Source organism: Equus caballus, chromosome X, assembly GCF_041296265.1.
Source record: "Equus caballus isolate H_3958 breed thoroughbred chromosome X, TB-T2T, whole genome shotgun sequence".
NCBI lineage: Eukaryota > Metazoa > Chordata > Mammalia > Perissodactyla > Equidae > Equus > Equus caballus.
The window spans coordinates 129,023,678-129,095,766 of NC_091715.1; the positions used below are offsets into that span (position 1 = coordinate 129,023,678).

Sequence of the window (72,089 nt, forward strand, 5' to 3'; positions counted from 1 at the left end):
TAATCAAGCACATCTCAACCATTTAAGAAAAGCAGCAGGAAGAGTTTAGTAAGTTTACTATCTACCAAGTTATATAACAGAATGAATGTTTTATTAGGTAGGAAGAAAGTTAGTTTGAAGACACAGGGCAAATTACATAGTTAATGAACATAAACATAAAATTCTTGGAAATAAGCTCACGAAGAAATGTGCGCAAGCTATTAGAAGTAAACTGCAAACCAGTTCAGAAGCACGCAAGAGGAGGGACATGCTTTGTCGGGGAAAGACTGTTGTCAGTTGATCAGTTCTCCCTAAATTAAATCTATAAGCTCAACGTCATCCCAGGAGGAAACTCTTGATCGCTTTTCTTGTGATTGTTGCTGTTGGGAGACTGGAGAGGCCTTCATGATGATTCTAAACTTTATCCAGAAAAGCCAACTTGTCAGAATGGGTAGGAAAATTCCAAAAACAAACAAACAAACAAATAAATAAGTAAATAAATAAATAAAAGTTTGACAGTGAAACTGAGCTACCAAACCCTGGAATGTGTTCAGTAATTCAAAACTTTTGATCACACCGCCAAGGTAAGACAACACAATCAATGGGACAAAATAGGAAGACCCATTAGATTCAAATGCTTGTGGTGATGTGGTGTAACAGAGAGATGCCATTTCAAGCCAGTGAGGAAACGTGGATTATTCAGTTAATGGTATGGAAACAACTGGGTGGCCATTAGCAAAATAAGTTCTGGATCCTTCTCTCAGTTGTTACAATTAAATAAACTCCACGCACACTGAATCATTAGACATGAAGAAGTAAGCATCCCTCAGAGGAAAATCTAAACGAATATTTGTGAAAATCACAAAGGAGAATAAGCCTCTCTAAGGAATCTTACCAAACCCAAAAGCCACATAGACAAGATGGACATGTGCAAACTATAGAAAAATTACACTCCCTAAAACAACTGCCTTGGAGGAAATGTTTCCAAAACCTTCACAGGATAATTTTCCTAATAAAACCCACTTAACCTAAGAAATAGTTACAATGTCCCTAATACATGAGTAGCTCTAAGAAAAGAAAAGTGGCTCTAGTTTCACTAACATTTGAAGAAATGCAAAAGAAAATTGGGAGATTGCTTTTCACATCTCAGATTGACAACAATTTCAGATGGATGATATTCCTGTTCTTGCCGACACAGGCAAGCAGGCAGTTTCACAGCCAGCTGCTGAGAGCATCAGTTAGTACAATACAGCTAAAGGAATATTTGATGATAGTCACTAAAATGGTAAGTATCTGGACTGTGCTGATGGTGGAAGGACTCTGTAAACTTACTAGAAAAAAGTCATTGAATTGTACTCTTAAGACGGGAGAATGTTATTGCCTATCAATATGCCTCACTAAAGCTGATTTTAAAAATGCTTAAAGTGTATGTGCTTTGACCTAGCAATTCCACTTCTGTGAATGCACACTGTGGAAGTGAAGTTCTTACATGAAAAAGGACATTGCAGGATAATAGAATACAGTAATTCGGGGCCGGCCCGGTGGCGCAGTGGTTAAGTTTGCATGTTGTGCTTCAGTGGCCTGGGGTTCCCAGGTTCGGATCCCGGGTGTAGACCTATGCACCGCCTGTAAGTCCTGCTGTAGCAGGCGTCCGACATACAAAGTAGAGGAAGATGGGCATGGATGTCAGCTCTGGTCCAGGCTTCCTCAGCAAAAAGAGGATTGGCAGCAGATGTTAGCTCAGGGCTAATCTTCCTCAAAATAAATAAATAAATAAATAAATAGAATACAGTAATTGTCATTGTTTGTCATATATGCTAGATGCTGGAAGAATAGATTCACGATGTACAGTTTGATTAATGGAAGAGACTACAAAGATAAGGACAAAACCACCCACACTCTCAGGCAAGTGAGACTTCAAATCCACTCTACATCCACCACATGAGGTCGCCTCAAAGAGACTGCATGGATACAAGAAAAGCAAGCCCACCAGGAAGAAAACTGTCCCCAAATTCATGCAAATCTTGCTTTGATGGCTTTCAATCCATGGTGTGGTAGACAATGATGGAAATCTAGAAATCAATTGGGCTGGATGTGGGATACAGGTGACACTGACAGTAGAGCATAGTGGGTAAGTGTGCAGGATTCTAGAGGCAGAATGTTCAGCTTTAAATTCTGGTTCCACCGTTTCTCTGGATAGCACAGCGGCTCCATGCCCAAGACGGCGCAGTGCCATTGTTAAGAGCACTGAGTCTCGAGCCAGACTGCCTGGTTTGGAACTACAGCTCTTCCACTTTCCATCTCTGTAACCCCGGGCACATTCCTTAACCTCTCTGAACCTGTCTTCATCTGTGAAATCAGGACACTTCGATGTCTGCTTAAAACGTTTGCTGCATTGACTGACACACACAGGTAAACCGCTGAGAACTGCGAGTGCCCCCCACAGGTTAGAGTGGAAATGTTCCTCGTCATTGTTATCATCGTATCTGCATGTGGGGAGTCTTAAGCATCCATTCTTGTCATATACAGCTTTATTATCATCATAAACAGGAGCAGCAGCAGCATCTGGCGATTCTTAAACATCTCACCAGACAAAGCGCCAAAAGAGATCAGGGGAGTTGAGTGTAGCCCAAAGTGCACCCAGGTCACACAGGAGAGTTACGCGTCTGAACAAGCAGCAGCTAAAAAGGGAGAGTTTGGGATCTGAACCCAGGCAGTTGGCCTGCAGAGGCCTCACGCTGAATCTCAGCACCACAGCTGCCTCCTTAAAGACATGGGTGAATAGCCAGGATGGCTAGGAGAAATCCTGCTTATGTTGCAGTACAGAATCTAGAACCTAAGGAAATCCTGTCAAAGCGAAAAAAACGGGCCAAGTCTGTTAGTTGAAATCAGATCACAGGAGAAAGGAGAAGGGACAAAGGAGACAACGGTCACTCAGGCACTTGAAAACTTGCCAAAGACTCTTCCGTGTGGCCCCCTTCGTAAAAGCAGGGCTAATTAACACACGCACGGTGAGAGATTTCACCTGAAATCTGAAGAGCCTTCCAGGATGAAGGCGTGCTAAGACTGGGCCACCTCTGCAGGGGTTCAAACTCTGCTGGCAGAGAAGCCGCAGAAAAGTTCAAGCACCAGCAAGGCTGGCTATAATGTTGACCGAAAAGGCACCTCTCCCAGAGTACTATCCTGAATTCGCTGTGACTTTACTCTAGTGGCAGGACCTGCCTCCAGAAGCTGAAGACCATGGGGGTTAAGAACAGAAACGCTGGACCTGACTGCCCGGGTGTGCATTCTGCTGGGACACAAAGTTGCTGTGTGCCCTCATTCACCCGTCCACGTCTCCCTGACTGGCTTCAAAAGGGATCAATACTACTACCACCTTCTTCACGGATTGTGTGTGTGTGCACGTGAGAGAGAGAGAGAAGGCGGGGGGGAGAGAAAGGGAGAGAGAGAAGATGCAGGTCCATAAGGCCCTTGGCCCCCGGCTTGACACGTGCACGCACTCAACACACATCAGGCGTTAGTGCTATTCAGAGGACGGATAGAAGCCCCGAAAACACCCTTGTCCAGTTTCGCTGGACTCTCACCGACTAAACACACGCTTTCACAAGTATCCACTGAGTGCCAGACTCTGGGGCAGGTTTTTAGGATCCAAAGGTGAGCCAGTTAAATTTTTGGCTGCTGCCTGCTGCCAGGTGACACATACAACTCTTGCACCTGACGTCAAAACACCTGCCCATTTCAGACACAAAACCCAAGTGACCCTTAAGTCAAGGGGATCCATTACTACTGGGAATGTAAAAGGAGTCTGTTGCACAGTTGCATGGCGTCTGCACAAGGCAAATTCCAAGAGCATCTGGGGAAGTGCAGGGGTGGGCACAGCTCCCCAGGGGCCTTCTCTGTCGACACCATCGCCACTAGGGCCAGGAGAGTGTGGATGCTGGCCAGTGCAGGCCCAGCTCTTGTGTACCCAGTGACTAGGGAATGCTCCCCCACTATCACAAGATGGCGCCATCCCCCCTCCAGGCCCAGGCCCTGGTGTGCAGAGGGGACAAAGTGGGTACCTTCCTGGAGCCCCAGCTGCTGTGGGCACTCCTCTGCAGAGTCTGCCCTCTGGGAGAAGTCCACAGCCCTGGTCATGTGGTGGAACATGGTCCTCCTGATAGGGCTGGACTGGGCACAAGTAGGATGAGGTGTGAGGAGCGAGGCCTGCCTTGGTCACAGCTTCCACCTTCCTACTGCCCTCTGCCCACAGTGGCCGCTCAGGAGCTGCCCCTCCTACTTCTTTGCCTCTGCCTCCTTGAGGGTCAACCACTAGTCAGAATCCTCACAGGAGCCTCAACTGCCACCTGAGAAGCCTGCAGTCTCCCAGAGCCCCTGGGTGTGCCCTAGCACATGCAGCTGCCCCCACCCCTGCCTCTGGCCTGCCAATGGGGATGCAGCGTGTGTAATGATGGTCAATGGTACGAGTTGGGTGGGTGGCTGGGACGTCTCAGCCCCTCTCACCAATGGTGAGGGAGGAAACATGGTGGCCACCTGGAAACCACTTCCAGTAGAGGCTCTTATATGTTCCTTATGGAGTAGAGAGGGTTGTCTGTGGGGCTCCCAGGATGACCAGGTTTCAGGCCTGGAAGCTGGGGCAAAAACCTGACTTGAGGCCAGAGGCTAGACTAGACTCTGCTTTCTGGGGTTGCAGCCCCCACACATCCCTGACTCAGGCGTCTTTTTCCTCTCCCCGTTTCCTTCTTCCCGTCTCAGAGAGTTCAGTGGTCAGCTCGGAGCCAGGGCTTTCTGTGCAGTGTTAGATGCTACCACAGATATTGTGGAAAAGCCAAGCTGTCACATACACTGTGGCCTCAAAACAGAGTCTGGGCCAGATCTGTCTGGAAGCTCAGGCCTATTGTGACTTTATATTAAAGCATTCCTTGTAGTCCCGAGTTAAGTATGACTCATCTGAACAGTGTCAAAGTCTAAGATTTCAACACCATGGGACTTCAGTGGTTGGAGCAGAGGAAGTGAGAGCTAGAGTAGCAGGAAATGTGGTCAGAGTGGTAACAGGGAGCCAGGCTGTGCAGGGCCTTGTAGGCCACTAGAAATTCTTTGGCTTTTGCTGTACGTGAGATCTGAAGTCCCTGAAGGCTTGCCTTCTTAGAGGAGTGACAAGTTCTGAATTGCATGTTGCTAGGAGCCCTGTGGCTGCTTGGTGGTGAGGAGGCTGGAGTTGGCCTCGGGGTGAAGCAGAGAGACCAGCTAAGAGGGCACTGCCCAGCAATCCTGGTGACAGACAGTGGGCCCTGTGGGTGAAGTCTGTGTGCACTTCTTGTCCTGCAGAGGGAACAAGCAGGACGAGGAGGAGAACCAGGTGAGAGCAGTGCTGGGGCACTGAGGGAGGTCCACAGGGAGTGGGGGGCGCGGGGGCCCAGCGCAGTGGGCTGGAAGTGCTCCCGGGCTCAGACCATCGCCGGCCGTTGTGAGTGCATCGGGGCAGCAATAGGTCATGACGGGAGTGTAGAGACCACGGTCTGTCCTTTCTCAGGTGTCAGCGTGAAGAAAATGAGAGCGCTGGGGAGAACGAAGGCAGGCTGTTTCCTTCAGGTATGTGTTAGTAATCGCTGACAACTGTGGAGTGTGCACTCTGTGCTGGGGACTGTGCTGAGCACTTCACGTTCTGTACACGAGGAATCAGAGGCAAAAGGAGGTGGAGAACTCGCCTGAGTGCCCTAAGCCAAGGAGAGGCAGCAGTGGGATGTGGGCCTGAGCAGCCTGGCTCCTTCTTCGCTGCCCAGAAGCACAGGGTGGCGCTCAGTGGCCAGAGCCTGGTGACCTGCTGTGTGGAGACACCCATCTTTCTGCTCCTTCCTCCCTTCACTCCAGAAACACTCCCAGAAAGAGGTATAGATCCTGGAGAGAGGCATTGCTTGATAGATCAGGAGGAATTCTGGGATGTGTGTGTGTGGCTGCAGGAGCTAGCTTTTCCTGGGCTTCTGCTCCTTGTAAGCTGAGATTCTCTACATTTACCTCTCACTCCAATGTTTGGGGCAGTGGTTTGCCTTGTGACATCATTTCTGTAATGTTTTTGTAAAGCATTGTTGATTTTTAGTTTGTTCATCTTTTTCTTGTTATGAGGATGAGAGTAATGACTTTCAAGCACCTTACTTGCTGGGGAGGAAACCTGGTTTTATGTTTGTGTAGGAGAATGTGCTGGTTTTTAGGAGATATATACTGAAAAACTTAGGAATAAAGTGTCATGAGATTGGAAAATGGCTTTGAAAGGTTCAGCACAATGTTCACGGCAATATGTTAATGATTGTTGAGTCTAGATGGTGAATATTTGGGTGTTCATGGTACTATTTGTTCAATTTCTCTGTATATTTGAAATTTTACATATCATTTTGAATTTTAAAATTGAGAGGAAAATAGGAATCTAATCAGTGCAGGAGCATGGAAGTTACTATTTCCCTAAGGGAAATTGTCAGCCTAGTGAGGTTTGACATCCTTGTCTGACAAGGCGAAAGCATCCAGAGCCATACAACGTGGGGATTCCAGCCCTACCAGCAATAGTCTGGGCCTCTGGGTTGTTACAGCCTAATGGTTTGTAAGAACAGGAAGTAGACTTAATCTTGGGTGGAATTATAGCTGAGTTTCAAAGGCCCTGGGTCTTGTAGTGGACCTCAAGTTTTGAACTTGGTTTTCTTAGATCCTATGTAGTAATGACCCCAGGCATCTGGCAGAAGCAAAAGAAAATTCTCTCTGGAGGAAGGTGCTTGCATTCTAGGTCTCAAATTATTCTTATAAATATATTTTTAAACACAATGGGCAGCAAGAGTACAAGGATAAGTAGACACAGAAAGAAACAAGACTCTGTGAATGCAAACCAGCCAAAACAGAATCACTTTGCCCAGTTTGAGAGGCACTTGCCAACAGGTTTTGTTTTAGTCCATTCAGGCTGTTCTAACAGAATATCATATAGTGGGTGGCTTATAAACAACACAAATTTATTTCTCATAGTTCTAGAGGCTGGGAAGTCCAAGATCAAGATGCCAGCACATTCAGTGTCTGGTGAGAGCCCACTTCCTGGTTCATACACAGAGGTCTTCTTGCTGTGTCTTCACTTGACAGAAGAGGAGAATTCTGGTCTCTTCAGCTCCCTATAAAGGCACTAATCTCATTCATGAGGGCTCCACCCTCATGACCTAGTCACCTCCCAAAGGCCCCCACCTCCTAATACCAGCATATTAGGGGTTAGGATTTCAACATATGATTTTGAGGAGGACACAAACATTCTGTCCATAACAAGTTTGTTTTGTTTACTCTGTGGAGGACTTTTGCCACTGACTTTCTAGTTTCCGATTGTGGTCTGCTGCTCCACAGCAAGTAGTTTGCATAATCAAAGAAGGAATTACTTTGATGATTAAAGGCTGCTAAAACTGCAGATTTTTTTCTTTTTTCGAAGAAGATTAGCCCTGAGCTAACTACCGCCAGTCCTCCTCTTTTTGCTGAGGAAGCCTGGCCCTGAACTAACATCCGTGCCCATCTTCCTCTACTTTACATGTGGGATGCCTACCACAGCATGGTGTGCCAACTAGTGCCATGTCTGCACCCGGGATCCGAACCCCGGGCTGCTGAGAAGCAGAACGTGCGCACTTAACTGCTGTGCCACCGGGCCGGCCCCAAAAATGCAGATTTTAAGTGGGTAAACATCAGGTGTATCTGAGCGGGTCATATTCCAGACCTAGCGAAATCCACTATTAAACAAATTATAAAGAAGGCAGAGGGGAAAAAGACATTAGGTAATAAACTTTGAATTGCATATTAATTATATGTTGATCATACATAATATTTACGACACCTAGAAAGCATCTCCAAAAGGCTTATGCTGTAATCACTGAATAGTACTGATTTTCTTAGTGCTTCCATCTGCAAGAAACATATCTCCAATACAAAATAAGATAAGCCTGTTTTAAAATTTTAAGTTATAGTTTAAGAAATATTATACTTACCAAAGGAACATTAATTTTTCCCTTTGTGTTAAATATGAAAAGATTTAGTCTTTTACCTAAAAAGAATTAATTTTATCAAAATGATTAATTCCAACCTTCATTTTAAAAGAAATATATGAGTCAACTAAGAGTGTAAAAAATCTAAATAATAAATGGTCAAGAAATTCTCTAAAGAACTGTTTTAATGAATTACATGTTTAATTAACATTTCGCTTTTTTTGAGCTTTCCAGGGTAGAAAAAGGAACAACAGTATGGAGACTAGCTGAGTTGGGAATTTAAAGCAGACAATGAGAACAATTATTGGATTTTAGAAATTGCATTGTGAATATAAAATTTTATCAACCCTTTGCTCTCACCCTTTTAGGTATATTGAAAAAATGCTAAATAGAAAGAAGGAGGAAACTTCAAAAGGCCTTTCAAATTTTTAATTGAGTATGAAAAAATATATCAATAAGAACTCTGCACTTAGTTTATTCTGTGACAATTCATTTCTGCTTCATGGAGATTTCTGACCAAATTGAGGAACTCTGTCTTTTGGGATTTCTTTTGGGCTATAATCTAGTTTCGTTATTTCTTGTTGAAATTTATAAGTGTGGGGTTTTTGCGCTATTTTGTATCCAATGGTTAATGATAATGTCTTGTTATATTATATATGGTTATACCAAAATGTTACTGGAAGATAAATCATGACAAGATTTAAAAAAATCAATTAAGAAATGAGAGGAGGAGAGGAGGAATTCCAAGATGGCGCCGTGAGTAGTCCTCTTTGTCTCTCGCCCTTCGAGTCTACAATTATTTGGACACTTATCGCTTGACAAAGGATATCCAGACAGCATCTCAGGACGTCTGAGACACCCACGCGACTATACATCGGAAGGCGGACGGACTTTCCTCCGGGAGGATGTGGAAATAGGTGAAAACTCTCCGACCCCGACGGGCAGCCTAGTACCCGCAAGCGGCTTTCTTCCAACGGACGCCCCCAGAGGATCCACACACATCTAGGGCAGGAGCGAGAACACAACAGAGGAGCGACGGTGGAAACAGGTGACCAGAACCCTACTTAAACCCCCCGCAATTGCTCCTAAACGCAGAGGGAAACTTTGGAGTTGCACACCTGAGCCCGCGGGGAGAGTCTCTCCCCGCCATTGGCGGGGAGACCCGGCCTGGTGCTCGGGGCGCCCGGAGGGTCCCAGAGAGAGACACGGAGGGCACGGAGGTCTCCCAGCTGCCGTTGCCCGCCCCGTGGGACTAGGGATTGCCGGAGATCTCGGAGAGGACCGGGGCGGGGGAACTTTCAAAGGCGGGTCCGGCGACCCGGTGGGGAAGCGCCGGAGCTCCGCCAGGCAGCAGACAAAACTCTCTGTCTGCCGGTAGCAGAGGGGCCACGCTGAGCACTCAGGGCTCCCGGCAGAGGCCCGGACAGAAGCCCAGAGGGCGGGGCGACCCCCAGCTGCCGTTGCCCGCCCCGTGGGACTAGGGATTGCCGGAGATCTCGGAGAGGACCGGGGCGGGGGAACTTTCAAAGGCGGGTCCGGCGACCCGGAGGGGAAGCGCCGGAGCTCCGCCAGGCAGCAGACAAAACTCTCTGTCTGCCGGTAGCAGAGGGGCCACGCTGAGCATTCAGAGCTCCCGGCAGAGGCCCGGAGAGAAGCCCAGAGGGCGGGGCGACCCCCAGCTGCCGTTGCCCACCCGGTGAGGCTAGGGATTGCCGGAGATCTCGGAGAGGACTGGGGCTGGAGAGAGTTCCAGAGACCCAGCTTAGTAGCCTAGGGGGAAACCCTACAGGCTCACAGAAGCCTTAGGGAAAGCCTCTGCACAGCACCAGTAGAAGGCACCCAGCCGCCAGCCACAAGGCTGGAAGACCCCAGGGCAAAAGCAGCATAGCTAGGTGTACTAACCACAGACTGTAGAAGATGCCAATAGCTCTCCTGCGACCCATAGAGGACAAGTGAGATTTGGTGGGTGCCGACAGCAACCGAGCGACAAATAAAAGTGATCCCACCCCTGGCCGCTGGAAAAGCCCATAACACCGTTGCAGACCCCAAGGAGAGAGCGCATCTAGGTGGGCAACAACAGTAGGCACCTGCAGCCTGAAGCCCCCCGTGACGGCCCCCACGGCAGAGGAGGGAATCCAAAGGGCCACTGTGGCTACGAAGAGGGGCCCAGGCCCAGTTAGCAACTACGGACAGGGTTCCTGGTTGGTGAAGTATAAACAGCTGCTCCCCCCACTGCAGCAGCTGAAACAAGTGAAAGGAGCAACTAAACTCTATCTCCATGCGGAGGCACAAATCAACATCATCAAGCAATATGAAAAAATACATTAAATCTCCAGAACAGAAAGAAAGTAACAAATACACAGAAAACAATCCCAAAGAAAATGAGATATATAACCTAAATGATGATGACTTCAAAACAGCCATCATTAAAATACTCACTGAGTTAAGAGAGAATTCTGACCGACAACTCAACGAGTTCAGGAGCTATGTCACAAAAGAGTTTGATACGATAAAGAAGAACCAAACAGAAATACTGGAAATGAAGAACACAATAGAGGAGATTAAGAAAAATCTAGATGCTCTGAACAGTAGGGCCGATAATATGGAGGAAAGAATTAGCAATTTGGAAGATGGCAATATAGAATTGTTGCAGGCAGAGGAGGAGAGAGAAGCAAGACTTAAAAGAAATGAAGAAACTCTCCGAGAATTATCAGACACAATTAGGAGATGCAACGTAAGGATTATAGGTATACCAGAGGGAGAAGAGAAGGAGAAAGGGGCAGAAAACCTATTCAAAGAAATAATGGCTGAGAACTTCCCAAATCTGGTGAGGGAGATGGATCTTCAGGTGACAGAAGCCAATAGATCTCCAAACTTTATCAATGCAAGAAGACCAACTCCACGGCATATAGTAGTGAAGCTAGCAAAAGTCAACGACAAGGAGAAAATATTAAGGACAGCCAGGCAAAAGAAACTAACCTACAAAGGAACCCCCATCAGGCTATCAGCAGATTTCTCAGCAGAAACTTTACAGGCTAGAAGAGAGTGGAATGATATATTCAAAAATCTGAAGGACAAAAACCTACAGCCGAGAATTCTCTACCCAGCGAAAATATCCTTCAAATACGATGGAGAAATAAAAACTTTCCCAGATAAACAAAAATTAAGGGAGTTCATTGCCACAAAACCTCCTCTTCAGGAAATCCTCAGGAAAACCCTCATTCCTGAAAAATCCAAAAAAGGAAAGGGGCTACAAAACCAAGAGCAGAGGAGATAAGTAGAAGGACAACAACAGAGAGTAGCAGCTCTACATCAGAACAGATTAAACCATGGGACGAGAAACAAAGGAAACTGAAGAAAACCGGAAAACAAGACACAAAATGGTAGTGGTAGGCCCCCACGTCTCAATAATCACTCTAAATGTAAACGGATTGAACTCCCCAATCAAAAGACACAGAGTGGCAGGATGGATCAAAGAACAAGATCCAGCAATATGCTGCCTCCAGGAAACACACCTCAGCCCCAAAGACAAACACAGACTCAGAGTGAAGGGATGGAGAACAATACTCCAAGCTAATAATGAACAAAAGAAAGCAGGTGTCGCTATACTAATATCAGACAAGGTAGATTTCAAAGCAAAACAGATAAAGAAAGACAAAGAGGGACAGTATATAATGATAAAAGGGACTCTCCACCAAGAAGACATAACACTTATAAATATATACGCACCCAACACAGGAGCACCAAAATTTGTAAAGCAACTCTTAATAGAACTAAAAGAAGACATCAACAACAATACAATAATAGTAGGGGACCTCAACACACCATTAACACCAATGGACAGAACATCCAGACAGAAAATCAACAAGGAAATAATAGAATTAAATGAAAAATTAGACCAGATGGACTTAATAGATATATATAGAACACTTCATCCAAAAACAGCAGGTTACACATTCTTCTCAAGTGCACATGGAACATTCTCAAGGATTGACCATATTTTGGGAACCAAAGCAAACATCAATAAATACAAGAGAGTTGAAATAATATCAAGCATCTTTTCTGATCATAACGCTATTAAACTAGAAATCAACTACAAGAAAAAAGCAGAGAAAGGTGCAAAAATGTGGAGACTAAACAACACGCTTCTCAACAAACAATGGATCATTGAAGAAATTAAAGAAGAAATCAAATATTATCTGGAGACAAATGAAAATGAGAACACGACATACCAAATCATTTGGGATGCAGCAAAAGCAGTCCTAAGAGGGAAATTCATCGCAATACAGGCTCACCTCACTAAACAAGAAAAAGCTCACGTAAGCAACCTCAAACGACACCTAACAGAACTAGAAAAAGAAGAACAAACAAGGCCCAGAGTCAGTAGAAGGAGGGAAATAATAAAAATAAGAGCAGAAATAAACGATATTGAAACAAAAAAGACAATAGAAAGGATCAATGAAACAAAGAGTTGGTTCTTCGAAAGAATTAACAAAATTGACAAACCCCTAGCCAGACTCACCAAGAAAAGAAGAGAGAAATCGCAAATTAATAAAATCAGGAATGACAGAGGAGAAATCACAACAGATACCAATGAAATACAAGAGATCATAAGAGAATACTATGAAAAACTATATGCCAACAAATTGAACAACCTGGAAGAAATGGACAAATTCCTAGACTCCTACAATCTCCCCAAACTGAATCAGGAAGAAATGGAGAATCTGAATAGACCAATCACAAGTAAGGAAATAGAAACGGTAATCAAAAACCTCCCCAAAAACAAGAGTCCAGGACCAGACGGCTTCTCTGGAGAATTCTACCAAACATTCAAAGAAGACTTAATACCTATTCTCCTCAAACTGTTCCAGAAAATTGAGAAAGATGGAGAACTCCCTAACACATTCTATGAAGCCAACATCACTCTGATCCCCAAACCTGACAAGGACAACACAAAGAAGGAGAACTACAGGCCGATATCACTGATGAACATAGATGCAAAAATCCTCAACAAAATTTTGGCAAACCGATTACAGCAATACATCAAAAAGATTATACACCATGATCAAGTGGGATTTATACCAGGGACACAGGGATGGTTCAACATCCGCAAGTCAATCAACGTGATACACTACATTAACAAAATGAAAACCAAAAACCACATGATCATCTCAATAGATGCAGAGAAAGCATTCGACAAGATCCAACACCCATTTATGATAAAAACCCTCAGTAAAATGGGTATAGATGGAAAGTACCTCAACATAATAAAGGCCATATATGATAGACCCACAGCCAACATCATACTCAATGGACAAAAGCTGAAAGCCATCCCTCTGAGGACAGGAACAAGACAAGGGTGCCCACTTTCACCACTCCTATTCAACATAGTTCTGGAGGTGCTGGCCAGAGCAATTCGGCAGGAAAAAGAAATAAAAGGAATCCAAATAGGTAACGAAGAAGTAAAACTCTCGTTGTTTGCAGACGACATGATCTTATACATAGAAAACCCCAAAGAATCCACAGAAAAACTATTAGAAATAATCAACAACTACAGCAAAGTAGCAGGGTATAAAATTAACGTGCATAAATCAGTAGCATTTCTATACACTAACAATAAACTAACAGAAAAAGAACTCAAGCACTCTATCCCATTCACAATCGCAACGAAAAGAATAAAATACCTTGGGATAAACTTAACCAAGGAAGTGAAGGATCTATACAATGAAAACTACAAGACTCTCTTGAAAGAAATAGGCGATGACATAAAGAGATGGAAAGACATCCCTTGCACATGGATTGGAAGAATAAACATAGTTAAAATGTCCATACTACCTAAAGCAATATACAGATTCAATGCTATCCCAATCAGAATCCCAAGAACATTCTTCACAGAAATTGAACAAACAATCCTAAAATTCATATGGGGCAACAAAAGACCGCGAATTGCTAAAGCAATCCTGAGCAAGAAAAACAAAGCCGGCGGAATCACAATCCCCGATTTCAAAACATACTACAAAGCTACAGTGATCAAAACAGCATGGTACTGGTACAAAAACAGGTCCACAGATCAATGGAACAGAATTGAAAGCCCAGAGATAAAACCACACATCTATGGACAGCTAATCTTCGACAAAGGAGCAGAGGGCCTACAATGGAGAAAAGAAAGTCTCTTCAACAAATGGTGCTGGGAAAACTGGACAGCCACATGCAAAAGATTGAAAATTGACCATTCTTTTTCACCACACACCAAAATAAACTCAAAATGGATCAAAGACCTAAAGATTAGGCCTGAGACAATAAGTCTTTTGGAAGAGAATATAGGCAGTACACTCTTTGACATCAGTTTCAAAAGAATCTTTTCGGACACTGTAACTCCTCAGTTGAGGGAAACAATAGAAAGAATAAACAAATGGGACTTCATCAGACTAAAGAGCTTCTTCAAGGCAAGGGAAAACAGGATTGAAACAAAAAAACAGCTCACTAATTGGGAAAAAATATTTACAAGCCACTTATCCGACAAAGGGTTAATCTCCATAATATACAAAGAACTCACACTACTTAACAACAAAAAAACAAACAACCCGATCAAAAAATGGGCAGAGGACATGAACAGACATTTCTCAAAAGAAGATATGAATATGGCCAATAGACACATGAAAAGATGTTCATCATCGCTAATCATCAGGGAAATGCAAATCAAAACTACACTAAGATATCACCTTACCCCCGTTAGATTGGCAAAAACATCCAAAACCAAGAACGACAAATGTTGGAGAGGTTGTGGAGAAAGAGGAACCCTCATACACTGTTGGTGGGAATGCAAACTGGTACAGCCACTATGGAAAACAGTATGGAGATTTCTCAAAAAGTTAAAAATAGAAATACCCTATGACTCAGCCATCCCATTACTGGGTATCTATCCTAAGAACCTGATATCAGATATCTCAAGAGACCGTTGCACCCCTATGCTCATTGCAGCATTATTTTCAATAGCCAAGACGTGGAACCAGCCTACATGCCCAGAAACTAATGATTGGATAAAGAAGATGTGGTATATATACACAATGGAATACTACTCAGCCATAAAAAAAGACGAAATTGGCCCATTCACAACAATGTGGATGGACCTCGAGGGTATTATGTTAAGCGAAATAAGTCAGTCAGAGAAAGACGAACTCTATATGACTCCACTCATAGGTGGAAATTAGTATATTGAGAAGGAGATCTGATTGGTGGTTACCAGGGAAAAGGGGGGGTGGGGGGAGGGTACGGAGGGGGAAGTGGTGTACCCACAACATGACTAACAAAAATGTACAACTGAAATCTCACAAGGTTGTAATCTATCATAACATTAATAAAAAAAAAAAAAAAATCTCAGGACAGTTAGTTTGAAAAAAAAAAAAAAAAAAAAAAGAAATGAGAGGAGGAAAGCATATTAGATGAAGATGACAAAAAGATAAAATGATTCTATAACAAGTAACTTATTCTGGGAAAGGTACAAGACCCATATGTGACAAGGGAGACAGAATTCTATTCACTTATTTCTACATTCATTTAACCGGTCTTTCTAGAGATCCAATCCCAAGTCAGGCACTGTGATAAGTGCCTTACAACTCAGTGAAGCAAAAGCAAACATGCGTCCTGCTCTCCTGCAGCTGGCAGTCAACAGGAGTGCAAAGTTATTGACCACACGTTGATTCCAATGGGTACAGACTTGCATACCCTGACACTTCTGCTTCCAACAAACTTGGAGTAACAGAGACTGGAGTTAATCTTTTCCATAAAACAATAAAAAATCCAGGTACAATATATAAAGTAATTATTTTCAGATATTTGTTAGACAGTACAGAACAGTGCGCCCTAACAGAGGGGAAACAAATAAGGTGAACCCCAGTTTGCCCCATATTACTGGCATGAGAGGATTTCCAAACTGCAGTGTCAAGAGGCGCAACCAAGTAGAGCCCAGTATTTCCTTTGAGGTGAGGAGACAGACCTGGGAGTCTAGGGAGGACGAAGAGACTAGAATACATAGGGCAGAGCACTGGAGAGGAGACGGCTACATGGAGAGGCAGAGCTTTGATGATGTGCCGAGGGTTCCCGTAGAGTCTTCAGTTGAGCACTGAGTAAGACGTGCATGTGAGACAGTTAAGTGTGGTTGGCAAAATAACCACCCAAAAGGAACAGTAGTAACGATCCACAGGTCTCACACTGGCAGGAGGTGTTCTTAGGGCTTCCAAGGGGAGTCCTGGGGGCTGGTTCAGCTGAGAAAGAGGGTGTGGGAAGGCCCCTGGAAGGGAATGATGGCTAGTGTTTCAGGGGGACTTCCACACTCTACTGAATCCTCAGCTCTATGCTCCAGTGTCCTTCACTGAATCCCAGTAGCAAACCTGATCCCTTATTCTCAGTCACTGGATGCTCAAAGGAGTGCAGTTTGTGTTGAACCAAGAGAAAAAAATCCTGGGGTATTTGGAAAACTGGTTATCAGGCACCCTGGTAGGCCCTGTTCTAGAGATTTTATTATGAACCTGCCGGAGACTTGTGTCTTCCTACAAGGCCGTGGTCTGTATGTGAGGAAGGATTCAGGCTCACATTCCACCAACAAGCAGTGGAGTGAACCTGAGAAAGTATACTGCTTGCTGACTCCAGAATTGCTAAAGTGCATTATGATAGTTAATGCACAGTTTGAATTCAGGGCCATCTAATATCAAACCTTTGACCACAGTTCACTTACCAATGGTCATACAGCTCCAAGGTCACACAGACAAGATTGAAACCCAGACAGAAGTCACCAGAAAATTTTTGTCTGCAGGAAAATGAAACCCTATTCATGATTTGGTATTGGCTAACCTGGGAACTCCAGGCTCAGTTCCTGCTGCCATCAGCCAGTCATTTAGGTTGACTCACACCTAGTATTCAGTCTCTGAAACTTTTTTTTTGGTGAGGAAGATTGTCCCTGAGCTAACATCTGTGCCAGTATTCCTCTATTTTGTATGTGGGACGTCACCAAAGCATGGCTTGATGAGCGATGTATATGTCTGCCCCCAGGATCCAAACCCATATACCCTGTGCTGCCAAAGTGGAGTGCACAAACTTAATCACTATGCCATTGGGCCAGCCCCTGAAACTTTTGCAATGGTTCGGCTTTCCATTACACAGCTGCCAGAGTCAATCTGTTGAGGCGAGTTTGGGGGAAGACCAGCAGGAGGGTTCACGAGAGCTGTAGGAGGTCCTTTCCTAAGGCTGCCCTGGCATACTAGGGGCTCTGGGTCTACGCAATGGCTCATGTCTGGGAATTGTGAGTGAGAATAATCCCAGGGCAAGGTACACTTATGTCCTTGTACAGTTAACTTATAATTTGCACCTGGCTATATTGGGCTGGCAGGGAAACATGGGACCAGTAGCGTTAGGTCCCTGTCAAGATACAGTGGGTTAGCACTTCCATATATTATTTTGGAGTGGGGATTCAACCCATAATACCTGTTTTAATTTATATAGGGCTGTATTAACTATTTTGTGTGGGATGGAAGGTCCAAGGGGTGCCATTTTGTAAAGCCAATTGTGCCAAAGACTTAATTTTAATGTGTGATTCATTGAATCGGAACATCCATGCCCATTATAGCATATTTTAGGCTAATGGGCATTTGACTATGGGGGAATTTATACAAGGCAACAGTTCTGACAGTTAGGGTGAGGCACATATGTTTGTTCTCTTATTTCATGTTTAGTAACTCTCTCCTAAGTGTATAATAGGTATCTTTTTAAATTTTAATGAAGATCCCCAGGTATAAGTGTATTTGTTTCCTAAGCCCAGTACTGATTAAGGCCATGAAAGTTTGCCAGTTGGTGGATTTAAACAGAAGCTAAAGTTAATTCAGAACCCGTGTTGTAGAAGAGAGAAAGCCGATTAGCATAATCTATTCAGCTTGTTGTATAAGCTCTTTTAGTAAATTTTGGATTTCCAGTTGGGTAAAACTGTGAACCTCTTGTTTGGTTTTTGTCCCCCTCATCCAGGTTTTTGTTTTTCCAGGAGTTACTGGATATCCTTTCAGGCTGCTCTCTATGCTGCTCAACCCAAAATCTGGTTTAGATACCAAGACTGACAATGCCATACGTGCACTGAGGCAGTATTAACAGGACTATTACTCACATACTGAGGCTTTCTGAGGAGAGCAGGGCAGTCTCCCCAGGTTGGTCGGAAAATGGCTTGAGAGAACTGGGAAAGGAGATTGGCTTTGGGGCTTTATTGTGTGTAGGAGATGGAGCTGGGGTGAGGGATTTTACTTCGACTGGGTGGGGCTGGCATGGTTTGAACTTCTGGCCTGCATCAAAGGCAGGAAGCTTTCTTATCAGCTTACCCACATGTAGGGAAGAAGGAAGGGGGGTAGCAGGGCTTGAAATCTGTCAGCAAACATCAAAACTGGAGTAAAGCACTTTATTATAGACTTTGCCTTGACAAATTATGGGTAGGAACAATTGTAACCTTCAGTTTACAGATAAAGAAATGTGGCTAAGATAAATCAATACACACGGCCCACATACTCACAGCTTGTGTCAGCCCTGGGGTTTGGACACACATTTACTTTGTGTCAGTGCTTGTGTTACTAACCCAACAAGGTAAACTGGGAAAATGTGCTCTAACAACAAGTTGATTTCCAAAGTAAGAGAGCAGAATGTTTTTATTATGTCAGGATCCTTATAAATTAATGATAAATGTCATACCAGTTATATGCAGTATACAATTACCCTTTAAATATCAGGGTGTTGCTGCTGGTATAGTCACTCTTGCTCCAATTGGACATGAAACTCACCTTTACATCAGTGCCCCGTGCTGCATTAATAGAAATGTATTTTCTTGCCTGAGGACACACACATACCTCTCTGCCACCAACAACACTGTGGGCAGAGGCTGCAGGTCAGTGTGTCTGTAGACTATGCAATCTCATGGTTTTGTCCCTGCTTAGGGTAACGACTCCCTGAGCACCACCAGTATCACTAGCAGCAGCACCTCGAGCCCAGATGCCCAGACTGGCGCCCATCTGGGTCACAGGCAGACCTCGGGATCCCCAGGCCCTGTGAGAACTGGAATTGAGCTCAGGCATGGCTGCAAGGGTAGTTGTCCTACTTCTCTGAGCATATGGAGCAGGCTGAATAATTCAGCTAAAGTTCTCAAGACCAGATTCTGGCAGAACTTCCAGGGACACAAATGGAACATCCTCTTTTGAGTGAACACAAGTAATTGCACAGCCGAGGGCCTGACCATCAGCCATGGTGTGGAGACCAGCTTGAGACTCAGGAGCCCTGCCCCTTCTGATACTGTGAGGATCACGAGCTTTGCCTTAGCCCAAGACCTCTTCTTTGGAAATGGGACGGAGAGGAGGGAGCTGTGCCACTGGGGAGGTGAACTCCGAAGGGATTGAATATGTATCCAACTGAAACTGCTGAAACCAGAGAGGTTGGCTGAGATGACCACAATGATGAATGCTAAGGTCATCTGAGCACTACCTGCCTGCTAGACGCTGTTCTGAGTGCTTTAGCAGTATCTTCTCATTTAATCCTCACAAACTCCTAAGGGAAGGAAGTATTGTTGTCATCCCCACTTTACAAAGGGGGAACCTTTGGATCAGGGAGGTTAAAAGACTTGCCCAGGGTCACACAGAACTGAGAGTGGAAATCAAACCACCTGTCTCTTGAGCCTGTGTTCCTAACCACTTCTGCATGTTATGTATTTTTACCACTTTGGACAAATGACAGTTCTCACCCTCCCATTACCCAGCAGGGTTGGAGTTCATTAGTTCAATTAGTTTGTTGATGGCAGATAAAGATGCCACATTATCTTGGTTTATCAGGATGTTTTCTCTCCCATCCTACTGAGCAGACACTGTTCCTGCAGGAGCAGCAACTGACCTGGAAGGGAAGGCAACGAGGGAAAGGAAAAGTTCCATCTCTCCTCCTCCCACTCTTTCCCTGAGTCCCAGGGCCTGATGGGTTAAGCACCAAGAGAAGTGATGACAAATCACAATGTCGTTCAGAACCTAGTAATCACATCCCTTCACAGGATCCGAGCATGGCCACAACCATGTGGGTTACTCCATGTTCAGAGCTGAATATGATGAGTGAGAGGTGCTGGAAGAGAGGGCACATACTACCTATGTTTGGGTACCATCTCCACAGCTGTTCCCTGGATAGGATACTCAGCTAGCTTGGCCTCAGAGCTCTTCCTTGGCTCGAGCAAAATCCCTCCACTCCAACTTCTCCTGTGGGAGGAGTTACCAAAATGTCCTCACAGTGTTCTCTGTGTTTCAACAGGTCCACTGGGCGACGGACAGTGATTGTGGCCTCAAGATCCAATCACTCAGAGAGAGGTGTGAGGGAACTCAGCTCCCGGTAGGAGTTTCTGCTCTTTCCCCATCTCTGCATCCAGCCTTGGCCACAGTTCTGAGATTACTACATTTATAATACACAGTACACATAAATGGGGTGTTTAATTGTAGAAATTTCTGCTGAGTGGTCGTACTTCTCATGCCGTATTACCTTGCGAGTCTCTGATATGGAACAACTATAGAGTTAACATTGAAGTGTGACCCGTGTGTGTATTGTCTAGAGGTAGGACATGGATTCTGACGGGATGTCAGAGGGATAATGGTGAGGACAGGGCTTTGTGTGCTTTATGGAGCTGTTCCCCTGAGGAACTAAAATGACTGTTATGAGGAGATGTGACTTGGCCCCGCGCTGGCTGCCCCCTCAGTCCCACATAACCACTGAGGAAATTGAGGCACAGGTGCCTGTAAGAGGGACGCAGGCCACACGCCCTTCCTTGAGTGGCAGGGAAGGCTCAGTCACCCAGGTTTCCTCCCATCCCATAGAGAACCATGGAAAGACACTGAGATATGTGTTCAGTGTTCAACCAAATGGAAGGACAAAGATTGTTTCCTTGCCTTCCACAAGGATCAAGAGGAGGCATCCTGAAGGGGTGGGGGCTGGGGCGCTGAAGCCAGACAAATTGGGTTCATATCCAGGTTCTGCCACATACCAGCTATGTGACCTGGGGCCAGTTACATACCTTTCCTGTGCCTCAGTTCCCTGTCCTGGATAAGTGGGCGTGGCAGTGGCCCCAACAAGCTGTTAGAGGTCCACTGAGCTGCAGGATGTAAAGCCCTTGGGGAAGTGCCTGGAGGCAGAACCCCTGAGCAGAGGTCTGGTATTGCTGGTGGTGTTACTCTTGTTGTTACCATATGTACTCCTGGGAAGAAGGGGAGGCCTAGGGAGCCTAAGAGACTGGAGAAGAGGTGTCATCACCTCCTCTTTCCCTCCCGAATGAGAACCTCTTACAGTCACAGACAGGGCAGAGACCCTGCCCTGGCTACGTCTGCTCTCTTGCTTGGAACTCCACTTATAGGCTGGTTCACTTTTCGTTTGTTTGGGGCTTTGGGTGCCTTTCTTCTGAGCTCCCTTCCCTGGAGGACAGAGGCTGTGCCTGGGTCAACCTGCCTTGGTGTTTGTACCTCTCTGTGTCTCAAATCTATGCTTCTGAGGAATCTCGGTTTATTGAGCGAATTTGACAGAATTGACTTACACATATTTTTACATTCTTGTTTTAGAAAATACAAGTAAGAATTACATTTAAAGAGATCAACTGATAATCCCCCTTCCTTTGCTAGACTCCACCATCTTACACCCCTACACCAGAAGAGCTGCCTTAGCAGTTTTTGTAAAGTTTTCCGATCTTATTCTTTGCATTTACTTTTATCGCTATGGATGACTCTGTGAAGAAAGACAAATGGGATGTTAAGATACATACCGGTTTCAAGTTTCTTTCTTCAGTTACCATTTCTTAGAGGTCATTTCCATGTCAGTACATAGAGAACCCCTTCATCTCTTTCAATAGCTGCATTTTATGTCATATTATTCATATATTTATAATTCATTTAAATAAGGAAATTGGAAAAAATGCCTTTTTCTTCTTAAGTGAATGTCTCTTTAGAATAACCAAGTCAATCACCGAAATATTTTACAAAAAAGTAAGATTGGATACAAGTGAAACATACAAAAGAAGATATTATATACTTCCTTAAGAATAAAATGTGAAATAATAGAAATAATAAATTTAGTTCACACTGTCCATAAAACACTTGTGAATTTCTTTTTTTAAAATAGAGGGAAAAATGCATGAAACCTTTTTATGAGTTTCCTGTTTTGACACTAAAAATACCAATTCCTCCTGAATAGGAAAATTAATTACTGTAATCTTATAAATGCTTCCCAAAATAAATCTCCGAATTCAGGGATGAACCTTAACAGGATTTTGCCATGAAGTAAAATGAGCTGATTATTCAATAAAACAGAGGAGAACATATGTAGGAGTAGCCATGATAGTGACATTGCCCTCCAACGTAGGAAAATCTACACTATTGATTTAGCAATTAAAACAGGATTGGAAAATATGTCAATGGAACAGAATAGAGATTTTTAACACAGATTCATACAGAATATAATATATGCAGAATATAACAGAATGAAAGAATGATAAGGTTGGCATTTCAAGTCAATGATGCGGCAAAGCAATCTCTTATGTCTATGCTGGAAATAAGTGTGAGTGTGGCGGGGAGACTGCAGGGGGAAGAGGCCCTTGGCTACACTGGATTAAGTGGGTTTCATCATCTTTTTCAGGCTTTCTCGGTTGTCCTCTCTTCCTGAATCCATCTGTGGTGTCAACCAGTCATGGATGCAGGAGACTCTGAAGTTAAGCCCAGCAGCACCACACTGAGCATCCTGAGGAAGAGACCTGAATACTTAAAGCCCCAAAACCTTGCCTGCAAAAACATGGTGAGCTTTTTACTCAGTAGGCAACTGGGGAGGCACAGAAGTGATGTGGATCTGTCAAAGTGGCTGTGGATGCTGGCAAGAGCCACACCAGGGTGGAGCTGGCCTTTGCCAAAAAATCACATGACTTAGCGGGTTATGCCTCCCCAGAACTTTTGGGAAACGAAAAAGACCTAAAATAAACCCCTACCTTGTTTCAGCTGTTAAAAGAAACGCTGTGTCTTCACTCCATTTGTCCTGATGTGTTTTCATGGCCATACAGCTTTCCTGGGCTACCCTGGAGAGGGGAGCCCATTCCTTCTGACATTCTGTGCAGGAGCTCTCAGACTCTGGGAGGTGGTGAGATCACGCTGCATATCAGATTTCTTCCGCCTTTAGTCTGAAGAACAGGAAGGGGATAGTTATGAAGTACTAGGTCGCTCCAAGACCCCAGACTCCTCTCCCTAGGCGTTTTGGAGAGACCTCCACTGTGCTCCCCTCTAAAACCTAGTTGCTTCCCCTGGTGAGGAGCCATTGAGAACAGGCCCTGAGCGGGTGGGAGGTTTAAGACACCTGCCTTTTTATTATTCTGATGTTCATGAGAGTGTCATTTAGAAACTGCAGCACTGTGTCTTGGCTGTCTATTTAATGTTAAAAGATCAGAGCACAAGGCATTTTAATGTGGGAAGATCATAACTTCAGGGCCTTCTAAAGGGAATCTCTTCTCACCGTCCCCAAACAAGTGGAATCCCCAGGGCCCCTTATTTGAGCCACGTGAAATAAACCAGTTCAGGCCACAGCTGACTGAAGAGAAGTCATCTGTCTGAAGCGAAGCCAGCCCTTCTCCACAAGACTTGTGCGAGGACTCCCACAAAGAAGGCTTCCCAAAGGCACGTGCTGGGAAAGTCAGGTCTCACTGGGAGAAACTGGAAATGGGAACTGTAGGAAATGGGGCATTCAGAAGTGAGGGCTAAGCTGAGAGAAGGACAGGGAGAGCTAAGGGGTAGGGGATGTGAGAAAGCCTAGATGATGAGTAAGCTTACATCTGATCAAGGGGGAAAAGTTCAAACCATCACACATTCCAAGCACGACCCTTATTTGTTCTGTACAGGGAGATCCAAAGGGAAACTCCAGGTGCATTTCTCTCCCCGCTCCTCCCTTCTCCATCGTCTGTGTCCTCACAGCTTGTAGAGCATTTCTACAACACCCTTCCTGTCTCTCCTCCTCCAGCCATGTCTCAGGGGCTGTTGTTCTCTCTCCCCTTAGCCCAGTCTCTCCCAGCTCTTTATTATGCACAACAATTGACACAATTATGCAGAACACTTTTCACCCTCCTCCCTGTTCCTGTCCCCTTGGCTGTGCACACTCTGCTGTGGCATTGTCAAATATAGCCACTAGTCTCTTCTCAGTGGCTCAGGTGTGGCCGTGGAATGGAGGGGAGGGTCTCAACACCCCTGTGTGGGTGACTATAACCTACTGCTCATGAGCAAACAGAGGCTGTGAGCTGGAGGAAAGGGAAGACCTGAGGCTGGAGACCAGAAGGTAGGGCAAGAAGGAGACACACCAGGAAGCAGAGACCGATCATAGCCAACCTCCTACAGTCCACTGACATCCAAGAGAAGACGTAACATGTAGACCATAAAGCTTCACGTACCAACATGGGTAAAGCTCACAATCAACATAGTGAGTGAAAAAAGAAGCAGCAGGGAGGAATGTAGCCAAGGGTAACTGAAACATGCCAAGTAGTCTTCAACGTGGACGTATGTAGTAAAGATGCCTCAAGGAGCGCAGCAGGATGTTCAGGTGGAGTTCTCACTCATCTCAGACTTGGCTGACCCCCAGAACAATTGGCTACGACTACCCCCCATCTCACAGGGGTCCCTGACCATCCATGGAGGACTGGGAAGGAAGGCAATCACACACACTCATGTGAGTTCTGACCACCCACCCACAGGAGGGCGTGGACTAACACGGGAGAGTCTGGGTGGGTTGAAGGCCATGGAGGCTCTTCACAGAGGCTCGGTGGTGAGCTGAGCTTACAGGAGGAAATGCCCTTCACCTACTGGGGGATGAGGTCTCAAAGTGTCCACTTGGAGGGTGTGATTTGTCTCTTCCGCAGTCAGAATCGCATGTAAGAAATTCAAATGGGGAGAGGCTAACTGGGGAGGGGGTGGGGGGAGAGAGAGAGAAATTTGGCTATGGTTCTCCTAAGGGGACTTTTCTCAAAAGGTATGATTGGAGACTGGATTTGGCCTTAACATAGTGAAATTCTTGGTGCACGTGTACCTCAGGGACCAGAGGCTGTGGAGAGTGCCTCACACCGTGTCCCCAAAATACTCTCTCCTTCCACTCTTTAATTTCTGCCTCCTGCCTCTTGTTGGCCAAATCTACATGCTATCCAGAGGACAAGGAAGCCCAACATCCCCTACTCAGTCCAAATCCTCTTCACTACTAGCTTCTTTTGCCAACTTCCATAACTAGTCAACAAATCCCCTCATTCCCACTGCCTCAAGGGCCCTTGGATTTTTCATTTCTCAGCCTGAGGAAAAAACCAAGTGTCTGAGGTAATCACTTTATCATGTTTAAGAAATACAAGGGAAGAATGGCTGGAACAGAATGAGGGAATGGGGTTCAGAGTTTGGGAGGATATGGGCTGGAAATGACGAAGCCTTTTAGTCCTCTTGGATAGAATGTGGGAGTGATGTTCCGAGTATTTGGGAGAAGGTTGAACCTGTGTTTCACCTGCTCTCATATGATCCAGAAAGTCAAGTCCGCATCCAAGTCCTGAGCACCCACACACATACGCTCCTGCATGTAATTGTGAAATATAGACATGCATACATCACACATATGCACAACTCAATGATATATCACAAAGAAAATCCTGAAACTATCATCCAGACAAAGAAATGCAACTTTCCGGCAAACTCAAAACCCTACATCTGGCCCCAGTTATTCACAATATTCTTCCTCCCTCTCAAATTTGCTATTTGTTTGTTTGTTTTCCCACCTAAGCTTGCATCCCTAAATACTACAGAGATGCTCTGCTTGTTGAGAAAACAAAACATTTTTGTTATTGTGACATACGATACTCTGAAAAAAGCTCAAAGAGAAATGGAATGAAATCCCACCCAAGAAAGAACACTGGCACCAGCTGGGCTCCCTCCCATCTATTCCTCCCTTCCTCCTACCCAGTGATAACTAACTGCCATCCTGGCTTCAGACACCAGAGTTTTACCAGTTTTTAAGCTTTATTTAAATGAAGTGACACAGATATTTTCCTTTTGGTCTGCTTTCTTTACTCAACATCATGTTTGTGAGAATCATTCACATTGTTGCATGAAGTTTGGTTGATTTGATTTTTGTTGCTGTATAGGATTTTTTCGTACAAATAGAGCACCATGGATTTATCCATACTGATGCTGATGCTCATTTGGGTGTTTCCAGTGTTGCATTTTACAAATAATGCAGCTATAAAACTCCCTGTAGGGGCTGGCCCCGTGGCCGAGTGGTTAAGTTCACGTGCTCCGCTGCAGGCGGCCCAGTGTTTCGTTGGTTCGAATCCTGGGCGTGGACATGGCACTGCTCATCAAGCCACGCTGAGGCGGTGTCCCACATGCCACAACTAGAAGGACCCACAATGAAGAATGTACAACTATGTACCAGGGGGCTTTGGGGAGAAAAAGGAAAAAATAAAATCTTTCAAAATCCCTGTAGCACGTGTTCTGGTGAAAGTATATATGTATTCCTGTTGGGTATATACCTAGTCATGGAATTGCAGATCAAGTTGGCAGGTCTTCTAGACCTATGTGTGACAATACGAAAGTAGTCAACAGTCTAGACAGGAGGGCTCGGAGGAAAATGTGTTCTTCCAAGTCCCAGTGGTTTAACTCACACTGGATGTCTCTGTCATTGGTAGCTATCCCACTAGCGAATTCCCACTTCGGTCAGTTTTGTTTATTAAAAGGCTTTGACTAAATGTTATGTTTCTGACAAACATTCACCTCTGTTGAACATTAAAAGTGCCTTTAGAAACAGTGAGGGTGATGCTCAGATAGGACATGGCTGAAGCACACACACAACGTATAACACACAGATGCACACAATGCATAACACACAGATGCACAAGGATTACACAAAATATCTTCCTGTGGGCATCCTACGCTGTCTGATAGTTCATAATTAAATTCAGGCCTTTGGGTTGAGCACATACTCTATTAAAGGGGTGTGATTGCTGTGTTTCACACTCAATCACATGCCAATGTCATTAGATGATTAGAGACTTCCTCTAATTAGATAGCTGGGAACAACTCGCAAAAGTTCTTGCCCTGGGACACACTGCTAGTAAGTTGCAGGGGCACAATTGCAACCCAAGTGTATGTGATCTATAGCCTGTGGGCTCTTAACCTCACAGCACTCTAGAATGGCGTGAAATTTATTTGTATGTGAGGGAAGGTAAACAGATATTCATCAGGGGGATATTGAAAATGGAGATTATTAGGAAAAATTAACTTTATTCTTGCCATAAAAACTGAAACACTTTTCACATTTTGCTTTATTTTCATCTAGTCTTTCCTTTGCAGATTTATATATGTATAAACTTATATATATGCATACTGTGTATGAAATTTATTTTCATTTCTTTTACTAACCTTATAAGCATTACACTATGTTAATATTATGTAACCTGAATTTTTTCATTTCTTTTGAAGATGTGTGCTCTTTCTGATTATAAAACTGGTGACTTTTATACTGAAAAGAGCTTGTAATTTTATAAAGGCATAAAGTAGACAATTAAAAATGAACACTAATGTCACTCATCCAGAGTGAACCACTTCGATTTTTATTTTTGTTTGCTTTTTACTTTTGAAAAACATTTATAAACATTTTTATATGTTCCCTTCCAGTCAGTTTTCTATACACACGTATACATTTTTTCCTATTACAAAACAGGGATCATACGAAAATTCTCAATTGTACCTTTTTTATGCTGAAGACAGAGTCTTGAAGAAGCCCACCTGTAGGTAGCAGGAGATGGAGAAGGGTTTGTTAGAGAGTAAGCAGAGGCCGTGAGAGGTAAATATTGGGGACAGTAAGTGCGGAAAGAATTTCAAGAAGTCACCAAATGCTTCTGAGAGGTCAGATGTGATGGAGAAGTAAGCAGCAGTGGCATTTAATAATGAGATGTTCATTTGTGTTATTTGAGTGCAGGCCAGTACAATGGGGGGATCAGATCTAGGCTCTGAGTGTTAAGGAGTCCGGGACAGTGAGGAAGGAGAGGGAGCAAGGACGAGGTGCGTTTCCCATCCGTTTGGTTGGGGAGTGCAAGGAGAGAGGAAGGACTGTGCCATTTAGAGGATTTTTCGAGGTTGAGAAGCTCTGAGAGGTGGAGGATCGACTGCTGAGTGAGAGAGTGATGATGTTCAAGAAGGAGGATCATTGATGCAAGACCCAGAGCAAGTGGGACGCAGAGAAATCAAGGGCAGGCACACCGAGCAGAGGGAGCAAGCAGTTATTCGGGTGGGGACTGGGAGCGTTTGGGGAAAGGTGTGCCCAACGGAGCTGTTCCTCCCAGAGAGAATGTTCCTTCCCCTTCCTGCTATCTGCTTCCTTACGTCTCTCAGGTTCTGCATAAGACAGGTGAGCTCAGAATCGTCACTGAGGTCTGGGGCAGTGTGGACTCAGCAGCTGAGGCAGCCTGAAGTCACCGTCCACCTGGAGAGCTGGGTCAGAAGATGGAGGCAGAGACAAATATCCCGTGTCTCTGTTTAGCCTTATTTCAGGTCAGTGGGTATGATTTTACCTGAGGCATTTGCTTTGAGTCTTTACCAAACACTGTGGAATCGCATTACCACTGATCTAGACATTCTCAGACATCACCGGAAGTTCATGTCCGCGGAGGCGGGCCCAGGGCAGGGGCAGGTGCGGCCATGGGCGGTACCTGGAGCCTGCGCGGGCTCCGCCCACAAGCCGGTGGCTGCTAGTGCGCAGGCGCCAGATGGAGTGCACGCATGGGACAGGGAGGACGCAGAGGCGGTCCTAAGGCCTGCTCGAGGAGGCGGGGTCACAGACTGAGGGGTGGGGCCGGAACCAGAGGGGCGGGGCCGAGGTCCCAAGGCTAGTCTTGGGCGAAAGTCAGGGACCAGGGGAGGAGCCCAGGACGCCTGGCTCTATATGTTGAGAGTGGAGCCCGTTTCCGGTGGAGAGGGGAGAGTTCCAGTGCTCTGGAGCTGAAGAGTGTGCCTGGTGCGTGCCCTTCCTGCCCACTACTCACTTGCCCTTCCTAGTTCCTCAGAGGACCCTTGGCCTCTGGATGCCCCTTGTGTGAGGTTGTGAGAACACATTTTCCTGCTTATTCATGCATCTCTCAGCCAGACGTTGTTGGCACCCAGGCCACACATATCTGCCACATTAATAGGAAAGCCCAAAATATTAGCCAACATAATCCAGAGCTGCATCTTCAAAGAATGATGACTATGGCCAGGAAATGTAAAGAAGGTTAAATGTTAAGAACTCTCTTAATTTGCTATTTTAAGAGACCAAAAGAGGATAATCATACAGTCATCTCCATAGATGTTAAAAAGATAAAAAGAGGGGTTATATGATTTTACCATAGGAATTTGCTTTTAGTCTACTATCAACACCAAAATCAAATTACCACTCTGATCATTACATCACTTTCTCTAACATCATAATCACTTATATGCACATAATGCACCACTTGATTAGGGCGATGACACTCACTTCAATTTCTTTAATAATTCGTGTGTTTTATGAGGTAGTGCTGCAGGTCAGCCCCTCTAGTTGCCCACGACAGCTCGGCCCAAAGACGCTGTGGCTCCTGTTGTTCCCATTTAAAATACGTAATTGAATAATGACTTTAGAGTTGGAATTTTAAGTAGAGCTCTTACTAGGTTTATCTATTGTTTATATATTGGAACACTTACGGGAAACTTAGTTTCTCTGATTTCATAGGTTTACTCTGTTAAATAGAATTATTTATTATTTGTGAAGGGTTTATTTATTAAGACTTTGTGTTTTCTTCCTCCCAAATCTCCTTTCCCTCTCTTCCTTATTTTGGTAAATGGCAATTCTTTCCTTCCTATTCTTCAAGCCAAACACCTTTGTGTCCTCCTTGACTCCTCTGTTTCCTTCATGCCCCACATTAACTCCATCAGCAAATCCTCAGCTCTATGTTCAACAAGAACCTGAATGTGACCAGGTCATTGCACCTCCACTGTTACTGCACTTGTCAAACCCTCCATTACCACTCTCCTGGATTATTCTAATAGGCTCCTAACTAGGCTTTCTACTTCTTCCTTACTCTACGCAGTCACTTCTTGTACACATCTTTTGTTGAACATCTGTACACATTTCTGTCAGCTAAAGAACTTGCTGGGTCACAAGTCAAGGTGATGTCCAAAGACTACAAAAGCATGAGTTGAAACCCTCCAAAAATGTACCCTCCTTCTGTCCCCTAGCGCAAGCTCCCTGCCTAAGGAGAGGGAGTGAGAGCACTCTGTTCCTTCTTCTCCATCACTTGGGAGAAGGGGCTGTGAAGAAAGGGACATGGTGCCCTCTTTTTCCTGTGGGTCTCAGGATCCCTCTAGCTGGGAAGAAAAAAGATTTTTAAAAAGTTTGTTTTCTGTCGTACAAAGAAACAGAAGGAAACTTGAACTTTAAATTATCCCATCTGTCACTTTCCATTGATTGAGTCTTGCTCATTAAGATAAATTCCAAGCTAGAATACAATTTTTTATGTTTTGCCTTTTGAGCTCTCCAGAATGTATGCCTTTCAGCTACCTCAGTTTCTTTCTTTTTTTTTCATTCTTTCTTTCTTTTGCTTCCCGCCCCCACCCCCCCCCACATTGCCAGCTGCCAAGGAGGAATGGGGCACTCTATCTCATGGTGTTTCCCTTCTTATTTGAGTTCTTCTGCAGTTCAACACCTGACATCCACCTGCAGAGATGCCCAAGCAAAGTCAGACACCCCCTTTTCTCTCTCTTGTGTGCCGTGTTGGTACAAGAAGGGTGTGCGGCTTCTCTGGGACAGAAGAGAACCCAAATTGAGCTCTACTGTTAACTAGCTGTGGGATCCTGGAGGAGTCGTTTACCCTGATTCTTAGCTTCCACGTCTGTTGAAGGGGAGATACTCATGAAGAGGACAGGATGGCTAGGTGAGCTTGCTTTACAACTTTTGGCTGGTTCTCACTAACTCCCTTCTTCTGACTTAGTTTCCCTTCTCTCCCAGCATGCCGTTGTTCTGCTGAGTGAGTTATTTCAGCCATCTCAACATCTAATGCTGATGTGATGTGGACATTCCTGGTAACTAGCAGATAGCAGGCGCTCAACAAACATGAGTTCTTCCCTCCCTCCCCTCTGTTCTCAACAAAGCAGCTAGCGCTGGATGGTCAACCGCGTCCCTTTGTTCTTCCCCCTGCCCTTCATTGCCAGGATGAGAGTGAAGGGACAAAGCAGAAAGCACTTAGCCAATACTAGAATGTGGTCAGGACATAGACCGTATTTGGATGTCGACAATGGTGCTCTGTATGAAGATGTGGCTTGTGGCCCCAACTATGCCAAGAGCATACTTCCTTTCTCTAGCTGGGTAGCAATCTCCCCTCTGTCCCAAGGATGAAGTTTAATCCTGATGAGATCTGAAGCTTCTTCCAGTTGTGGAAATTAATAAAAGAAACCTTAACTAATTTGGAGTTGGGAAGGCCCATAGGGGAGCTCTCATGCCCTATCACACACTGTCATTTACACCAAAAAGGAGAAGACTGATGCTTGCTTCTTGGACAGGAAGTAAAACTACTGAAGGAAGATTTCTCTTCCCACCTGCAACAGCTCAGCCAATGAGAAAAACCACAGCTCAGCCAATGAACTGCTACTTTCCCCCAATGAATTTTCATTTGAAACGGCCCCTCCCTACTCCCCCTTTTTCTCTATAAAAGCAGCTCCCCTTCTTTCTTTTCCAGATTTGACTATGGTTTGCCATAGCATGTACATCCCGAATTGCAATTCTTTTGGTTATTCCTGAATAAACTCATTTTTAGATATAATAACTGGCAAATTTGCTTTTTAAATTAACACAGCTTCACTACAAGGTGATTCTTTAATGGGTGGAACTGCCTGATCATCCTTAGGTATACAATAATGCTATTCAAAATGGAACGTCTTTTTTGGTTGATTACATTTTAAATGCACTGTTGCTGGTAGAAGTAAAATCAATTTTTATGTTGATTTTGTATCCAGCACCCTTGTTAAACTCTCTTACGAATTCCAATGGCTAATATCTGGTTCTTTTATGGTTTCTAAGTAAAAAATCACATCATCTGTGAAGAATGACAGCTTTGTAACCTCTTTTCTCATCGTCAAACTTTTATTGATTTATCTTGCCTTAGTAGTCTAATTAAGAGCTTTAGTCTCAGGGATTTTTTTTTGCCTGAAAGGAAGTGCTTTCAACATTTCCCATGAGGCAGGATGTTTCTTGGAGGATTTTTTCCCCAAAATACCTCTAATCAGGTTAAGGACTGTTTCTTCTATTTCTAGTGTGCTGAGAGATTTTTCTCTTTTATTAATTACCAATTTTATCTAATTTCTTTCTATTAAAATGATCTATGATTTTCCCATTCATCATTTCATGTGATAAATTATATTACTTGAATTTCTAACATGAAACCATGACCTGTTACTAACTTTTTATGCCATTTGATTTGATTTGCTTACGTTTCATTCAGGACATCTGCATCTATGTTCATGGTTGAGAAAAGCATGTAATCGTTCTATTTTCTTCTGTCCCTGTCAGGTTTTGGTATCAAGGTTATGCTGGCCTCATCAATGAGGTGAGGAGTGCTCCCTCCTACTCTACTTCCTGAAAGTGATTATGTCTATTGGAATCAACCAATCCTTCAGTGTTCGGCAGAACTTACTTATAAAACCATCTGAGCTTGTTTACTTTATCAGAAATTTTTTAACTAACTGACTCAATGATTAGAAGACTATTAAAGCTTTCTGTTTATTTCTTGACCTATTTGATAAATTAGATTTTTCTAGGGAAGTGTTTATTTTATCTAAATAAATATATTCATCCAGCAAAAGTGAATTGAATAGCCACTATATGTTATTAGACATTGTCCTAGGTGCTGGGGATAAAATGGTATACAAGATGGACACAGTCCCTGATCATCGGAATATCATTACAGCGAGGAATACAAACCAAAAGCTAGTGGTTGGGAGAGGAGAGGTGATAGAAATTAAACAAGATTGGCCGTGAGTTTATAAATGTTCAAACTGGGTGATTGGTACACGGTGGTTCATTATACTTTATATATGTTTGAAGTTTTCCATGATAAAACGTAAAAAAAGGTATATACATATACATATATTTATATATAAAGAACTGAAAAGAATATACAAAATGGTCATATGTCAGACATCTTAGAGTAGCAACTTTACATATGATTGTTTTCAAATTCCTAAACTTCCTATATACCATATTTCATCTCTTCTAAGATACACATTTTCCCTCCGTGTTTTAACATCTTTGAAATCAGGATAGATTTTACAATCAATGGCATCATAATTTAAATGATAGTTTTTTAGTTTTTCTTAGTGATATGTAAAACAATGGCATGTCTTATAATTAATGGTATTGAGATTTGATGAAATATGATATTATGTTACTTTTTAATTTAAAAATATTTATTGAAAAATATATTTTTTAAAATGCTTTTTTGGTCAAAAATCTAACCAATGGAGTCAATGAAAGAGTTAAATAAAGACACCTATTTTCTTCATAATAAATTCTCAAAGTTATCCCAATTTAAGAACCATGACTGAATATCTATTGTATATGACTACTATATATTTCCTTTTTAACAAAAACAACAAAATAAATGATTCAGCTCCTACTATGAGTTGTGTACTGATCTTGGCACTGGAGAATCAGCAGTAAAACAAGCAGGCAAAAATCTCTGTCCTCAAGAAGCTTACACTCTATATATTCTTCATAATATTTAAAAATGGTAAGGATAATACATTCTATGTAATAAGAGGAATAGCTATTTGTAAATTAGTTCTCTTATTTACAACTCACATTTATTGCTGATTCATTCAGGAAAAGTTTACATCCAAACCAAATTAAACACATAATTGTGATAGCAATGTCAAAACAAATAATATCTAAAAGTTTACAATCTCTAAAAATAATTGTAACATGAGTGTGTGTGTGTGTGTGTGTATGAGTGTGAGTTTGTGTTTGTGTGGCTTAGTAACTAAAGTAAAGGTAATATTAAACTAAATACTTAGTCATTAATTAAAAATTTTTAAGATTTTGACAGAATAAAGATTACTAACACAGGTGAGTGCCCAGACTCAGAGTTCTAGCCAACCCACTAAGGAGGATCTGGCATGGTCTGGTGGTTACTGGACCCTTCTTCTCCTTAGGACTCTTTCTTGCTAGGAGAAGGGAGTGGGGATGGTGGTGGTAGGGTGGCAAGAAACCCCTGCAGTCTGGGATGGAGAAATGTGTTCCTCATGGCCTGGGGATTTGAAGGAAATGGGTGGGAGAGAGGTGGTATAGACAATATACATGAATGCCCTCTGATGCCTTCAGGGAAAGACCCAGCCAGGAATGGAATTCCCTTGTCGTTGCTTTGGCTGGTGAAACTGTACGTTTGATGTAAATGTGCCAAACAAACAGCACTCCATAAGAAGTGGCCCACGAAGACGTTCAGCTAGGCCTGGCCTGCTCACCCACCAGGCGCAGGGAAGAGGCCAGGACTAGAGACAGTCCATCTGCATCTGGGAGTCCTTGTGATTGAAACTTTCTCATTCAAGGGCTGCCCTCGCAGCACTGAGGCTATTCCTTGATACAGTTGCTAATGAATGCACTGAAAAAAATCATAGAACAGAATTAACCAGATGGCTTAAAACCTGGAGATCTTGGGCGTGTTCACAATTATGTTCTTAAAATGATTTTATTACACTGTTGAAGCATCAATAATCATCCAAATTAAATCAGCAAAATGTTTTATTGCAAACCTAAGATGCAAGGTAATAAGCTTATCTTTGAAAGATCCTCATTTACTTGAAAATAATTCATTCTGAAGAAAAATTGCTTTACTTTAGAAATTTCCGACAAGTTAAACGAGGAAATAAATACTAAAAATTCTTCTAACTGCTTGCATGGGGGAGTCTGTCTACAATTTAACTCTGCTAATAGAACACAACATAATACCTCTACCCCCAGGAGTGTTTCTGGACTGAGGGGAGGAAGGAGCAGAAGGATGCGTGTCTCCACTCAGCAGGTCACCAGGCTCTGGCCACTGAGCGCCACCCTGTGCTTCTGGGCAGCGAAGAAGGAGCCAGGCTGCTCAGGCCCACATCCCACTGCTGCCTCTCCTTGGCTTAGGGCACTCAGGCGAGTTCTCCAACCTCCTTTGGCCTCAGATTCCTCGTGTACAGAACGTGAAGTGCTCAGCACAGTCCCCAGCACAGAGTGCACACTCCACAGTTGTCAGCAATTACTAATACATACCTGAAGGAAACAGCCTGCCTTCGTTCTCCCCAGTGCTCTCATTTTCTTCACGCTGACACCTGAGAAAGGACAGACCGTGGTCTCTACACTCCCGTCGTGACCTATTGCTGCCCCGATGCACTCACAACAGCCGGCAATGGCCTGAGCCCGGGAGCACTTCCAGCCCACTGCGCTGGGCCCCCGCACCCCCCACCCCACTCCCTGTGGACCTCCCTCAGTGCCCCAGCACTGCTCTCACCTGGTTCTCCTCCTCGTCCTGCTTGTTCCCTCTGCAGGACAAGAAGCGCACACAGACTTCACTCACAGGGCCCACCGTCTGTCACCAGGATTACTGGGCAGCGCCCTCTTAGCTGGTCTCTCTGCTTCACCCCGAGGCCAACTCCAGCCTCCTCACCACCAAGCAGCCACAGGGCTCCTAGCAACATGCAACTCAGAACTTGTCACTCCTCTAAGAAGCCAAGCCTTCAGGGACTTCAGATCTCACGTACAGCAAAAGCCAAAGAATTTCTAGTGGCCTACGAGGCCCTGCACGGCCTGGCTCCCTGTTACCTCTCTGACCACATTTCCTGCTACTCTAGCTCTCACTTCCTCTGCCCCACCACTGAAGTCCCATGGTGTTGAAATCTTAGACTTTGACACTGTTCAGATGAGTCATACTTAACTCGGGACTACAAGGAATGCTTTAATATAAAGTCACAATAGGCCTGAGCTTCCAGACAGATCTGGCCCAGACTCTGTTTTGAGGCCACAGTGTATGTGACAGCTTGGCTTTTCCACAATATCTGCGGTAGCATCTAACACTGCACAGAAAGCCCTGGCTCCGAGCTGACCAGTGAAGTCTCTGAGCGGGGAAGAAGGAAACGGGGAGAGGAAAAAGACGCCTGAGTCAGGGATGTGTGGGGGCTGCAACCCCAGAAAGCAGAGTCTAGTCTAGCCTCTGGCCTCAAGTCAGGTTTTTGCCCCAGCTTCCAGGCCTGAAACCTGGTCATCCTGGGAGCCCCACAGACAACCCCCTCTACTCCATAAGGAACATATAAGAGCCTCTACTGGAAGTGGTTTCCAGGTGGCCACCATGTTTCCTCCCTCACCATTGGTGAGAGGGGCTGAGACGTCCCAGCCACCCACCCAACTCGTACCATTGACCATCATTACACACGCTGCATCCCCATTGGCAGGCCGGAGGCGGGGGGTGGGGGGGGTGGAGGCAGCTGCATGTGCTAGGGCACACCCAGGGCCTCTGGGAGACTGCAGGCTTCTCAGGTGGCAGTTGAGGCTCCTGTGAGGATTCTGACTAGTGGTTGACCCTCAAGGAGGCAGAGGCAAAGAAGTAGGAGGGGCAGCTCCTGAGCGGCCACTGTGGGCAGAGGGCAGTAGGAAGGTGGAAGCTGTGACCAAGGCAGGCCTCGCTCCTCACACCTCATCCTACTTGTGCCCAGTCCAGCCCTGTCAGGAGGACCATGTTCCACTGCGTGACCAGGGCTGTGGACTTCTCCCAGAGGGCAGACTCTGCAGAGGAGTGCCCACAGCAGCTGGGGCTCCAGGAAGGTACCCACTTTGTCCCCTCTGCACACCAGGGCCTGGGCCTGGAGGGGGGATGGCGCCATCTTGTGATGGTGGGGGAGCATTCCCTAGTCACTGGGTACACAAGAGCTGGGCCTGCACTGGCCAGCATCCACACTCTCCTGGCCCAAGTGGCGATGGTGTCGACAGAGAAGGCCCCTGGGGAGCTGTGCCCACCCCTGCACTTCCCCAGATGCTCTTGGAATTTGCCTTGTGCAGACGCCATGCAACTGTGCAACAGACTCCTTTTACATTCCCAGTAGTAATGGATCCCCTTGACTTAAGGGTCACTTGGGTTTTGTGTCTGAAATGGGCAGGTGTTTTGACGTCAGGTGCAAGAGTTGTATATGTGTCGCCTGGCAGCAGGCAGCAGCCAAAAATTTAACTGGCTCACCTTTGGATCCTAAAAACCTGCCCCAGAGTCTGGCACTCAGTGGATACTTGTGAAAGCGTGTGTTTAGTCGGTGAGAGTCCAGCGAAACTGGACAAGGGTGTTTTCGGGGCTTCTATCCGTCCTCTGAATAGCACTAACGCCTGATGTGTGTTGAGTGCGTGCACGTGTCAAGCCGGGGGCCAAGGGCCTTATGGACCTGCATCTTCTCTCTCTCCCTTTCTCTCCCCCCCGCCTTCTCTCTCTCTCTCACGTGCACACACACACAATCCGTGAAGAAGGTGGTAGTAGTATTGATCCCTTTTGAAGCCAGTCAGGGAGACGTGGACGGGTGAATGAGGGCACACAGCAACTTTGTGTCCCAGCAGAATGCACACCCGGGCAGTCAGGTCCAGCGTTTCTGTTCTTAACCCCCATGGTCTTCAGCTTCTGGAGGCAGGTCCTGCCACTAGAGTAAAGTCACAGCGAATTCAGGATAGTACTCTGGGAGAGGTGCCTTTTCGGTCAACATTATAGCCAGCCTTGCTGGTGCTTGAACTTTTCTGCGGCTTCTCTGCCAGCAGAGTTTGAACCCCTGCAGAGGTGGCCCAGTCTTAGCACGCCTTCATCCTGGAAGGCTCTTCAGATTTCAGGTGAAATCTCTCACCGTGCGTGTGTTAATTAGCCCTGCTTTTACGAAGGGGGCCACACGGAAGAGTCTTTGGCAAGTTTTCAAGTGCCTGAGTGACCGTTGTCTCCTTTGTCCCTTCTCCTTTCTCCTGTGATCTGATTTCAACTAACAGACTTGGCCCGTTTTTTTCGCTTTGACAGGATTTCCTTAGGTTCTAGATTCTGTACTGCAACATAAGCAGGATTTCTCCTAGCCATCCTGGCTATTCACCCATGTCTTTAAGGAGGCAGCTGTGGTGCTGAGATTCAGCGTGAGGCCTCTGCAGGCCAACTGCCTGGGTTCAGATCCCAAACTCTCCCTTTTTAGCTGCTGCTTGTTCAGACGCGTAACTCTCCTGTGTGACCTGGGTGCACTTTGGGCTACACTCAACTCCCCTGATCTCTTTTGGCGCTTTGTCTGGTGAGATGTTTAAGAATCGCCAGATGCTGCTGCTGCTCCTGTTTATGATGATAATAAAGCTGTATATGACAAGAATGGATGCTTAAGACTCCCCACATGCAGATACGATGATAACAATGACGAGGAACATTTCCACTCTAACCTGTGGGGGGCACTCGCAGTTCTCAGCGGTTTACCTGTGTGTGTCAGTCAATGCAGCAAACGTTTTAAGCAGACATCGAAGTGTCCTGATTTCACAGATGAAGACAGGTTCAGAGAGGTTAAGGAATGTGCCCGGGGTTACAGAGATGGAAAGTGGAAGAGCTGTAGTTCCAAACCAGGCAGTCTGGCTCGAGACTCAGTGCTCTTAACAATGGCACTGCGCCGTCTTGGGCATGGAGCCGCTGTGCTATCCAGAGAAACGGTGGAACCAGAATTTAAAGCTGAACATTCTGCCTCTAGAATCCTGCACACTTACCCACTATGCTCTACTGTCAGTGTCACCTGTATCCCACATCCAGCCCAATTGATTTCTAGATTTCCATCATTGTCTACCACACCATGGATTGAAAGCCATCAAAGCAAGATTTGCATGAATTTGGGGACAGTTTTCTTCCTGGTGGGCTTGCTTTTCTTGTATCCATGCAGTCTCTTTGAGGCGACCTCATGTGGTGGATGTAGAGTGGATTTGAAGTCTCACTTGCCTGAGAGTGTGGGTGGTTTTGTCCTTATCTTTGTAGTCTCTTCCATTAATCAAACTGTACATCGTGAATCTATTCTTCCAGCATCTAGCATATATGACAAACAATGACAATTACTGTATTCTATTTATTTATTTATTTATTTATTTTGAGGAAGATTAGCCCTGAGCTAACATCTGCTGCCAATCCTCTTTTTGCTGAGGAAGCCTGGACCAGAGCTGACATCCATGCCCATCTTCCTCTACTTTGTATGTCGGACGCCTGCTACAGCAGGACTTACAGGCGGTGCATAGGTCTACACCCGGGATCCGAACCTGGGAACCCCAGGCCACTGAAGCACAACATGCAAACTTAACCACTGCGCCACCGGGCCGGCCCCGAATTACTGTATTCTATTATCCTGCAATGTCCTTTTTCATGTAAGAACTTCACTTCCACAGTGTGCATTCACAGAAGTGGAATTGCTAGGTCAAAGCACATACACTTTAAGCATTTTTAAAATCAGCTTTAGTGAGGCATATTGATAGGCAATAACATTCTCCCGTCTTAAGAGTACAATTCAATGACTTTTTTCTAGTAAGTTTACAGAGTCCTTCCACCATCAGCACAGTCCAGATACTTACCATTTTAGTGACTATCATCAAATATTCCTTTAGCTGTATTGTACTAACTGATGCTCTCAGCAGCTGGCTGTGAAACTGCCTGCTTGCCTGTGTCGGCAAGAACAGGAATATCATCCATCTGAAATTGTTGTCAATCTGAGATGTGAAAAGCAATCTCCCAATTTTCTTTTGCATTTCTTCAAATGTTAGTGAAACTAGAGCCACTTTTCTTTTCTTAGAGCTACTCATGTATTAGGGACATTGTAACTATTTCTTAGGTTAAGTGGGTTTTATTAGGAAAATTATCCTGTGAAGGTTTTGGAAACATTTCCTCCAAGGCAGTTGTTTTAGGGAGTGTAATTTTTCTATAGTTTGCACATGTCCATCTTGTCTATGTGGCTTTTGGGTTTGGTAAGATTCCTTAGAGAGGCTTATTCTCCTTTGTGATTTTCACAAATATTCGTTTAGATTTTCCTCTGAGGGATGCTTACTTCTTCATGTCTAATGATTCAGTGTGCGTGGAGTTTATTTAATTGTAACAACTGAGAGAAGGATCCAGAACTTATTTTGCTAATGGCCACCCAGTTGTTTCCATACCATTAACTGAATAATCCACGTTTCCTCACTGGCTTGAAATGGCATCTCTCTGTTACACCACATCACCACAAGCATTTGAATCTAATGGGTCTTCCTATTTTGTCCCATTGATTGTGTTGTCTTACCTTGGCGGTGTGATCAAAAGTTTTGAATTACTGAACACATTCCAGGGTTTGGTAGCTCAGTTTCACTGTCAAACTTTTATTTATTTATTTACTTATTTATTTGTTTGTTTGTTTGTTTTTGGAATTTTCCTACCCATTCTGACAAGTTGGCTTTTCTGGATAAAGTTTAGAATCATCATGAAGGCCTCTCCAGTCTCCCAACAGCAACAATCACAAGAAAAGCGATCAAGAGTTTCCTCCTGGGATGACGTTGAGCTTATAGATTTAATTTAGGGAGAACTGATCAACTGACAACAGTCTTTCCCCGACAAAGCATGTCCCTCCTCTTGCGTGCTTCTGAACTGGTTTGCAGTTTACTTCTAATAGCTTGCGCACATTTCTTCGTGAGCTTATTTCCAAGAATTTTATGTTTATGTTCATTAACTATGTAATTTGCCCTGTGTCTTCAAACTAACTTTCTTCCTACCTAATAAAACATTCATTCTGTTATATAACTTGGTAGATAGTAAACTTACTAAACTCTTCCTGCTGCTTTTCTTAAATGGTTGAGATGTGCTTGATTAATGTCATTTAGGTATCGCTTAAGTGTCAACTGAATATTTAATATCAACTTACTTTAAATTTGAAAAGATATATATATATATATATACATAAAAACCATACATGAAGAATTCAAATTCTAGAAGGGTATGAAATGACAGGTAAAATCTTCCTTCGTGCCCTCCATCACAACTGACATTCCTCAGTCATGATCTTTTCTTGATTTCTATTTTTAGCTCTTCCGGTGGCACCTGGATAAGGTGTCTAATATGCTTACATCTTTTGTTGGCTTTGCAATATTAACCAGTATTTATCGACTTTGCATCTGAAAGGTGTGGAAATTAGCTAAATTGTACTATTTTCTTCTTTTTTTCTCTCTTATCAGTATTGTAGTAATGTATACACACATTCTGATTAATTCTTTTAGAGATTTCCTTTACAACTGAAAAATAAACCATTGTCAATTTTTGACAAGTACAGTAAGAAATATTATGATTTCAGAACCTTAAAAGCAGATTTTAAAATCTAGAAAATACAGTCTTTCTGCCCATCTCATACTGATTGACCCTTTCAGAACAGGATCTCCTAATTTCTAAGACTACCATCAATTATAATGCACAGCTTACCGTTATCATCTGTATTTCAGAAATGTTAAAGTATAAAAGATGAGCATCTTGAAATATAAGCCAGGCTCGTTATAGCCCTTCTCTGGTTCTTGTTTCCTTGGGAATGCACGATACTGACATCTGTTTGGAAATACCTTGTTGGGAAAGGACTGATTTTGTAAAAATCAGGGACGACAGATTTTTCAAGTGTTTTTCAACATCATCAATATTTTCATACAGTTTTTACCTTTGAGCAATTAAGATGGGGAAACTGTGAACCAGTTTCCTAGTGTTGAGCCGGTATCGCTCTGAGGGAATGATCCCTATCTGGTCACGATGTGTAATTCTTCTAACGTACTGCTGGATTTGTTTGCTTATTTTTTATTTAGCTTTCTTTGCATCTTCTTAAATGGAGTTGGTCTACAGTTGTCTCTCTTTATGCTTGCTTTGTCAGTTTTTGGAGTCACTTTTATTTTGGCTTCATCTAAGTTTTGGGGAAAGTTTCTTTCATTCTTTGTGCTCCTCCGCAGTTTAAAATAACTATTGTGGGGCGCGAAGGATTTTTAGGGCAGTGAAACTGCTCTGAATGATACTATAATGGTGGATAAATGTCATTACACATTTGTCCAGACACATGGGACAGATGACACCAAAAGTGAACGGTAACGTAAGCTATGGCTCTGAGTGATAATGATGGGACAATGGAGGTTCTTCAACTGTGACAAACGTACTACTCTGGTGCTGGATGTTGATAGTGTGGGAGACTGTGCATGTGTGGGGAGCACAGGGCGTATGGGAAATCTGTACCTTCTGCTCAATTTTGCTGTGAACCTAAAACTACTCTAAAAAATAAAGTGCATTTAAAAAAGTGAGAATTATGTATTCCATGAAGATTATAAATGATTAAAAACCATTTTAGGCCTGTCTGTCTGGGGAAGGTGAGGCTGGATGGGTGGAGTAGCTTTTCATTTCCTTCCACAGCTATTAATTTTTAGGTTTTTGTTTGTTTGTTTTAACAACGAAACCTGCCAGGATACCGTATCCTCACCTGTCATCTCCTCCTCCCCTCTTGGTAGAATGGAAGTGGCCTTTTCCTAAGGCCAACCAAACTCACCTGTGTTTCACATCCCGTTCCCTTTGTTTCTCAGACACCTTTTGCACACTACTATCTCCTCTTTTCGAAAGTCTTTAGGTTCTTTCTCTTTAAGTGCTAATACCCGTCAGTATTTAAATTTCCCAACTCTTAGCCCCATAAACAACTCCCAGCCTACAAGATCCCTTTTTCCTTCAGTTGCCCCTTTCCTTTTGCAGGTGGGCATCTGGAGAGAGTTATGTGTCTCCATTGCTTTCCCTTCCAATCGTGTGTCAACCTGCCAATGTCAGATTTTCCACCAACCTACCCAACATGAACCCCAAATTATCCTTGCTCGGGTGTGCAGAAATCACTTGTCAGGGAATCTGAAAGCTTGAGCTCCAGGTGGTGCCCATTTGTATCCCACTGCAGCTCCCTCCCCAGAACAGCCCTCCATCTGCTGCTCCTCAGTCCACTCGGACGGCATTTTCTCCGGTGTCTTAAGTTAGGGCTCTGGGTACAGGCAGGATGTAGTTTTGACATCAGAGTTAGATCGTAGGGAGGCTGAAAGGGAATGTGTTTAAGGGACAGAAAGAGGTCTGAGATGCTGGAGCGTGGGGAGACAGAGGGAGAGCAGCAGATGATCAGGGCTCAGAGGAAGGCGTTTCATAGAGACCTGCGGATTGAGGCAGGGAGCATGGAATTTCCTGAAGAGCAGAGGAGAGCCCATTAGAAGATTGCAAGCCAGAGAGACAAGTTTCACGTGTCTTAAAAATAATTGGCTGCCATGTGGAAAATGGATGCCGGTGAGCAAAGAGAGAGTCAGGTGAGCTAGAAGTCTTTCGTAATATTGTAGCTGTCAAATGAAAGTGCTTTGCACCAGAGGGGGAGGACTGGAGAGACTGAAACATGATTGGATTACAGATGCACTTTGAAGGTGTTGATAGGATTTTCTGATGCGTTGGGTAAGCGTTGTGATGGAGAATTAAGGGGTTATGCCATGGGTTTTGTGTTAGTCACTGGGTGAACAAAGTTTCCATTTTCTGAGATGGAGAAGATTGGGGTGGAAAGCAGAGTTTTGCAGGAAATTCACGACATGTTAAATTTTGGAAACGTTAGGCATGAGCTACCTGTGGGACAACCATGTCTGTATCTCCGTGTCCTTATGAAAATTGGAGTCATTAGCATTTAGATGAAATTTAGAGCCTTGAGACTGATGTGTGCATAGAGAAGACGTTCAGTGACTGTGCCATGGGGCACTGTCGTGTGTAGCCAATGGGGGACGCTCCAGCAAAGGAGGCTGAGAAGGAGCCTCTCCGGGAGAAGATGGTGACACAGAAGACAAGCAAAGAAAGTGCTTCAAGAAGCAGGGAGGAATTAAGTGGGTCAAGCACTAGGGGTTGAGTGGGGAAAGCATAGAAAATGGCCCAGTGGACATGGTGGCCTGGAGATCACTGGTAATCCTGAGAGCCATTGCAGGAGCACGCTGGGTTAAAAGCCTTATCGGAGGTTGAGGAGGGAACAGGAGATAAGGAAGTAATTGAAATAGTCTTCTTTCAAAATATGGAAATATTCGTCAATATTTTTTCCATTCAGAGAGTAACAAGGAAATGAGACTGAAGGGGAGATTAGCTCAAGGAAGATTTATTTATCCTGTTATTTTATTTTAAAAGATGGGAGAACAAAGTGTATTTCTATGTTGACTCACTGGAGAGAGAGAAAAAGTGTTGATAGAGGAGGAAGAGAAACAATAGCTGTAGGAGCAAAGTCCTCAAGGAGGCCAGAGGGAATGGTACCATGTGCCCAGGGGGAGAGTGAGCCTTGGGTTGGGGCTTGGTCGTCCCTTTACTGTTTTAGGAGTGAAGGCAGAGAAAGCCAGGGCAGGCGACAGGAGGTTGATCTAGGAGCTCCTGTCTGGTGGCCTTCAGTTTCTCAGAGAAATAAGAGGCAAGTCCTGCTTATCTGTGTTTCCTAATTTTCCATTAATGAGTATAGAAACTTGTGTGATTAAAACTTGTGTAATTTAAACTAGCGTAGTTATATTTTTGAGAATAGTCTCAGATTGTGGGAAAGCATATGTCTGACAGAAGTAGAGTATGATTTCCGGGTATAATTGAGTGCCCATGTCCAGTGTATATTCACCGATGTATAGTTTATCAGGTGTCCATATATGCCAGGCCCTGGCCTAGGGATTGCTCTTAAAGTGTAGAGAATAAGGCAGCCCTCTGTGCCAAGTGTCACGGCAGTGTGACAATCTTGATGTTAGGATGGGCCTTCGACTCCCCCGGGCTGCTTCTTCCCTGTCAAATCACAGTGCGACTGGCTTATACAAGCGCCCACATCTCTAGGGACCAGAAGAATAAAATCTGACCCTGGCCGTCATCTCTTGCCACAGCCCTTCATGTTCCCTACAGCCAGCCGGAGGGAAGGGGTTTCCTCTTGCTCGTCTTTGGAACCCATCTGACATAGTGCCCGGCACATAGCAGACCTCAATAAATGTGGCATACGTGAAATGCCAAACGCTTCGTCCTCAGTGATCAGACATGAGACGTTTTACTGTAGCTTGTGTTCAGAACAACAGAAAAGTTTTTTGGTTGCTTGAAGGTTATTTGAAGATATGTTTACCCATTAATAATAACATTTTTACAAATTAGGCATTAAGGATGAAGTTTTACTTTTAAATCCATTTTATTTATTTTTTTTTCAGATGAAATCTAGCAGTGACACACTCAGAACAGTGGCTGGGAATGTAGAGACGATGCATATCCTTCCTTGGGGTTTAATCTCAAAAATGTCAACATTTCCTCACATGCAGTCATGAAGCAGAAAAAGCTCTTCAAAACCAGATCGTTTTTCTTAAGTTTGTTGTGACAATTGAGGAGCGAAACCTGATCAGAAAGGACGTGAGGATACCTGTAAAGTTTACTGATCCCATTTAGTGTGAGAATATTCATGCATTCTGCATTGATATTGAAGGGTTTCATTATGGGATAGTGCCCCATGTCCCACTGAGGGTGTTACTGTAGTACTTTTCTGCTACTGGAAAATTCTGAACACCATGACACACCTTGCCCCAGTGGTTTCATTTAGGACTGTGGACCTGTGCTCAGCTCCAGGCTGAAGGATAAATCTGTCATCAGAAAGGAACCACTGGCTTAGAGGGCAGCTCTGCAGTTTGAATGATAATTAGTAGTGTGACCTTGGTAAGTTTTAAAACTTCCCTGAGCCTCAGTTTCTTCATTTCTTAAATGTAGACACGGAAAGAATAGTTCTTACCTCGTATGGTGGTTGTGAGCATCAGATGAGACGAAGTATGTCAAACAGTAACAATTATGGCCTAGTGCAAGCACTCAATAAATAGCAATAGTCCCTGCTTACTTTAAGGGCGACAGTCAGTGTGGAGCCTAGAAAGGAGGTCAGGATCCCTCATTGCCTTGCCAGGCAAGGGAGGGTCCACAGGGGTTGCGAGTGAACCTTTAAAGAACTGCCATGTTTCTGCTTGAGTGAGTGGCACACTGAGCAGCTTCCTGATTGTCATTTGGCTTACGGAGAGGGAAAGAGAATCCGCGGATGAACAACCACAAGTGCTTATTCCCCATTGGCAGTTATTTCCCTTTGACTATGAGTGCGTAGTCACTGTGTAGGGCCTTCCCAGAAAGAAGAGACTGCTGCTTCTTGACAATCCATTTCATGAACCCAAGAACCTCATGTTTGTTCCCTCAGATTAGACATAAAATATAAAATTTCTGACGCTATCCAGCAAAGATGTGGACGTTGGTGATCTGACCATTGTACCACCCCTAGGAGACCATCAGGTGCCGGTAGACAACATCTCAGTCTTTGCTCTCTCCTTCTAAAAACATACTCACTTATGCCCCTGGAGAATATTTATTGACCACCCTCCCTGTGTCGGCACCTGAATCAGCAATCCTAAGCCGTGAGCAAACACATCCGTTTCACTGAGCAGGTGAGCTGTTTGTACAGTTCTCTCCACTGTCTCCCAAATGGAAGGTGACAATTCACGCCTCAGGAGGCTGGAAAAAACACTTTCTCTCTGTTTCCTAGTCACAGGCAAACCAGAAAGAAGAGTTAGAAGAGAAAACAGGGAGACAAAAGTCACATTCCTTTCTTCCCGTTACTTGATTGAGGTGTAGACAGTCTTTGATCCTGGGCCACTGCGAGTAAATTTTCTCAGATTTCACTCTTTGATTTTGTAATTCTCTTCACTTTCCCATCCTCTCTCCTCCCAGTTTCTCACTTTCCTCAAATTCCTGTCAGTGTATTTAAGTTGCCTGTAGTACCCAGTGGTCTCCTTTATCCTGCTGGTCTCAGAGATGTTGCAGATTTCTGCCGTTGTCATTTCTCAGGATCCCCCGGAATCTGGAGTTTGAGACTTGTGAACCTTTTCAGAGAAACGCAGGCTGTCAGTTAAATGAGAGAGCAGGACCCAAGCAGAGGAAGCTTGAGGAGCTATTTTCTTATTTTGAGAATGAACTTGGGGATAATTTCTTATCTTCATCCATCAGTATTAAAAACACTGTGTTAAGAATTCAGGTAGTGCCCGGCCCCGTGGCCGAGTGGTTAAGTTTGTGAGCTCCACTTCAGTGACTTCCAGGGTTTCACAGGTTCGGATCCTCGGTGCGGACATGGTACCGCTCGTCAGGCCATGTTGAGGTGGCGTCCCACAGGCCACAACTAGAAGGACCCACAACTATAATATACAACTATGTACTGGGGGGCTTTAGGATGAAGAAGAACAATAACAACAACAACAAAAAGACTGGCAACAGATGTTAGCTCAGGTGCCAATCTTTAAAAAAAAAAGGATTCAGTTAATTAACAGCTTGAAGATCGTTATTTTCAAATGCTTGGCTCGCTGAGGTGCCTGAAAGTCCAAGCCTCTTTTTCCTACTTGTTGTAACCGGAGTAGCTCTGCCTTTAACTGCTTCATATGGTATTAGAGTGCCAAGTAAGATCTTGTTTGAAAAATTTACCTCAAATCTGAAGTGAAAGTTTGAAAACTCCTGACTTACGCCAGTAGTTATTACATATCAGTTATTTTTTGGTGAGTGAATACACTGGGTCCTTTTATCACAAGGAAAGATGTTTAAGTAAAAATGTTGAGTAAAAAAGGCTTGTTCTGGACAATTTAGAGCTGTGTTAAAACGATTTTTGTTTGTTTCATTTTGAAAGCATTCGAGATGGGCACTTGCAAATTCTTTCCAGACTGTCCCGTCCCGGAGACTCTTAAAAATGTGGGGACGAAAACATTGACGTATTGATATTTCAGCCATTTTTGCAGAGGTGGGAACAGTACCTCCGTGATTGTGTGTGAAATATTTGACTTTTCCTTTTAGGTCTCACTTTTCGCTCTGTCAGAAGTAGAGATGCCTTCCTTCTCAGATTCAGATGTTACTTTGCTCCATTTATATATTAGCTGTGAATTTCAGGGAAAGAAGAGAAACAGACCGGTAAAAGGAGATTATTGTTCTTTTACGACTTTGAAATTGCATACTCAGATACTGTTCATACTCCTGTGGTCTGCAGCCACACCAGGAGACGGCAGTCATCAGTTACCCTAATATTTCACTTCGCCCCATCATTTGGAGGCCAAGGTCAGAGGGAAAGAGAAGGAGATACTCTTTGCTGCCAGCCTAGTCTCTCTCCGCTAGACCAGGAAGCCGGTTGAGTTTTAATGAGGTATAATTTACTTACCATTAAATTCACCCAATTTAGGTGTACCATTCACCGACTTTCAGTAAATTGACAGAGTTGTGCAACTATCACCTCAGTCTCGTTTTAGAACATTTCCATCACCCCAGAAGGATCCCACCTGGTCATTCGTGGTCAATCGCCTTCCATGCCCACAGCTCTGGGTCATCAGTAATCTGTTTTCTGTATCTACACATTTGCTCTCTCTGGGCATTTTGCATAAGTGAAATCGTCCAGCAAGGAGTGTTTGCGCCCTGGCTTCTTTTACTTCTATATGCCTCTCCTCATGTCAGAACCACACTACCTTGATTACTGTAGCTTCATGGCAAGTTTGAAATGAGGATGTGTGAATTTTGATAGAGAGTGCCTTGAATCTATCAGGCAGACATTTTTGAGGGTAGAAAGTCTTCTCAGCTCTCAGTTGCTTCCCTCAGGGTACGTGCTATCCTGTTGCTGGTCCTATTTCATTGAACATAGATGTATTAGGGATAGCCATTTAGCACTTCTTTTCTCCTCCTCACCAGGGTACTGTGGCATCATGCTTCATTCTATTCTTCAATAGAATTTAAACTTTAGGGAGCATAAAACCATATATCTAATAAGGGGTTAATATTCAAAATATATAAAGAGCTCATACATCTCAACAACAAGAAAACTAACAAGCCAACTAAAAAGTGGGCAAAAGATCTGAACAGACATTTCTCCAAAGAAGATATACAGATGGCCAACAGGCACATGAAAAGATGCTCAACATCACTAACTATCAGGGAAATGCAAATCAAAACTACAATGAGTATCACCTCATGCCCATCAGAATGGCTATAATTAACAAGACAGGAAACAGCAAGTGTGGGAGAGGATGTGGAGAGAAGGGAACTCTCATACACCGCTGGTGGGAGTGTCAACTGGTGCAGCCACTATGGAAAACACTACGGAGATTTCTCAAAAAATTAAGAATAGAACTACCATGAAATCCAGCTATTCCACTGCTGGCATTTATCCAAAGAACATGAAAACCCCAAAGCATAAAGATACATGCACCCCTATGTTCATTGTAGCATTATTCACAATAGCCAAGACTTGGAAGCAACCTAAGTGCCCATCAAGGGGCGAATGGATAAAGAAGATGTGGTATATATACACAAAGGAATGCTACTCAGCCGCAAGAAATGATGAAATCTGGCCATCTTCTACAAAATGGCTGGACGTTGAGGGTGCTAAGCGCAGTAAGTCAGAGGGAGAAAGTCAAATACGGTTTGATCTCACTCATAGTAAAAGATAAAACAACAACAAACAATGACATAGAGACAGAGATTGGTTTGGTGCTTACCACAGGGTAAGAGGGGAGGGAGGTGGTCGAAAGGGGTGACGAGGCACATGTGTGTGGGGATGGATTGTAATTAGTCTTTCGGTGGTGACCATGACGTATTCTACACAGAATCAAAATCTAATTATGCGCATCTGAAATTTATATAATGTTATACACCAATGTTACCACGATGAAAAATACAATACAATAAAATTGAGGGAGCATAATTTCTAGAAAAAAAGGAACTTCTCACAGAATTTCTGTTTGGTTTTTTTTAGAGCTTCAATCTGTTTGGTGACGTATTCCTTCTGTTCATTAGCTTCATTTTATTTTATTCCTGAGCTCATTGAGCTGTCCCTCTCAGTTTTCTGGTAACTCGTTGAGTTCCTTCATGACGGCTATTTTGAATTCTCCATCAGTCGGATTTACTCTTCTGTGACTTCCCGTTTGGCTTCTGGAGAGCTGTCATTCTGCCTCTGTTCTGGTGTGTGACTGTAGCTCTCCATGGTGTTGGATGACTTGATGCCCTGCCGGCGCATTTGTGGTCGTCGGCACCTTTCTGAGCTGGGTACAGCTTTTGTTACTATGGTTCTGAGCTGCTTCTGGTCGTATTTGAGAGCCTGCACTTTCCACCCTCCACTGCCTCTGCCACAGGCATCGTCAATGCCCTTCTTGTGCCAGTTGTGCCTCTGGCGTTGCTAGCGCCTTGCCGTTTTGGATGTTGCTGCCGTCTAAGGTGCTGCCAGCAGGGTCACCAGGCTGTGAGCACCTCTGCTGCTTCCTGGGTTGCCTGGCTCTTGTGTTCCCCCTCTTGCTCTCCCCGGGGCTCTCCACGGATCCGTGTGCTGCTGCCCTGTGCTCTACCTGTGCTGCTGCTCCTGGGTTATCTGGGGGTGCTGGCAGCACCACTGCCAGGGGCACTGGGTTCACAGGTGTCGCTATTGCCGTCGGGGGCCCGGTTCTTGTGTGCAGCCCCCACTGCTGGTAGAGCCAGTGTCAGGAGTGCCGCCACTGGGGGCTGGCTCTCGGGTTCTGCTGTGGTTCCTGAAGCCTCAGGTCACAGGTGCCACTTGCCACTGCTCAAGGAGGAGTAGGGGCTAAGCTGCAAGTGCTGTTGCTGGCCCTGCAGTCTCTGGTCACTGACACCCGCTGGTGTGCTCTTTGAGACCTCAGGTCAGGGCACCCTGCTCCTGCTGGTGAAATCTGCATTTGGTTGCTGTCCCCACTCCTGGAGAGTCCACTGCCAGGGGAGGAAGAGGCTGGGTCACTGGCACCACTCTGTGTCCTGAAGCCTCAGGACATGTGTGCCACCTGCTAACACTGGGAGCGGCGGGGGCCAGAACCTCTGGTTGCTGGCACTGGCGTGTGCACACTAATGGTCTGCTCTGGAACCTCGGTTCAGGGGACCCCGCCCCTGCCAGGGAAATTCACACCTTGGATGTAGTCCCCACTGCTGGTAGACGAGACCACTGCCGGGGGAGGGGGAGGACCCAGGTCTCAGACTCCACTCTGTGTCCTGGAGCCTCAGGACGACTGAGCGACCCAGCACCAAATGTGGGTCATGGGATAGCAGAGGCCAAGGTACAGGTGCCATGTTTGCCCTTGCAGCCTGTGCTTGCTGGCATGCATGCCCTTGTGAGCATCCATGCCCTGGATCGCTGCTGCCAGGGAAGAAGGAGTGGGCTGCTCCCCTAGTTCCACTGTCTCCCAAGGTCCAGTCCACCCACCTCCAGATGTATAGATGCATGCATCACTCAGGCATCTAGTGTGCTGCGCACGGAGTCCTTTTTGGTCACCGGATGTCCGACAGGTTGTTACTTAGAGGGGAGAGACAAAGGAAATGACTCACTCCACCAGGATGCTCGACTTGAGCCTTGTATTTAAGCTGAAGGTGAAGTTGCAAATACAGCAGAAAAGTGGAAGAAGGCCCAGGAGGAAACAGAAGGAGAAGGGTTCCACAATTATAAAACTTTTGTCCTTGAACCTGAGGAAGAGTGGTCACTCCCTCTGGGTAAGTGAGAGTGATGCCAGTGTGAGGAGCTTTCCTTGGCTGCGAGAGTGGGAGGTTAAAGGGATGGAGGACTAAGAGCCGGTGTTGGATCCCCAATGAGGTAGGAAGGGGAAGGACACACAGGGCTGCACAGTGTGGTAGGTGTTGTAATAAGAGGGATCGGGGGCGTAAGGGAGGGCATGGCCAACTCCCCCGGGCTTTCTGACGTTCTTGTGGAACGAGGCAGACTAACGGGGTAAGCGACATTGCATGCAGAGAAAATACGATGCAAAACTCAAGCGAGAGACATGGAAGGGCATGATGTTTTAGGGGCTAGAAGTAGTGTGTGGCTGGACTGGACGCAAGTGTAACCTCATAGCTGGCAGCAGGGAAGACTGGGTGGATGGAGGCAGCCACATCTTTAGGTTCCCTGGACCCAGCACAAAGGAGTCTGAGCTTGCTTAAAACCCTCATCTCCTAGGATATTAACGGTATCGGATTTTCACGATGGAAGACTTACTGTGGGAGGAAGCATTGTGGAGGATGGATGGGGGAGTGCCTGGAAAATGTCCTCAGAAAGAGATTGCTTAGAAGTTCTCGTAATATTTGAGAGGATTGATTTGAGATCATAATCTGCGGCCATGACAGAAAACTGTTCTTATAAATACATTAATAAATAACTCTAAGGCCAATTGTGACTAACTTTCTTCACCTGTAAAATGGGGAGGATAGGAGTACTTGCTTCCTAAGTTAACATGTGCCGGGCACTCGATAAAGACTCAGTAAATGTCGACGGCTATGATAACGAGGATGAGGATGAGGATCATGATCGCAAGGACTGGAAGGTCGTTCCTCATGAATGTACAGGTCAGTGAGGACTGAAACTGATGCAGTTAACCAGAAAAAGAAGTACCCTCATTCCTTGCCTAGCAGCCATGATGATGATGATTTTTAAAAAACAGCTGAGTGTCAGTATGAAGCTAAAGTTTCCAAAGGCTTTCCACCCTTGTCACTCATCTCATCCACACAACTATCCTGTGAGGCATGTAAGTCACATGGGGCTGTCCTTTTTCACAAATGCCTGCAAAAGCCAAGCTCTGTCCCCTTCTGATAAGATCTGGAGACCAGAAATAACAAAAGAATAGAGACAATGGCGCCCAGGGGCCATGGATAGTTGAAGTAGACGTGGCCAGTCCTTAAAGGGTAGAGAAAAAACTCCTCCAGGCTTGAGGGGTGGGGGGCGTTTCCACAGGCAAGGCAGGGGCCTCGTACACCACAGTTCCCGAGACATTTGAACTATGACATCATGGATAAACGTAATCATTTGCTTCATAAACTATGCCCCTAAATGGCCTCGTTTGGTTGAGTTGGGGGGTCATGTACAGCATATCGGTGAAGCAGCATTTCTTTCTTTAGAACTGCCTCCTCCATAAACTCGGCCTGCCATCGACACGCTGCTCTACTTTCGCTAATCTTGTTTTCAGCCCTCGAGCACGTTAAACTACAAAGAGAGAGTTTCAAGCCTGCTGGGGCTTGAGGAGGCCCGAGAAGGAAAGGAAATGAAACAGTTCTGTATGAGTGGAGTCATTTGTAAGAAGACTGAGAAGGTCTTATCTTGGAGGTCCCAGGATTACCTGATAATAGACCATCTTTGTATCCAAGTTGTGTTTGTTACTTGTCATGTTTTAATCGAGTTGATAGAACAGCAGAGATCACATCACAGTTAGAACAATCAGGTTTCAAATCTGGAAACAGTAAATTCACAATATTTATTTGTCTTCCTCTTGGTTAGAATTCCACTTAAAATGTTTTCAACATGTTTCTCTGGTCACATTGGCATTCAAGCAGTTGATCCCAGGACTATTTGACTCTAATGCCACTCCTCCAAAGTGTTAGATTTTATAGTAGAGTAGCAAGATTTAGAGATTTTGTAATAGTTTTACATATATTAATGTGCATTTTTTTACCTAGGTGATGAAATAATTTTAAGAAGTCAGAAATACAGTGAACTTTTGATTGAGTACATGGTCTACATTCATGAGGTGAGTTACCATTCCATTAATAATTTAATTGTATTTAATACATTGTGCATAATAAAAAGGTAAGAAATCATGCTAACTCTTCTTTCGCTTGCAAGTTGTGTGACTTTGGGGGAGAATTTTTCTAGATTTATGACCACAGAGATCGCGATGTGTGCTCCCCTTTAGACATTCGTGTCTTTGTAAAAATTTGGGCATGTAGTGAAATTTTGAATAATTTTTAGGCAGAAAGGTAACTTGATGTCTAAAGAAATCACACAAAGACTTTTCTAAAAAAAATATTGTGGTGTAATTCAAGTACTTTATTGTCCTTCCCATTTATTATTAATTTATTTACTGCACGTATGAAAAGTTTACCATCAGATCAGTTTTGCATACCTGTACACCGGTGAAACCATCCCCACAAACAACCATTACCCTCAACCGTTTCCTTGTGCCCCTTTGAAATCCTTCCTCCAGTCCACCCCTCTCCCAGGCCATCACCCACCTACTTTCTGCCACTATGTATTAGTTCCCATTTTCTAGAATTTTACATAATTAGAATCTTGCAGTATGTACTTCATTTTACCTAATTATTATTTTTCTTTGTTTGTTTGTGCTGAGTAACATTAGCCCTGAGCTAACATCCCTGGCCAATCTTCCTTGTTTTTTTTTTTCTTGAGGAAGATTGTCCCTGAGCTAAGATCTAGGCCAATCTTCCTCTATTTTGCATGTGGGTCGCTGCCTCAGCATGGCTGAGGAGTGGTATAGGTCCCTGCCTGGGATCCAAACCCGCAAACCCAGGCCACCAAAGACGAACTTTACCACTACACCATGGGGCCGGCCCCTCTTTTGCCTAATTATTTTGAGATTCATCCATGCTGCACATAAAGAAAGTTGATTCTTGTTACTGAGTGGTGTTCTTTCTATGGATGTACCATGATTTGTTTCCCTATTCTGCTGTTGATGGGTATCCGGGTGGTCCTCACTTTTGGGCTATTACAAGTAAGACTGCTACGAACGGAGTGTGTGCAGGATTTTATGAGGGCATGTCCTTCTGTTCCACTTGGGTGAATACTCAGGAATGGAATGAGTGGCTGCCTTAGTTTCACAGTCATTGTGTCCAGTTAGATCCTGGTAAGAAGGAGGGCATATTTTTATTGAACTTGTGCAAATCACCTTATTGCCCTGAAAAGTCATGAGACACAGTAAAAGCCTTGTTTTGGTATTCTGAGAGGTCACTGAGCATTAGATGTTATTTAACAAATCATTTTAGGTTGCAAAAGCATAGCCTGCTAAATTGACAGTTAGACGCAAATTGGGAAGAAAGGAAAGGGTTTCCTCATATCCCCACCAGAAAGTAAAACATTAAAAAATACGACAACACAAATTACTTCAGTGAAATTTCCCTCATCAGTTCATTCAGTCATATGCAATTACTGCATATTTCATTGTGTAGCTTCAGCCACCTGCTTTCATGAAGTCACCTACTTCTCAACTAAAAAGAGTTCTGGAATTTAATAAAAGAAACCTCAACTAAATGGGAGTTTACATTACAGGGAAGGCCTGTAGGGGGCGCTCTCACACCATAGCGTACGTTGTCAATTACAGCAACCAGAAGAGGACTCTTGCGTCTTGGACAGGAAGTAAACACGCTTTACTGCTGAAGGAAGATTTCTCTGCCACAAACAGCCCAGCCAGTGAGGAGCCGCTGCGGCCCTGAACTGTGACCTTCCCCCCCTGGATTTTCCTTTAGAACAGCCCCTCCCTACTCCCCCTTTTTGTCTGTAAAGGCAGCTCCCCTCCTGTGTTTGCTGGGTTGCCTGTGATTTCCCATGGCACGCACATCTCGAATTGCAATTCTTTGGGCTATTCCTGAATAATCTCATTTTGAGATAAAATCACGGGCAAATTAGCTTTTAAAATTTTAATTATTTCTTAAAATAAGTGTTGGAGCTATTTTAATTTTCCAGCTGCTGCACGTTAGCCACAGGTTAGATTTTATTTTATTTTTATTGTATTTGCTGGGAAAGATTTTCCCCGGGCTAATGTCTCTTGCCAATTTTCCTCTCTCTTTTTTTTCCTCCCCAGAGGCCCAGTACATAGTTGTAGATTCTAGTTGTAAGTCCTTCTGGTTCTTCTATGTGAGCTGCCCCTACGGCATGGCTACTGACAGGCCATCAGGGTTGGCTCACAAATTTGCTTTTGAAATTGATAGAGTCCTGATTCAGTCCTCCGTTCCTGTGTCCTCTGTCAGTCCTCTGTCTGACACTTGTCTACGTGTTGTCAGCTTTAATCTCTGAACTCTGTATCTTTGGGTATACTCTTAAAAGAGTCATAGTTAAAAGTATCTGTTATAGTAGTTTCTATAAGACCCTGGTTATGTCTTTATTTCTTGAAGCCTGTAGCTTTGAGAAAACCCACAGTCACTATCAAAGGAATGCAGAAATCACTGCGCTGAGGCTGATCTATAGTTGTGGCTGATTTCTTACAGTAATTCATGGTCTCAGAATGGAGGAGGGTGCAACGCTCTGTTGGGGTAGAACACATAGCAATTTCTTAAGACATCACTGTCTCCCCCCTGGTTATGTCCATAGTATGGAAAGTGGGAACATTAACAAATCTCAAGGGCCCTCCAATTTGTTCTATAAGGTATGTGATCCATGTACACAGAGAACAGATATTTATTCTATAAGGCGCATGAAACATTTACACAAAGAACACTTTACGTATGCAGAATTGGTCTAGGGAAGGCTGAGCTTCTGATGTGATTTGATAACTCTCCAGATGCAGCTCTTACAGCAGGGTTGAGCTAATTAAGAAACAGGGAACATGCCAAACCTAAATATTTTTATTATCCCTCCTTTTATAAAAGGATACAGAAAACATTTTTGTGATTCCTATGGGCCCTCTGAGAAATCTCAAAAAGGCTTTGGATTAAAAGGGATTTTAAGACATTACTCTCTGAATTTATTACGTGGTCTTGGCATGGCGTACTGGGTAGAATACTACACCCACCCTGAAGAGATGGACACGTCCGCACCACCAGATGTTGTGACTCTGTTACCCTATATGGCAAAAGGGACTTTGCAAATATGATTAAGTTAGGGATCTTGAGTTGGGAAGATTATCCTGGACTATGGGAGTGGGCCCGATGTCGTCACAAAGTTTATCAAAGGAAGAGAGGGAGCAAGGGAGTCAGAGACAGACGCAGAGAAATGCTGATGGAAGCAGAGTATGGAGTGATGCAGGACGATGAGCCAAGCGATTCGAGCAGCTCCTAAAAGCCGGAAAAGGCAAGGACGTGACTTCTTCGCTGGAACCTCCAGAAGGCAAACAGTGCTCCTGACACCTTGATTTTAGCCCAGTGAGATCCCCTTTGGACTTCTGACCTCCAGAACTGTAAGAGGATGAATTCGTGTCGTGTTAAGCCACATAGTTTGTGGTGATTTCTTACTGCAGCAACAGGGAATCAGACAGACTGGAAAATCTAAAGAACCAGCATAAATCTAAAGAACTTGATCACTTGTCAAGAGATGAGCACGGGAGTCGGAGACCAATGAATGGATGTAGCTTAACTTCCTATTAGTCAGAATTGCAGTTCAATATTTTAAATAAACATACACGGTAACATAATTGTCTTAGCTGTTTCAGAAGTGAGGAACTTTGGTTGTTTGTTTTTGAACAATCAGGGTCATAACAGTCAGTGCGAAGCACAGAGAGATACGGAATCCCTGTTATTTAGGGATAAAGACTGAATATTGCAACCCATTTGTCATAGAACAGAAAGAAATCCACAATAGATTTGCTTAAATATGCCATTTGACAGCGAAGGACTCACAAAACATTTTGTTTAGAGAATCAAGCCATCAAAAGTGAGCCACTTTGGCAAAATGTTAGCACATTGCCTTGCTTCTTTTTCACACTCATTGTATGCAGGTATGATAACGTGCAAAGGAGAACAAAATTCATTTCCCTCCACCTTTCTGCAACTTGCACTACACACTCAACTTTTGTCATTGACTATTCTCTTTTTCTGGAGAAACCGGACACTTTAGGAGATACAGTACATGGCCCACACAGCGTGGCTCCGTGTTACCTCTCTGACCACATTTCCTGCTACTCTAGCTCTCACTTCCTCTGCCACAACCACTTAGCTTTTCCTTGAACTCGTCAGGCACACTCTTGCCTCGGAATCTGCGCACAGGCTGCTCCCTCTGTCCGGATGGGTCCTCCTCCACATAGCTGCCTGGTGACCCCATCGCCTCCTTCAAGAGTCGGCTCAACGGTTGCTTCCCAACGAGGCCTACTCGGACCACCCTAGTCTAAAATGCAATCCAACCCCCTCCCAGCACTCGGGGACCCCCTGCTCCAGCTATATTTTCCCACGGTATTTCTTACCTTCCAACATATCATGTATTCTATTACTTACTGTGTTTATTGTCTTCCTTTCCCTCCTCGGTGAAAAAATTACCTCCGCAGGGCCAAGATTCTTCCCTCTTACTCACTGATTCAATCCAAGAGCCTAAATTGGTGTCTGGTTCATAGTCACTACTCTATAAATATTTAATAAATGATTGAAAAAATGCATTAAATACAGCAAATTATGTGGCACAATGAGGTAAACAGTGAAAGAGCGGTAGCAAGGATGATCAACGAGTTCTATGATAAACTTCCATTGGGCCCCATAAACGGAGTCGGAGTATAACAGACAGTACCTGTAATGCCTAAAATGTCACATACCCACAGGATCACAAACCCCCCCCCCCCCCGCAATTGCTCCATGCCTGGGGGAACTACTGACCACCTATTGTGCTGTCAGTCCTAAAGCCAAGCACCATGAATAATGGTGAGCGCCGATTTTGTGCTTGCACAGCCTGGAGCAGGATGGGACCACAGCTTCCATGCCAGGCTCCTATCCTCGCAGGGACCCCACAGAGGAGCCCCTCTGTCCCCTGAAGCACACACCAGGGCCCGGACCCCAGCCCATTTCCTTAAGGCCACCATATTTGCGCCCTCGCCAGCGATGGGAAGAACCAAAGGTCCCCGCCCACCACCTCTTAGTGGCCGCAAGAGCACACTGGCTGCACTCTCATTGGCTGCATGGCAGTGGGGGCGGGCCCTGCATGACAGGGGCTCAGAGGCACCGAGCATGGGGCACGTGCCAGCTCCTGTGGTGACAGCAGCGTCCCTTGGGGCGGTGGGGTCTCAGAAGCTGTGGAACAGAAGCAGGAGGCACGGGCCCCGAGAGGCCACTGTGTCCTGAGAGCATCCGTGAGGCAGCCACTGCAACAGAGGCAGGCCTCGTGCTGTGTCTCTGTGGTGTGTGCCCAGGCTGTGGTGATGACGGGACCATGCTCAGTCTTCTGCCCAAGGCTATGGCCTTCTTCCAGAGGAGGGTGGACTCCAGGTAGGAGAGTGACCGAGGCAGCCTGGGGTCCTATAGGGACCCTCTCAGTCCCCTTGTCTCCCACACAAGGACTCTGCCCAGGGGGCTCACCCACCCCTGCCCAGGTGGCGGGGCGCAGCTTCATCTTCTGTGCATGAGAGGGGGAGGTGTCCCTGAGTCCCCAAGAGCTGGGTCTGCACCCACCCAAGCGTCAAAGTCCCCAGTCGGTCCAAAGGGGCGAGGGAGGTGGCAGAAAAGCCCACGGGAGCACTTCCCCTCCCCTGCATTTCCCCAGAAGCTCCTGCAGCGGATTCGTCCCCATATTTCCAGTAGAGCTCGTCTCCCTGATTTGAGGGTGCATGTGACTTTGTGTCACATACATGCATGTATTTGAAGCCAAGTGGACAGTCATCCATCTGTCACCTCCAGGAGTGCAGAGGTGTGTTTAACTTGCTCACCTCTGTATCCTAAAAACCTGCCCCAGAATTGGCACTGAGTGGATGACTGGGGACACTTTGAAGGTGTCGTTTTGTGGGTGGGGATCCGTTAAAGCTGAGGTTTGCTGGGGTGATGGCATCCCTGCTCTGAATCGCATCAGTTCCAATGTGTGTCGAGTCCTTGTCTGCGCCAAGCACTGGGCCCGAGGCCTCAAGGGCATTCGTGTCATTTAATCCTCAAAACACTCCCAGGGGAGCAGCCAGAGTCTTGTCAAGTCCGTTTCACAGCCGAGTCAGGGAGACACAAGCAGGAAGGAGAGGACACGGGGCCAGTCTCCCCCAGACCCTGAGGCCCAGCAGCCGTTTCCTGCCCTGGGCAATCCCCGCCCCAGAGGCCCTTCCTCCCGCAGGAGTCACTGCCCAGTGTGCTCAGGATGGGCCTCTGGAAGAGACGCCTCTTTGGTGAGCATTATTCTCTCAGTGGAGACCCGGCCTTCCTGCTGCCCGACTCTCCCTGCAGCTTCTGTGCCAGCCAAGTCTGAATGCCTGCAGAGCTGGCTGAGTCTCAGCAAAGTTTGCCACAGAAGGCCGCTGCTTAGCTTTTACTGGAAGTCTCTCACTGCAGGGTCCTGTGCCACTGGGACCACATGGAAGAGCTTGTGACAAGTTTTCTTGTGCCTGAGTGGCAGTTGTCTCGCTTGTCATTTCTCTTTTTTCAGTGCTATGATTTAAAGTAACAAATTTGACCCATTTTATTTCAATCTATTAGAATTTCCTTGGTTTCAGAGTTTGTAATCTTGTACAATCAAGATTTTTCCCAGCCATCCTGTCAATTCACCCAAGTCAGTGGCTAGGCTGCTGTGGTGTTGTGGTTCAAAGCTTGGATTCTGCAGGCTGAGCGCCAGGGTTCCCATCCCAAAATATCACTGATCAGTTGTTCTTGTTAGGAAGAAAACAAAACAAAAATCAACTCCCCTGGTTGCTCAGATGCACTTTTGGGCCACACTTCAATCGCCATGCCCTTTATTGTCTTGCGTGATGAGATGTTTAAGAATTCACGGTAGTGCCCTCTTATCCACGCTTTTGCTTTCTGAGGTTTCAGTTACCCACGGCCAACTGCAGTCCGAAAATGTTAAATATAAAATTACAGAAATAAACAATTCATAAGTTTTAAATCGCCACCCCATTCTCAGTAGTGTGACGAAATCTCTCGCCATCTCCCTCGCTTCTGCCCAGGACACGAATCATCCCCTCATCCAGCGGGTCCACGCTGTGTATGCTGCCTACTCCGCAGTCACTTTGCAGCCTCTTGGTCATCAGATCCACAGCTGCAGCATCACAGTGCTTGTGTTCAACTCACCCTTATTTTACCTAATAATGGCCCCAAAGCACACGAGGAGTGATGCTGGCAATTCAGATGTGCCAAAGAGAAGCCATAAAGTGCTTCCTTTAAGTGAAAAGGTAAAGTTCCCAAATAATAAGGAAAGAAATCGAACGCTGAGGTTGCTAAGATCTACAGTAACTTTCGTTACAGTCTGTTGTTACGATTGTTGTACTTTATTATTACGTATTGTTGCTAATCTCTTACTGTGCCTATTTTGGATATTGAACTTTATAAGAGGTGTGTATATATAGGAACAAACACGGTATACATAGGGTTCGGTAGCATCCACGGTGTCAGGCATCCACTTGGAACGTATCTCCTGTGGATAAGGAGGGAGGACTGTTTAGATGGTGCTGCTAATGACGTTGGCAAGGATGATGAAGTTAGATAGTTATAGTGAATGTTCAAAGACTCTCCAGAGGCAGATATGACCATAACAACTAACATTTACGCTCTAACCTGTGTAGGCACTCACACTTCTGTGCAGATGACTTCTACGCGTCGCTGAATACTCACAACCACACTATGAGGCAGACCTTGTTACTGTTTTTGTTTAACGATGAAAATAGGGTCAGAGAGGTTAGGCAATGTGGGCAGGGTTACACAGATGGTAAGTGCAGGACCTGTGATTAAACTGACGCAGTCTCACTGCAGAGTCAGTGTTAACCCCGGCGCTCCACGGCCTGTGGTGTGGAGCCACAGAGCTGTGCAGAGAAACGGTCCAACCAGGACTTGAACCCGGCACTCTGCCTCCAGAATCCTGCACATGCACCGCTATGTTCTGTTGTCAGGGTCATCTGTAGCTCACACCCAGCCTATTCTATTTCTAGAAATAGATCACCGTCTACCGTAACTTTCTCAGGTAGGGCCTGTTGGTAATGTTCATTTGCTTTTGAGATGGACTAATGCAACCTTTACTTTACCCATCTCTCAGGTGACACCAGGTTAGAAACTGTGCGGGGAGTCCTGACAGGGTTCTGTTGTGATTGTGGTATGGTGGATGAGTTGATCTTCTTCAGCAGTAATGTTGTGACTGGCAGTGTGCCTCTGAAGCCTGGACCAAAAGTTACTGCAGTTGTGGAAGAAGAAAAAACATCCCAGAGATTGAATGCGGTCAAAGGAAGATTTATATGAGTTTGGGGGCGGGCCTCTTGTCCTAGTGTGCTTTCAGTCTTGCTTTTCTTGTATTAATCTACACTCTCTGAGGTGACCCAGTATAGTGGATATAGAGTGGAATTTGAAGTCCCATTCATCTGACAGTTTGGGTTCTTTGGTTTGTCTCTTACATTTGTAGTGATTTCTGTTTTATTGTTTTTGGTGAGGAAGATTGGTCCTGAGCTAACATCTGTTGCCAATCTTCCTCTTTTTTTGTGTGTGCTTGAGGAATATTGTCCCTGAGCTAACATCTGTGCCAATCTTTCCTCCATTTTGTATGTGGGATGCCGCCACAGCACAGCTTGACGAGTGGTGTGTAGGTCCACACCCAGGATCTGAACCCACGCACCCCAGGCTGCCACAGCGGATCGCGTGGATCCAACCACTAGGCCACGGGGCCGGCCTGTGATTTCAGTTTTTAAAAGTAAATTTGAGTATCCATTCTCCTTGTATTGAGACAATATGCTCAGCAGTGGTACTTACTGGACTCTGTACTGTCCTACAACTTCCTTTTTTCAGGTGAAAAAAAAGCATTTTCTGTAGTTCACATTCAGAGAAGTAGAATTACTAGGTCAAAAGATGTTCATTTTAAACATACTAAAAATAGCTTTATTGGGGTATAATTTACATACCATAAAATCCTGCTGTTTTGAGAGTACAGACCAATGACTTTTTTGTGGATTTACAGAGTGGAGTAACCATCACCACAGTCCAGGCAGCTACCATCTCGATGCGTTTCATCAAGTTATCCTTTAGTTGTTCTGTCCATATTCTCAGCAGGCTGTGAGACTGCCTGACAGTTTGGCAAGGACGGGAATATTATCAATCGGAAATCTTTGCTAATTTGAGAAACGAAAAACCAGTCTTTCAATTTTATTTGCCACTTCTTTAAGTCTGTATGAAAATACAGTAACTTTTCTTAGAACTATTTAACTACTAGACCTTACATTTATTTGTATTCTAGGAAAAGTAAAGATTCATTAGGAAAATGAGCATATGAAGGTTTTATGGTTATTTCTTCCAACGCCGTCTCTTGACTTTGTTTTATAGCATTTCCTTTTTATATACTATAAATATGTCTATCTTGTCCATGTGACTTTTGGGTTCAGTAAGGATCCTAAGTGAAAAATTTTCCAATTCAGAATTCACACAAGGATTCACTCAGTTTTTCTTCTGAAAGTTATTCATTTATTTACATTAAACGTTCAGTCAGCCTGGAATGCATTTAGATGTACAGACTGAGAGAAGGATCCGTAGCTTGTTTACTTAAGCACTACCTAGTTATCCCATAGCATTAACTGGATAATCCACTTTCCTCTATTGAACTGAAACGCTACTTCTGTACATTCCCGCAAGCATCTGAATCTGCTTGGACTCCCTATCATGTTGGTGGGATTTGCAAGGGGAAAATCAAAGGAATTGAGAGAGTGGGCCTTAGACATGAAAGCTGGGGGAAGGTTCGGTCTGAGAACTAGTGTGGAGTCAGGGAACAAAAGCTCAGAGGATCTTATGGATCATCCAGTGGGACAGTGACGGGAGTGGTGGTGGAGACAAAGATGCCAGCCTGGTGCTCCATTCCTCAATGAAAGTGAGTGAGGGGGAAATAACCACGAGACTGCTATTGACCACTGGAAGGATACCCGTTGAAATGGGATTAGAACATTTTTTTAATAATTAAAGTAATTTTTAAGAATTATTTTAATAATTTTTTAATAATGAAAGAATATGATTAAAAATGTTTACCCCTCAATTGATGAAGTTTTCATCAGAAACCTTAGAACGAGAAATTCCGCTCTTGGGAGTTTATCCCACAGAAGTAAATCAGGCAAGTAGGCAGTGTGTTAGGATGAAAAGCTAGAGGTCCAACAATGTGGAATTGAGTCAATAAATTAGGGTACATTCATTCAACGGGAAAGCCATATTACTCGTTCAATAATCTCTTGTTATGGAAAAATGTTTATCATCATTATGTAAAACTTAAATGCTATATACAATATTAAATTTTGCTTTTAAAATGATACATATATATTTGTGCATAGAAAAAAAAACCAACTGGAGCAGTGTAAATTCCAAATTGTGGTCCATGGTTATCTCTAGGTAATGCAATTATGAATCATAGGTAATGGCTTTCTGCTTTGTGCTTATTTGTTTTTCTACTTTTCCTGGAATGAACATGTATTATTTGTGTAATTAAGAAAAACAAATTATAAAACAAGAGCTATTAAACTTCCAATAAGCAAAAAGGTTTGCATGCCTGCCTACTGTAGATGAATTGAAGCCCTGATTTGACTTGGTTTTTTTTAGAGCTCTCCGCAGTTTAGTTTTTTTTTTAACTTTATCTCACGCTTCTGTCCCTCGGGGCCTGATCTCGAATCCTATGGTTTGCCTCCCTAGTCTCTAGCATGCTTGTTTTTCCTCTCTGTCTTCCTGCTCCTGCCCATATTTCCATTTGCCAGGTGATATATTTCTCTTCTCTCACAGCCCAGGTCAGATCTGACTTCCTGCAAGAAATGCACCTATTTTTCTCCAAGCCTGAAATTTTCCCCCTTCTAGGAATTCCAAGAAACTAATTTTTGGACTTGTTTTTTTATCATTTATCACAACTTCCTTAGAACTAGTAGTTTTTTCTTTTACCCCCATTTCATTGTGAATTCCTAGAGAGCAGGGGCAGCATGCTTTATTAAATCTTTGCGTCTAATACCATCCTCAAATCAAACTTGGGTGTGCAATTCTTTTTGATGCATTTTAACAATCGATACATGAGGCTCAGGGGTTATTTTTACCATCGTCTCACGTCCATGACCTAGTTGTCATGTAAAATATATTCCGTACTGTTGAGGGCAGTTGTTTAAAGCGTCTATTGAATAACAGTGCTTTAGGGCTATAAGTTCCCATTTTTAAATTTTGGTTATGTTTGAAGTAACCATTTCCTTATTACGGGTGGGTGCTAGCTCTGGTAGTTTTGGTATTGACAGACCATCAGACTCTGGTACGAGAGTTTTAATTGCTTGTGTTACATCTGTAAGGAAAGATGCCGACCAGATTAATAAAAAACTTTGCTTCTCTCTAGATAATTTTTCTGAAGTTATGATTCACATTTAAAAAACAGGCTTTAGTTATTTTTTTTTAATTTGTAGATTAGATTCAGTTGGTTACAGACATCATTTCAAGGTTCAAAATAGGACATGCTCAGTTTCTTAAGAGGATTTTAGTACTGAAACTATTTCTATAATGCACTCGGCTGGAGTCAGCAACTCTTCAGTGCTTGAGGTGGCTCTTTGGAGTTGAAAATAATGTACTGCATAGGAAGAAATACGTAATATGTCCAAGAACTCATGCTGTATTATTGGGAAATGCAGTCACTAATGTCTGGATGATTTTTTCATTCATATAAATATTTAATTTCTAATACACTAAAAAATACTACAAATGTACAATGATACTATTTTTGAAATACTTCACATGCTTCAAAAAAACTTTTGTAGATAGCCTCGTACCTGTTTGTATGCGTGTGTATCCATTGTCAAGATCTACTTGTAAGTAGCAGATATGTTATAAGATCTTGTTTGGACTGTAAGGTAGAACTAGTTTATGCTATTGGAGTCGAAGGCAGCTACCATTTAGCTTGGGTACAAAAGGGGAGAGTAGCTCAGCCCCACCAGGCTGCTTGCTATTTTACTTTGGGTGGATGTAGAAGCCGAGACTCTGACCTGGATTGTCTTAAGATGGTCACTCTGTCTGCTTTGTGGAGAGGAGACTCTGTGGGGCAAGGGCGGAGTCAGGAGGACCAGGTAAGAGATCACCGCACAGTCCTGGTGAGCAACGGTAGCGACTTGGACGAGGGCGTACAAGTGGAGGCTCTGAGGAGTGATTTGATTCTGGCTGTACTTCAAAGGTGGAGACGAATATACTGGCTGTTGGGTGGGATCTTTGGAGTGTGGGAAAGGGGTCAGGAGTTACCCCAAAGTTTTTGGTCAGAGCAACGGTGAGGGTGGAGTTGCTGATTTGAATCATGGAAGGCTAAGAGGAGCAAAATTGGGTGCATGAGGAGAACAGCAAGAGCTTGGCCTTAGACTTGTGAAATTTGTGTAAGCACAGGGATGTATGAATCCACGGAGGCCAGAGCTGGAGGAATATGCATTTTGGAGTTATCAGTCATGAAGATTATATAAGGTCACATGAAAGAATTCTACAGAGATTAAGAGAGAGAGAGGAAGAGGGAGACAGCCATAAGGTCCAAGACCCATCTCTTGTGTCATTCTATGCTACCGGGTTATAGAACAAAGAAATGTTTAACTTTGTCAGTACTGCCAGCTTTCTGAAGTAGTTGTGCCAATTTAGACTCCCACCAGCAGCCTTTGTGATTTCCAGTTGCTCCAGATCCTCGTGGGTACCTTTACATCCTGTGACTTATTTTTAACTTATTTAAAAATTCTGCTTGAAAGTTTTTGTTTATAAGTGTTAAAATGTTAGATTACCTATGTCAGGGTTCATCAGCTGACAAAAAACCCTAGGGAAATGGATTCATTCTGACAGTAGCAGTGTTTCCTAGTGCCAGGGCTACCACAAGCAACAACATTTATTTAGTGGTTACTATGTGCCAACGTCATTCTATGAGTTTTACACATATCGATTCATTGTCACGTCAACTCTACACAGTAAATACTATTATTGTGCTTCTCATTTTATAGATAAAGAAACCAAGTCACAAAGAGGTTAAATATCTTTTTTTTATTGAGGTATAATTAACATATAACTTTATATCAGTCTCAGGTGTACAATGTAATGATTCAATCTTTGTATGTATTGCAAAATGATCACCACAATAAGTCTAGTTAACATCTGTCACTGTACATAGTTACAAAATTTTTTCTCCTATGATGAGAACTTTTAAGATCTACTGTCTTAGCAAATTTCAAATGTGTAATACAGTATTATTAACTATAGTCACCATGCTGTATATTGCATCCCCAGGACTTGTGAATTTTTTTAAAGATTTTTTTACTTTTCCTTTTTCTCCCAAAGCCCCCCGGTACTTAGTTGTGAATTTTCAGTTGTGGGTTCTTCTAGCTGTGGCATGTGGGACGCCTCCTCAGCATGGCCTGATGAGCAGTGCCATGTCCGCGCCCAGGATTTGAACCGGTGAAACCCTGGGCTGCCGAAGCAGAGCGTGCGAGCTTAACCACTCAAGCCATGGGGCCGGCCCCTGACTTACTAATTTTATAACTGGAAATTTGTACCTTTTCATCCCCTTCACCCATTTTGCCCACCACCCTCAACCTCTGGCAACCACCAATCTGTTCTCTGTATCTATGAGCTCTTTTTTTGGTCATTGTTGTTTGTAGATTCCACATTTAAGTGAGATCATACATTATTTTTTTTCTCTGTTTTACTTATTTCACTTAGCATAATACCCTCAAGGTCCATTCATGTTGTTGCAAATGGCAAGATTTCACTCTTTTTTACGGCTTAATAATATTTCTTGGTGCTATGATTTAAAGTAATAAATTTGACCCATTTTACTTCAATATATTAGAATTTTCTTCATTTCTGATTTTGTAATCTAGTATAAACAAGATTTTTCCCAGCCATCGCGTCAATTCAGCCAAGTCAATGGCTAGGCTGCTGTGGCATTGTGGTTCAGAGCTTGGATTCTGCGGACTGGCTGCCAAGGGTCAAATCCCAAAATATCACTTACCAGCTGTGCTTGTTTAAAACAACAAAAACAAATTGATTCAGTTGATTCAGATGCTGTGCTAGTTCAAAACAAAACAAAAAACTCCCCTTGGCGATTTGGGCATGCTTTTTTTTTTACACTAGACTTCAATCTCCAGATCTCTTTTGATGTTTTGTTTGATGAGATCTTTAAGAGTTCACAGATGCTGCTGCTAATTATGTTGGTGATGATGATAAGTTATATAATAATAGAGCGTCCCCCCAGATAGCTGTGCACTACAGGAAGGGATGTGTTCAGACACTTTGGGCATCCGTGGAAAGTGGCTGTGAGCTCACGCTCAGTCCTGGGTTCAGAATTCCGCCATAATGCCCTGGTCCGTCAGTAAACAGAGTTTCGTTCTGAGGTTGCTTTACACGTCCAGTGGGACCTCCCAACCATCCGGTGGTTAGTTCCCCTCTTTATTGGTACGTCACAGGAGTGACTATCCTGTAGAGTTTCCACCTTCGCTCACTGGCTCACTCCACAAATTCCTGGTGATTCTCTTTTATGTGTCAGGCACTGTTCTAGGCAATGAATGCATAGCCTTGAAGCAAAAGGACAAAATCCCTGCCCTTGTGGACTCGCCTCCTGTGAACGCCTGCCTGGCTTCCTGACCCATGGAGTCCTGGGACAGAAAGGGGCAAGTGGGAGGTGCTGGGGCTCCAGGTCCCTGTGAAAGTCGTCAGCCCAAAGCAGCACCACGCCCTGTGGGAACGTCTCAGGGATAGGTCAACTCTGAGGCTCTTTGCCATAATTTTGAATGCAGGGTCCTTGGTCAGTTCACCCTCATCAGGACATCACTCTGGTCTCCCTAAATGGGTGACATCGTGGCACTAGGACAGGGGTGCAGGAGGTATCAGTCTGGGCTGCATTAGAAACAGGGACTTAATAAATGGCATGAAAACACAGGGACCTGCCACCAGCAGTTTCCGGGGCTCCGGTGTCCTGTGGTAGAGCTCCCCAACTGGTGCGCTGGGAACGGGCAGCAGATGTCCTGATGTGGAGAGTCCCCTCAGCTCGTGTAGGAGAAATGCAGTGAAGGAAAGGAAATCAGACAATCATCCTGCACAGGGGCTGCAAGCTGTGGCCCTTGGGCCACATCTGCTGTGCTGCCTGGGATGGTTCTTAACAAATGAAGCTCCATTCAAGTACCTGGAACCTAATCAGGGGATGACGCGCTGACCCTGCTGTCCCCGTCGTCATCATTGTGGTGGCTTTATTAACAGAAGGGCTCATGTATTAACTGAAGTCTCATCGACATTGTGGTTCCTTCTATTACTATTTGGATTCCTAATAGGCTGTGATTTGTTCGTTTCACTGCTGTCGTTAGACGCGTACAGGTTGGACTGTCCATCTTACTAATAGATGTTTCATGTGTGGTTCTTTGATTTGTTTTGTCAGGAATTAAAAATGCCATTTCTTCAGCCATTTCTCCAAGGTTCTGTGGCCCTGTTTCCTGGAGAAATTCTTGTTTAGAAACAAAGATCTTATTTCTATGTTGGTTGAAAACCCTGAGATTGCATCGGTACCTCTGGTATCAGTCCAAGAGCAGAGGGATCACGCAGGTTTCGCTCTCTTTCCACCTTTCCGTGTTTCTAGCTCCCGCAGAGGTGGAGGCCCCTGCCTCCCGGCCTCCTCGCACATTTGCTTCTGTGCACAGTCCTGCTGCGTGCACTCTGACCCTCGGGCAGCCTTCCCACCAGACCCTCACTCTCTCCTCTCACAGGCCCTGGCTGCCATCGGGCTGCCTTCGCACCTTTTGGGGGCAGGCTCGCAGCCACCATTCTACCCTTGGGTGTTTAGACAACAAGGAAGGAAGGAAGGAGGGCCCTGTCCTCCAAGGAAGGAAGGCTTGGGGAGAGCAGGGGGATCTCCTTGCCTCTGGAACCCTGTCACAGAGCTGGCTTACATTCACCACTCTGTTGTAACTGCCACTTCAGATAGCTGGACTTTAGTTCTCCAGGAGCATCCTCCCAAGTGAGCTGACCCCAGGGCTGCTGGGCTGACTGCAAAGTGAGGTCTCGGGGTTGGTAAAGGGTGTTAGTTCTAAACATGCATAAGCAAGGACTCGGATCAGTTATCGGGGAGTGGAACGTTCTCTCGGCTCCTCCCGGGGCAGTTTCCTCTGAGAGCGTTGCCCCAGTTAACTGCCAATTACGTGGAAAGAACATTTCGTTCCTCACCTGCTCGGGATGTTTGAGGAGGTACTGTGTACGCAACTGGTGAGAAGCATAATTTCACTGTTGAAACTACACCAAAGGTACACGTTGTTTCGACGGTGTAAAGAACATGCTTCACAGTTGAAAAGGTAACATCAACTGACATTCCCTGACCAAAGGGGAAAAAATAGATACGCAGGACTAATTGAGGGCTGAACAAAAAGATATAGATGAGAATTCTCCCATCCATTCAATCATAATAAAAAATACACTTAGTGACATATGTCATCTAGAGCAATGTCATTTTAAGTTTACAGAAATGTTTGTGTAAACATTAATCAAATACTTGTTTCCAAATTAGCTTTTATGTTTGAAACAATACCATTTTACTGTGTGGTGCAGCTCATCTTCACCAGGGAGGTTGAGTTACTGAGATTACAGAAAACCCAAGTTATTGGCTGATTTACTTGCAAGTTGTTGTCATAGCCAGAGCCCTGCGGATAGGTCACAAAACCAGGAAAAAGCTGAGTTGGGACTGGATCTCATGTCTTCTGAGCTGTAGGTCTTGTGTTTATAGCCAGCCGTAACGTTGTCATGAGTAAGGACGAATACTATTGAGAAAGAGGCAAGTGCAAAAGTGAAATCTTCTGGTTTGGTCTGACTTGCCTCGAAACCGGATCTTCTCCCTAGGTTGCCTGGACTTGCCCAAGCCCTTACCCTTCTCTTACTCAGTTTATTCCCCCAGTATTATGAACACCCACTACGTGCCAGGCACTGTTCTGGGTGCTGGGGGCACAGCAGAGAACAACAAAGGGAATCCTTGCCCTCATGGAGCTGACATGGAAGTGCGGAGAGGCGGCCAAGACTTTTGGAAACACCAATAAATAAGAATTTTCAAGTAGGAGTCAGGGACATAAAGAAAAGAAAGCAGGAGTTTGCGATAGAAGGTTTTGTGATGGGAGTGAACTTGAAAGGATTCCTTTCGATATTTCTAATACTAGTGAATCTTTCTGATTTAGGAATGAAACAGGCGGATCTTTTGAAGCCAAGTGGGTGAGTGACATATTTGTAGCCTGGAGGCAGGCAAGAACCACTCTAAAATCTGGTACTTAGTGACTGCTCAATGGATTCTTGTGAAGGTGTGCGTTTTGTTGACGAGAATCCATTAAAACGTGACAAGGTTTTCTGAGGTGTTTCATCTCCTTGCTTAAATTGCATTCATATCTAATATATGTTGAGGGAGTACTTAGTGTGGTCTTCCCTGCCACCATAACCCCACCAAGAAAGTCTTCAAGAGTCAGTGAGAGGTGTCCCATCAGGACAGAGGAGGCCAGGGCCTGGAGGAAGTGACATTACAACACGGGCCAGGTGTGCTAAGCACCTTCAAGATGGAAGGACTTCCACAGGGCAAGAACTGAAAGAAAACTTGGTTGGATTTTGGGGTGTACTTCTGACATCTACTTTCAACTCAGAATTAACAAGAATGGATAGATAGATAGGTTGATCGATAAATAGAGCAATATAAAAGGCAGTTAGTGCATTTCGTTTTTGTGAAAATAAATACATAAAATGAGAAGGCTATTTTCTTTGTTTTCAATGATACTAGTGACTTTTTGAAGAGGGAATTTCTTGACTCTGAGTTATCTCAAAGTGTAGAGTAATAATTGCTCCCATTTCCTGAGGCTCTTCATGTGCCAGGCCTTATCTTCTACAAGCATCTTGCTTAGTCATCAGACATGTGTTGGCAGATGATATTATCTCAAGTACATGGTTTCAGGTTTGTCAGCAAATAAGCTGAGTCCAACCTGACACGATGTCTGGCTGACACCAGAATACATGCCCTGAACTAGTAAAATCAGCTACCTCTGACAGTAAAATGGCAGTGGCAGCAGGAAGAGAAATCACGATCTTCTGGGCAACTTTGCAGCTGAAAGAAGTGAATGTCAGGTTAGCTGCTCTTTACCAGTAGGGAACTGAGTGGACTCCTTGGGGACTTCCTTACCTTCCAGATGCCTAGGGCCCCTATCTTTGAGACTACACTGTTGATTGTCTCCCTGAGCCAGAGCCCCTAGTTTCAAACGTCTTTTTTTCTTTTTTTTTCAAAATCAACTTTCATTCAGGGCTTTGTTACCAGGTATTTGATTAGAGGAAGCTCCCGATAAACTAATGACATTGGTGTGTGATTGACTATAAAAAAAAAGCCCAACAATCCATTTTGGTAGAGTACAGCTTTGACCAAAGGACTAAATTCAATGGGAGAACGT

General features: G+C 44.4%; 3 long non-coding RNA genes across 3 annotated transcripts; 2 read left to right on the forward strand and 1 right to left on the reverse strand.

The window, feature by feature from the left end:
- The first annotated feature begins 4,993 nt into the window (after window positions 1-4,993).
- Window positions 4,994-28,558, forward strand: LOC138921815 (uncharacterized). The gene is made up of 3 exons (XR_011434677.1): window positions 4,994-5,338; window positions 22,644-22,799; window positions 28,400-28,558. It is a non-coding gene; the product is annotated as an uncharacterized lncRNA (long non-coding RNA).
- LOC138921814 (uncharacterized) lies at window positions 23,044-35,689 on the reverse strand. The gene is made up of 3 exons (XR_011434676.1): window positions 35,554-35,689; window positions 35,316-35,374; window positions 23,044-23,175 (listed from the first exon to the last, which is right to left on the reverse strand). It is a non-coding gene; the product is annotated as an uncharacterized lncRNA (long non-coding RNA).
- LOC138921816 (uncharacterized) lies at window positions 30,705-33,690 on the forward strand. The gene is made up of 2 exons (XR_011434678.1): window positions 30,705-30,951; window positions 32,583-33,690. It is a non-coding gene; the product is annotated as an uncharacterized lncRNA (long non-coding RNA).
- Window positions 35,690-72,089: the final 36,400 nt, after the last annotated feature.